Consider the following 63,039-nt stretch of genomic DNA (forward strand, 5'->3'; position numbering starts at 1 on the left):
GCTGGGGTGGGTACAAGCAAATCAGTTCGGGCACAGTCCCTGTCTCACATGGGACTCCCACTCCCAATCCCCAATTTACAGATGAGGAAACTGAGGCCCAGAGATATGAAGCGACTTGCCCAAGTTCACCCAGCAGACAAGTGGCGGAAAGGGGATTAGAACCCAGGTCCTTCTGACTTCCAGGTGTGTGCTCTATCCACCAGACCACACTGCTTCTCAATAATCCGGTCGCGCATGGGTCTCACAGAGTAAAGAAGAGGAACGGTTTTTTGAATCCCCCACTTTGCAGATGAGGGAACTGAGGCACAGGAAATTCATTCGTTCATTCAGTCATATTTATCGAGCCCTTACTGTGTGCAGAGCACTGTACTAAGCACTTGGGAGAGGACGGTATAACATCACACGCATTCCCTGCCTGCAACTGGCTGCCCGTTTAAAAGGGGAGAAAGACATCAATATAAGTAAATAAATGAATAGATAAATAAGTAAATTAAAAACTACAGATAGATACACATATATCTATCTACACATAAGTGCTGTGGGGAAGGAAGGGAGGTTGAAATGAAAGGAAATAATAACGTTGGTATTTCTTAAGCGCTTACTATGTGCCGAGCACTGTTCTAAGCGCTGGGAGAGACACAGGGGAATCTGGTTGTCCCACGTGGGGCCCACAGTCTTAATCCCCATTTTACAGATGAGGTAACAGGCACCGAGAAGCGAAGTGACTTGCCCACAGTCACACAGCTGACAAGTGGCAGAGCTGGCATTCGAACCCGTGACCTCTGACTCCAAAGCCCATGCTCTTTCCACTGAGCTGAAGTGACTTGCTCAAGGTTGCACAGCAGACAAGAGGCAGAGCTAGGATTAGAACCCAGGACCTCCGTCTCACAGGTCGGCGGTCTTTCCACTAAAGAAGCCGCCCGGCTTAGTGGATAGAGCGTGGGCCACGGGAGTCGGGAGGTCATGGGTTCTAATCCTGCCTCTGCCACTTGTCTGTGGGGTGACTTTGGGCTTCACTTCACTTCTCGGGCCCTCAGTTCCCTCATCTGGAAAATGGGGATTGAGATTGTGAGCCCCACGTGGGATGGGGATACTGATTTGCTAGTGTCCACCCCAGTGCTTAGTACAGTGCCTGGCACGTTGGAAACACTTAACAAATACCATAATTATTATTATTATTATTATTTCCTTATTAATAAAAAGTTGCCTCAGTTACTTCATCTGACAAATGGAGAGTAAGGCTGTGAGCCCTATGTGAGACAGGGACAGCGTCCACCCTGATGCGCTTATATTCACTCCAGTCCTTAGAACAGTGTCTGGCCCATAGTAAGCACTTAAATACCACAATTATTATAAAGTTGCCTCAGTTACCTCATCTGTCGAATGGGAATTAAGATAATAATAATAATAATGTTGGTATTTGTTAAGCGCTTACCATGTGCCGAGCACCGTTCTAAGCGCTGGGGGAGACACGGGGGAATCAGGTGGTCCCTCCTGGGGCTCACAGTCTTCATCCCCATTTTACAGATGAGGGAACTGAGGCACCGAGAAGCGACGCGACTCGCCCACCGTCACACAGCTGACAAGTGGCCGAGCCGGGATTCGAACCCACGCCCTCTGACTCCAAAGCCCGGGCTCTTGCCACTGAGCCCCGCCGCTTCTCTAAGATTGTGAGCCCCACTTAGGACCGGGACGGTGTCCACCCTGATGGGCTTGTATTCATTCAGTGGTATTTATTGAGCGCTTACTACGTGCAGAGCACCGTCCCGAGCGCTTGGGATGTACAATCTGGCAACGGATAGAGACCATCCCTGCCCACTGATGGGTCTGCGGTCTAATGGACCGCATCCAACCCAGCTCTTAGTACAGTGCTTGGTACACGGTAAATGCTTAACAACTTCCCCCTTCTAGACTGTCAGCCCACTGTGGGCAGGGATTCTCTCTCTTTCATGCCCTCTTGTACTTTCCACACAGGAAGCGCTCAGTAAATCTGATGGAATGAATGGATGGATGGAGGGACGAATACATCCCAGCCTGCACCTTCGGCTCCCCTGGTGCTCACCTCGTCACTGGGCCTCCATCTCGCCTGTCCGGCCGTCGGCCCCTGGCCCGCGTCCCGCCTCTGGCCTGGAACGCCCTCCCTCCTCAGATCCGCCAGACGATCCCTCGTCCTCCCCTCAAAGCCCTCGCGGAGGCTCACCTCCTCCGGGAGGCCTTCCCAGACTAAACCCCCCTTTTCCCCCCCCCCCCCCCCCCCCACCGCCCAGGCTCGCTCCCTTACCCCGGCCCGGCCACTTGTCGGCTGTGTGACCGTGGGCGAGTCACTTCACTTCTCTGGGCCTCAGTGACCTCATCTGGAAAATGGGGATGAAGACTGGGAGCCCCACGTGGGACCGCCTGATGACCCTGTCTCTCCCCCGGCGCTTAGAACGGTGCTCTGCACACAGTAAGCGCTTAACCAATACCAACATTATTATTATTAGGCAGCGTGGGTCAGTGGAAAGAGCACGGACTCTGGAGTCAGAGGTCATGGGTTCGAATCCCGGCTCGGCCCCTCGTCAGCTGTGTGACTTTGGGCGAGTCACTTCACTCCTCGGTGCTTCCGTGACCTCATCTGAAAAATGGGGATGAAGACTGGGAGCCCCACGAGGGACCACCTGATTCCCCCGTGTCTCCCCCAGCGCTTAGAACAGTGCTGGGCACATAGTAAGCGCTTAACAAATACCGACATCATTACTATTTATTATCGTTATTACCCCTCCCTGCCCCACAGCCCTTGTGTATATTTGTACATGTCTATAACTCTATCTATTTGATTAATGATGTGTCTATATCTATAATTCTATTTATATCGATGCTACTGTTGCCTCTTTACTGTCTTGTCGCCTGTCTCCCAAGCGCTTAGTCCAGAGCAGCGTGACTCAGCGGAAAGAGCCCGGGCTTGGGAGTCAGAGGTCATGGGTTCGAATGCCGCCTCTGCCACTTGTCAGCCGTGGGACTGTGGGCCAGTCACTTCACTTCTCGGGGGCCTCAGTTCCCTCACCTGTCAAATGGGGATGAAGACTGGGAGCCTCACGTGGGACCACCTGATCCCCCTGTCTCTCCCCCGGCGCTTAGAACAGTGCTCGGCACGTGGTAAGCGCTGAACAAATACCAACATTATTATTATTATTATTAATATAATAAGCGCTCAATAAAACGACTGAATGAATTCTAGCCTGCGAGCCCGTTGTGGGCGGGGATTCTGTCTCTGTGTTGCTGAATCGTCCTCTCCCAAGCGCTTAGTCCAGTGCTCTGCACACAGTCAGCGCTCAATAAATACTATTGAATGAATGAATGTTTGAATGAATGAATGAACGAACGAATGAATGAATGCCATACGCCAAAAAATCCACCCTCCCCATGACGTAAGCACTGGTGGGCGGGTCCCGGAGACGCCCCGCCCCCTCCTCTCGTCCTGGGCCCCTCCCCTTCCTCCTCCCGCGCGCCCCCTGTCGTCGCGGGGCGGGGGAGCGCCGGACGTGGCCCAATGAACGGGCGCTCCTAGGCGGAGGGGGCGTGGCCTCGCCTTGGCCACACCCCTCCCACCTCCCTGCCGTCGCGGGGCGGGGGAGCGCCGGACGTGGCCCAATGAGCGGGCGCGCCGCGGAGGTGGGGGCGTGGCCGCGCCTCGGCCCCTCCCTCCCGCGTCGACGGGGCGGGGAGCGCCTGACGCGGCCCAATGAGCGTGCGCCGCGTCGCCAGGAGGGCGTGGTCTCGGCTCGGCCCCTCGCCTCCCCCCGTCTCCGCGGGGCGGGGGGGCGCCGGAGGTGGCCCGACGAGCATGCGCGCGGCGAAGGCGAGGGGGCGGGGCCTACCGTCGGCCCCGCCCCCCTTCCCGCCCCCGCGGGGCGCGGGCCAATGAGCGTGCGCGGCGCGAGCCCGGGGGGCGGGTCCGGGTCCGGGTGTCAGGGCGCAGGCCCGGCGGCCCGGGGCGCCAATGAGCGCGCGCCGCGTCCGGGCCCCCGCTGCCCTTGGCCTGGGGTGCGCGCGAGCGGCGGCGGCGGCGGCGGCGTTGGCGAGCACGAGCGCGGGCGCCCCTCGCCCCTAACGGCCCGGCGGGTGAGCGGGAGGGAGGGAGGGAGGGAGGAAAGGGGGGGACGGGGGGGGAGGGTCTCCGGAGCCCCCCGGGCGGCGCACCTCCTCCGGGAGGCCTTCCTACCGTGCGTCTGCACCATCGTTATTTTCTTCCTGCCCCGTCTCCGCCTCTCCTTCCCCGGATTTTGACGCCTCTTTTGTTTCGCTGCGGGTCGTGGGGCAGGGATGGGCCTCTCTCCGATCCCCCCCCCTTGGCCGTTCCAAAGCGCTTAATAATAATAATAACGTTGGTATGGCTGAGCGCTTACTCTGTGCAGAGCGCTGTTCCAAGCTCTGGGGAGATCCAGGATCATTCATTCAGTAGTTTTTATTGAGCACTTACTCTGTGCTGAGCGCTGTTTTAAGCGTCGGGGAGATCCAGGGTCATTCATTCAGTAGCATTTATTGAGCACTTTGTGCAGAGCGCTGTCCTAAGCGCTGGGGGAGATCCAGGATCATTCATTCAGTAGTATTTATTGAGCACTTACTCTGTGCAGAGCGCTGTTCGAAGCGCTGGGGGAGATCCAGGGTCATTCATTCAATAGTATTTCTTGAGCACTTTGTGCAGAGCGCCGTTCTAAGCGCTGGGGGAGATCCAGGGTCATTCAGTAGTATTTCTTGAGCACTTTGTGCAGAGCGCCGTTCTAAGCGCTGGGGGAGATCCAGGGTCATTCATTCAGTAGTATTTCTTGAGCACTTACTTTGTGCAGAGCGCTGTTCTAAGCGCTGGGGGGAGATCCAGGGTTATTCATTCATTCAGTAGTATTTATTGAGCACTCACCTCTGTGCAGAGCGCTGTTCTAAGCGCTGGGGGGGGGGGGGTCTCCCATCAGGTTGACCCCCGTGAGGCTCCCCGTCTTCCTCCCCATTTTACAGATGAGGTCACCGAGGCTCAGTGCAGGGCTCTGCACACGGGAGGCGCTCAGTACGCACGGTGGAAGGAAGAGGCAGCGCTTAGGAAATGCCGTGAAGAAAGGCGCTGAGCAGTTGCCGCTTCAGAGAAAAAAGGGGACGAGAGAGGACAGGGTTCGTTGCGGGGCAGGGATTGGGCTCTGTCCGTTGCCCGACTGTCCATTCCGAGCGCTTAGTCCGGTGCTCTGCACCGAGTAGGCGCTCAGTACGTAGGATGGAATGAATAGGAAGCGCTTAAATACCGTTAAAAAGGCGCCGAGCAGATACCGGTTAAAAGTAAAAGGGGACGAGAGAGGAGGACACAGTTCGCTGTGGGGCAGGGACGGGCTCTATCGGTTGCCCAACTGTCCATTCCGAGCGCTTAGTCCGGTGCTCTGCACACAGTAGGCGCTCAATACGTAGGATGGAACGAAAGAATAGCGAGCGCTTAAGAAATACCATTAAAAAAGCGCTTAGCAGATGCCCCTCCGAAGGAGAAAGGGGACGAGAGATGAGGACAGAGTCCGTTGCGGGGCAGCGATGGTCCCTGTCCGTTACCCAGTTGTCCGTTCCGAGCGCTTAGTCCAGTAGCTCTGCCCTGAGTAGGCGCTTAATACGTAGGATGGAATGAATGAACGAGGGTCTCCCGTGCCGTCCCGTCCCCTGCAGGCAGGCATCGTGGCTGTGTCGGAGAGGATGGAGAGGACGTCGAAGCGGCCCTTCCGGGCCCTGGCCGCCGGGCCACCGCCGCTCCTGCTGCTGCCGCCGCTGCTGCTGCTGGCCAACCTGTTGGCCCTGACGGGTAAGTGTCTTAGACGCCCCCCGGCCCACCCGCACCTCCCCCCCCACGGGGGACCGAGAACTGACCTCCCCCGAGAGCCCCCCTCCTCCGGGAAGACTCTCCAGGACCCCGCGAGGCACAGCTCACTGCGGGCAGGGAACGTGGCCGGTCGTCGTTGCGTTGTGAGAATGAGGGTAACGTCGGTGTTTCTTCAGCCCTCATGGGCGCCGAGCACTGCTCTAAGCGCCGGGGTAATGCTAATAGGGTATTTGTGAATAATAATAATAATGTTGGTATTTGTTAAGCGCTTACTACGTGCAGAGCACTGTTCTAAGCGCTGGGGTAGACACAGGGGAATCAGGTTGTCCCACGTGGGACTCACAGTCTTCATCCCCATTTTCCAGATGAGGTCACTGAGGCACAGAGAAGTGAAGTGACTCGCCCACAGTCGCACGGCTGACAAGTGGCAGAGCCAGGATTCGAACCCATGACCTCTGACTCCGAAGCCCGGGCTCTTTCCACTGAGCCACGCTGTGTGCCAAGCACTTCTCTAAGCGCCGGGGTAATAATAACAATGGTATTTGTTAAGCGTTTACTACGTGCCGAGCACTGTCCTAAGCGCTGGGGGAGATACAGAGTAGTCTGGTTGTCCCACGTGAGGCTCACGGTCTTCATCCCCCTTTTCCAGATGAGGGAACTGGGGCCCAGAGAAATTAGTGACTTGCCCAAGTCACCGAGCTGACAGGTGGCGGAGCCGGGATTAGAACCCGCGACCTCGGACTCCTAAGCCCGGGTTCTTTCCGCTGAGCCACGCTGCTCCTCTAGCGATGATAGGGTATTTGTGAAGCGCTCACTGTGTGCCGAGCACTGCTCTAAGCGCTGGGGTAATCGTGGCTCCCTGGAAAGAGCCCGGGCTTCGGAGTCAGAGGCCATGGGTTCGAACCCCGGCTCCGCCACTTGTCAGCCGTGTGACTTCGGGCGAGTCGCTTCACTTCTCGGTGCCTCAGTCACCTCATCTGTAAAAAAACGGGGATGAAGACTGTGAGCCCCGCGGGGGATAACCTGATTCCCCTGTGTCTCCCCCAGCGCTTAGCACAGTGCTCGGCTCGTAGTGAGCGCTTAACAAATACCAACGTTATTAATAGCAATAGCGGTGATATTTAAGCGCTCACTGTGTGCCGAGCACTGCCCCAACCACTGGAGTAATAATAGTAGTCATGGTATTTGCTAAGCGCTCACTAAGTGCCAAGCACCGTTCTAAGCCCTGGGGTAGATACGAGGTCATCGGATTGTCCCACGTGACGCTCACAGTCTTCGTCCCCTTTTTACGGATGAGGGAGCTGAGGCCCAGAGAAGTGAAGTGACATGCCCAAGGTCACACAGCTGACAGGTGGCAGAGCAGGGATTAGAACCCGTGACCTCTGACTCCCCAGCCCGCGCTCTTCCCACTGAGCCACGCTGCTTCTATTCCCCCGAGCGCTTAGTCCGGCGTTCTTCACACGGTAAACGCTCAATAGACACGATCGAATGAATAGCGTGACGACGGTATTGGTTCAGCGGTTACTGTGTGCCAAGCATTGATCTAAATGCCGGAGTGTGCGTTCAGTCCCATTTATTGAGCGCTTGCTGTGCGCAGAGCACTGTACTAAACGCCTGGAAACTACACTTCAGCAAGAGAGAGAGTCCCAGGCCGCAGTCCCGGGGGGAGGGGAGGCAGGCATAAAAAAAGTGAACAGGCATCAGAAGCGTCGATAGAAACAAAGAGAATCATAGCTGTGTATACACATCAAAACAAGTAAACAGGCGTAGGGGTAAGTAGAATTCTAGACATGTACAAATAATAATAATAACGTTGGTATCTGTTAAGCGCTTACTCTGTGCAGAGCACTGTTCTGAGCGCTGGGGTAGACACAGGGGAATCAGGTTGTCCCACGTGGGGCTCACAGTCTTCATCCCCATTTGACAGATGAGGGAACTGAGGCACAGAGAAGTGAAGTGACTCGCCCACAGTCAGCTGACAAGTGGCAGAGCCGGGAGTCGAACCCATGACCTCCGCCTCCCAGGCCCGGGCTCTTTCCACTGAGCCACGCCGCTTCCCCTACCAAGCGCTTGGGAGAGTACAGTCGATCAGAGCCGGGAGACACGTTCCTTGCCCCCGGGGAGCTAGAGGGCTTTCAGTGATAGTTCTCGGTGGCCGGTATGCGAGCGTGTGACTGTCCGTGAGCGTCCGTTCTCTCCCCCACCCCTCCCGTCCGGCTCCGGTCGGCTTCCCGAGGCCGCGGTCTTCAACCGGGCCTCCTCCTCCCCCCGCCCCCTCCCCCGGAATCCCGGACGGGGTCCGCGTATCCAGGCCGCCCTCCGCCCTCCCGCCACCCCGTCCTCCCCCCCCCCCCCCCCCACCCTTCCGCGTCGGCACCCGGCCCGTAGGCCGTGCCCGCCGTGCGGGTCTTCGGGACGGACCCGCCGACCCCCCCGCCCCCTTCCAGACACGCTGGCGGTGATGTCGGTGGACCTCGGCAGCGAATCCATGAAGGTGGCGATCGTCAAACCCGGGGTGCCCATGGAGATCGTCCTGAACAAGTGAGGGCCGGCGGGCGGCCGGGGGCGGGGGGCGGGGGGGGTGGGCCCCCGAGCTCCACCGGGGGCCCCGGCGCGGCCTCTCGGGCCCCGGGTCGACCGCCCCTCCCCGTCCGCTTCTCCAGGGAGTCCCGGAGGAAGACCCCCGTCACCGTGGCCCTGAAGGAGAACGAACGGTTCTTCGGAGACGGCGCGGCCAGCGTGGTGAGGCCTCCCTGGCCGGCCCCGGGGGGACGGCCGCGGTGCCCCCCCCCCCCCCGGCCCCGAGACGGGGCGTCGGGGAACGATGACCTCTCCTCTCCCTCCCCGCGCCAGGCCATCAAGAACCCGAAGGTGGCCCTGCGCTACTTCCGGGACCTGCTGGGGAAGAGGGCGGACAACCCGCACGTGGCACTGTACCGCAGGCGTTTCCCCGAGCACGAGCTGGCCGCCGACCCGCGGAGGCAGACGGTGCTCTTCCGCCTCACCCCGTGAGTGGCGGCCTCCCTCTCCGGGGCCTTCCCCGGGCCGGGCCGGCGGCCCCCCGCGTCCGGCCACGGCGCCGCCTCTTGTCCCTCTTAACCGACCGACCCCCCCGACGGCCGTCCTTGTGTCCGTCCCCCCGGGATCCGTCCGTCCCCCGTGGCGCCTTGGGACGTCCCGCTTGTAGGTTACGTCGGTGGGGTGGAGCGGGGCCTCCCCGTCCGGCCGCCGCCCGTTTCCTCTGTCCCCTGTCCCCGTCCCCGCCGGGTCCCCAGAAGGCTCTGCGCTCTGACCCTTTTACCCGTCGGCTCCTTTCCAGGCAGATGCAGTTTTCTCCCGAGGAGGTCCTGGGGATGGTGCTGAACTATTCCCGCTCTCTGGCTGAGGAGTTTGCCGGTGAGGGTCTTGGCTGCCGGTAGGGGGGCGTTCGCCGGGGGAAGGCTTCCCGGAGGAGGCGGCGGTTCTAGGAGGCTCTCGGAGCCCGAGGGGGCTGCGGTCCAGCTGACCTCCCTCCCGAATCCTCGCCTCCCACCTAACTTTCCCACCCAGTCGACCCCGCCGCCAGTTCCCTCCCCGGGCCGGCAGCCTGCGATGTTGGCGTCATCCCTGATTCCGGTCCCGTCGCCGCTTTTCCCACGTCATCCGCGGAACCCGCCCCTCCCTCTTCGTCCAAAAGCCCCCCCCCCCCCCCCCCCCCCCGGGCCGGGCGCTGGCCGTACCCCGGCTTGCCCACCCCCTCCGTCTCTCTCCTCTCCTCTCCGCTCCACCCTTGCCCCTGCTGCCCGGATCCCCTTTCTGAAACCCCGGGCGCAAGTCTACCCCGTTCCTCCGAAGCCTCCGGTGGCGGCTCGGTCCTCTCCGCCTCGAGCGGTGCCGCCTCGCGGAGAAGCCGCCCGACCCCGTGGAGCGAGCCGGGGCCCGGGGGCCGGAGGACACGGGTTCCGATCCCAGCTCTCCCCCTCCTCCGCCGCGTCGCCTTGGACGGGTCCCTCGGCTTCTCTGCGCCTCAGTTCCCTCTCACCTGTAAAAGGGGGATTGAGACCGTGAGCCCCAGGTGGGACAGGGTACCCCAGCGTTTAATATAGTGCCCGGCACACAGTAAGCGCTTAACAGATACCATTTTGGAAGAAAAGGAATCGAACTCGGAGCAGCTGAACGTGGGGACCGGGACGGGCTGGGCCCGGGACACGAGGCGGAGGGAAGACGGGCTGGTTCAGAGGGCGCGGGAGGCGGCCGGGCGGAGGGCGACGGCCCCCCACGGCTGGGGGACCGGGGCGGCGGGGCGGCGGGGTACGGAGCGGGCCCGGGAGGGCAGAGGCCAAGCGTCTGCCCGTCCGCCCGACCCGCAGAGCAACCCATCAAGGACGCGGTGATCACGGTGCCAGCCTTCTTCAACCAGGCGGAGCGGCGGGCCGTACTGCAGGCCGCCCGCATGGCCGACCTCAAGGTCCTGCAGCTCATCAACGCCAACACCGCCACGGCCCTCAGCTACGGCGTCTTCCGCCGCAAAGACATCAACGCCACCGCCCAGGTGCCCGACGGGGAGGGGGCGCGGGGGGCCGGCGGGAGGACGCCCCGGGGGTCCCCGGCCCCGCTGATCCCCCACCCCTCCGCCTCCCCGCAGAACGTGATGTTCTACGACATGGGGGCCGGCAGCACCGTCTGCACCGTCGTCACCTACCAGACGGTGAAGACCAAGGAGGCGGGGACGCAGCCCCAGCTGCAGATCCGCGGGGTGGGGTGAGTACCGGCGGAGGGGCGGGAGGCGGGGGCCGGGCCCCCGCGCCCGCCTCCCCGGCCCCTCGCGCCACTCCCCCCCTCCGCCCCCCGCAGCTTCGACCGCACCCTCGGAGGGCTGGAGATGGAGCTGCGCCTGCGGGAGCACCTGGCCGGGCTGTTCAACGAGCAGCGGCGGGCGCAGGGCGCGCCGGACGTCCGCGGCAACCCTCGGGCCATGGCCAAGCTGCTGCGCGAGGCCAACCGGCTCAAGACCATCCTGAGCGCCAACGCCGACCACACGGCGCAGGTGCCCGGGCCGGGGGCGGGCGGACCCCCGGAGCGGGGACGCGACCGCCGTCTTCCCCCGCGCGTTTTGGGTGGCGGGGTCGGGACCCGACGGGGCTAAACCCCCGTCCCCCAACTTCCCCGGCAGATCGAGGGGCTGATGGACGACGTGGACTTCAAGGCCAAGGTGACGCGGGCCGAGCTGGAGGATCTGTGCGCGGACCTGTTCGAGCGCGTGCCGGGGCCCGTGCGGCAGGCCCTCGGCAGCGCCGAGATGAGCCTGGTGAGCCCGGGGGGGCCCCGCCGGGGGACGGCGAGCGGGGGGCCCGGGGAATTCGGGGCTCCCCGCGTCGGGCCGGGGGCTTCTGTGGCGTCCGGGGGGGGGGGGGGGGGCGCGGCCGTGATCCCGCGCGTGGGGGTGGGTCCCCGGGTGGATTCCGGCCCGGACGGGGCTCCTCGCCGACCCCCCCCGTCCCCGCCCCGCTCTCCCCGCCTCCGCCCAGGACGAGATCGAGCAGGTGATCCTGGTCGGGGGAGCCACCCGGGTGCCCAAGGTGCAGGAGGCTCTGCTCAAGGCCGTGGGCAAGTGAGTCCGGGGGGCGGGGGGGGGGTGGGTCACCGGTGAGGCGGAGGGCGGATGGTGGGGGGGGACCTCTGGGGAGATGGCACTGACCCCTCCTGGTCCTCTCACCTCCCCCCGCCCCCCCCCCCCAGAGAGGAGCTGGGGAAGAACATCAACGCCGACGAGGCCGCGGCCATGGGGGCCGTGTACCAGGCGGCGGCGCTCAGCAAGGCCTTCAAGGTGAAGCCCTTCGGTGTGCGGGACGCCACCCTCTTCCCCATCCAGGTGAGCGCCCCCCCCCCCCCCCCCCCCCCCCCCCCGAGGAATCGCTCGTGCGTACCGAGCGCTCACCGGGCGCCGCGCGCCGACCTGAGCGCGTGGAGGGTAGAACGTGACGACGTAACGGACGTGTTCCCCGCCCCCAGCGAGCTTAGGGTCTAGAGGGGAAGACGGGCGACGTAAAGAAATATAAACGAACGGCCACGGGTTCCGATCCCGGCCCTGCCGCCCGCCCGCTGGGTGACCCTGGGCGAGTCACTCGGCCGGGCCTCGGTTCCCTCATCCGGAGGACGGGGGTCGGGCCTGGGAGCGGCCCCACGGGGGACAGGGACTGCGGCCAACCGATTCGCCTGCAGCCACCCCAGCGCTTAGTACGGTGCCTGGCACGTAGTGACCGCTTAACAGAGGGCGCAGTCGTTAGAAATACCGGATGGGCACGTAAGCGCTCTAGGGCCGAGAGGCCGGGTGAATAAAGGGAGCGGGTCAGGGCGACGCAGGAGGGAGTGAGAGAAGAGGAAAGGCGGACTCGGTCGGGGAAGGCCCCTCGGAGGAGAGGGAGGGTCGCCGTCGGAGACGCGGGAGGGTGGCGGGGGCCGGGGGCCGGGGGCCGGAGGCGGGCGAGAGGCGGTCGGTGAGATGGACGGGGTCCCAGGCCGACTGCCTCTCGCCCCCTCCCGCCCGCCGCCTTCCCCCCCAGGTGGAGTTCAGCCGGGAAGTGGAGGAGGAGAGCGGCGGGCGGAGCCTGAAGCACAACAGACGTCTCCTGTTCTCCCGCATGGGCCCCTACCCCCAGCGCAAGGTCATCACCTTCAACCGCTACAGCCACGACTTCCGCTTCAGCGTCAACTACGGCGACCTGGGCTTCCTGGGGCCGGACGACCTGCGGTCAGTGGGGCGGGGGGGCTCCCGTCACCGGCCGAGTGACCCCCGGGGCGACCTGGGGCGGGGGACCGCCGGCCAGCCCCTCCCCCGCGCCCCTTAACCTCCGCCGGGCCCCTTCCCCCGCAGGGCGTTCGGCTCCCCGAACCTGACCACGGTGAAGCTCAAGGGCGTCGGAGAGGCCTTCCGGAAGCACCCGGGCTACGAGTCCAAGGGCATCAAGGCTCACTTCAACCTGGACGAGAGCGGCGTGCTGAGCCTGGACCGGGTGAGGGGCCGCGTCGACCGGGCCGGGGGCGGGGGGGGGGGAGGGGCGGTCCCGCCGGCCCCGGCCTGACCCCCCGGCCCGTCGGGCCTCGCAGGTGGAGTCGGTGTTCGAGACGACGGTGGAGGAGAAGCCCGAGGAGGAGTCCACGCTGACCAGTAAGGGGAGGGGTCGGCAGGAGGACCGCGGGGGGCGGCGGGGGCGGGCGCCGCCGGGTGCGAGACCTCGATCCCGACGCGCCGCCGTCCCTCTCCCGCAGAGCTGGGCAACACCATCTCCAGCCTGTTCGGCGGAGGCTCCGCCGCGGACGCCGGAGAGAACGCGACCGAGGCCACCCCGGTGAGCGCCGGCGGAGTCGGGGCGACCGGTGGCCGCAGAATGACCTCCGGGCCCGGCCCCGCCCTCCCCTCCTCTCTCCCCTCGGGTTTCGCGCGGGACCCCCCGCCCCCGGTCCGGACCGGAAGGCCAATCGGTCAGTCGTACGTATTGAGCGCTCGCTGCGTGCAGAGCACTGCGCTGAGCGCTTGGGAGAGCACGCGGTAACGGAGACGGTAACGTGTCCCCCGCCCACGACGAGCTTACGGTGGTCTAGAGGGGGAAACGGACATCAGCGCAGACAAATAAATGACGGATGGGGACGTGAATTCTGTGGGGCCGAGGGAGGGGTGAGTTGAGGGAGCGAGTCAGGGTGACGCGGAAGGGGGTGGGTGAAGGGGAAAGGGGGGCTCAGTCAGGGAAGGCCTCTCGGAGGAGATGGCCTCCGACGAGGCCGCGAAGAGGGGGAGAGAGGGAGGCTAACCGACGTGTGCGTCCTCCGCCCCAGGAGGAGGAGGAGGGCCCGGCGGAGGGGAGCAGGGTAGAGCCCCCGAAACAAGCCGAGCGAGGGGCGCAAGGGGAGCAAGCCGAGACCCCCAAGGAGGCGGAGAAGCGGCCCCCGCCCCCGGAGCCGGCCGCCGACAAGGCCCCCGAGGGGGAGAAGGCGGCCGAGGAGGAGGCGGGAGAGGAGAAGGCGGAGGGTCGGGTGAGTCGGGGGGCCGGGGCGGAGCGGGGAGGAGCCGGGGGCCCGCCGGGTCCCCTCGGTGGGTGACGAGGGCGTCCCGGTCTGCCCCCTCCCCAGGAGGCGCGCGAGAAGGGGGAGGGCGCGGCGGAGGGCGGGGCCCAGGCCCCCGAGGAGGAGCCGCCCAAAGCCAAGGCGCTGAAGAGACAGAAGCTGGTGGAGGAGATCACGGCGGAGCTGGTGGTGCTGGACCTGCCGGACCCGTCCGACGACGAGCTGGCGCGCTCCCTGCGGCGGTGAGGGGGCCGGGGGGCGGCCGGCCGGACGGACGGACGGGGCCCGGGCCGGGGAGGGGAGACGCGGGGCGGTCCCGGGGCTGACCCCGTCTCCCCCCCGCCCCCCACCCCGTGGGGCTCAGGCTCCAGGACCTGACCCTCCGCGATCTGGAGAAGCAGGAGCGGGAGAAGGCCGCCAACAGCCTGGAGGCCTTTATCTTCGAGACCCAGGTGAGCCGGGGCCCCCGGCACCGCCCGGAGACGCCCACGGACGCAAGCCGCCCCCTCCCCCCCCACCCCGGCGCCGTGCCCGCGGGTGGCGTGTCCTGTGCCCCGAACCCACGGGTGGCGTGTCCGGTGCCCCGCTCCCTCCTCCCCCCAGGACAAGCTGTACCAGTCCGAGTACCAGGAGGTGTCCACGGAGGAGCAGCGCGAGGAGATCTCTGTCCGGCTGCGGGCCACGTCCGCCTGGCTGGAGGACGAGGGCTTCGGGGCCAGCACCAAGGTGCGGGGAGGGGGTCCGGGGCGGGGAAGGATTCCGGAGTCCGAAGGGGAGCGGGGGTTTCCCCGGCACCCGGGGTCGGGGCGCCGGGCTCCCCCGAGGCCGGGCCTGACCCCCCCGACCCCGCCTCGCGCCAGCAGGACCTGAAGGAGAAGCTGGCGGAGCTCCGCAAGCTGTGCCGGGGGCTGTTCCTGCGAGTGGACGAGCGCCGGAAGTGGCCCGAGCGGCTGGCCGCCCTCGACGGCCTCCTCAACCACTCCAGCATCTTCCTCAAGTGAGTGGCGCCCGGCCCGCCCCCCCCGCCCCGCCTCCCGAGTCCCCCCGAGTCCCCCCGGGCTGGGAGCCGGGGGAGGGGCGGAGACGGGATCCCCCGCCCTCCCGGGGCCGACGGGGCGGACCGAGCTGCGGGCCTGGCAGACCCGAGGGGCTCCTGGATCCTCTCTCGCCCCTCTCCTCCCTGCCCCTCCCCTCCCGCCCCCCGCCCGCCCCAGGGGTGCCCGGATGATCCCCGAGGTGGACCAGATCTTCACGGAGGTGGAACTGAACACGCTGGAGCGGGTCATCGACGAGACGGGGGTGAGGAAGCCCCGCTGGGTCGGGGGAGGGCGGGGAGGGAGAGGGGTGGCCCGTCTCCCCCCTTGGGTGACCCCCCGCGCCCTCCCCCGGGCCAGGCGTGGAAGAACGCGACGCTGGCGGAGCAGGCCCGGCTGGCGCCCGCCGAGAAACCGGTGCTGCTGTCGAAGGACATCGAGGCCCGGATGGCGGCGCTGGACCGCGAGGTGCAGTACCTGCTCAACAAGGCCAAGTTCGCCAAGCCGCGGCCCCGGGCCAAGGACAGGAACGCCACCGAGACCGAGCCGCCCCGCAACGCCAGCGCCCCCGGCCCCGAGGCCGCCCCGCCCACAGGTGAGCCGGCGCCCGCTGCCCGGACCCGGGTTCCCATCCCGGCTGCGCCGCTCCCTTCACCCGTTCCTGTTTACGTGCGGAGCGTGGTGCGGGGCCCTCGGGGAGTACGGTTTGGCAGCGGAGAGAGACCGTATCTGCCCCACGGCGGGCTCGCGGTCGAGAAAGGGGGGGAGACAGACAACAAACGGAACAGGTCGACAGGCATCGAGGGCATCAGGATAAATAGAGTTGTAGATATATACGCACCCGTGATAAAATAGGCAGAACAACGAGTACGTACAGATATACCCGGTGCCGTGGGGCGGGGAAGGGGAACTCGTCTGCTGGGTGACCTTGGGCAGGTCACGTATCTGGGCCTCATTTCCCTCATCTGGAAAACGGGGGTGAGGACTGCGAGCCCCATACGGGACCCGGACCGCCTCCCGCCTGAGTAGCCCCTACCTACCTCAGCGCTCGCTGTCTGGCACGGAGTAAGTGCTCAACAGATACCGTGCTAAGGAAAAGCCAGTGCCCCCGGCCCCAGAGTCACCCCACCCGCAGGCGAGCCGGCGCCCGGATCCCGGAGCGGGGCGGGGGGCCGGGGGTCCCGCGCCCGGTCAGCCCCGGCACCTGCCGCCCCCCCGATGGCCCTTCCCCCCCTCCCGCCCCCAGCAGGGAAGCCGGAAGCCGGGAAACCCGTCCCGGAGCCGCCCGGAGCAGGGGCCGACGCGGAGACCCCCGAGTTAGGTGAGTCGGAAGTGTCCCAGACCCCGCCTCTCTCCCGTCGCCCCCGGCCCTACGGCTAACACCGCCCCGTCGCCTCTCTTCTCCTGTCTTCCCAGGGGAAGCCGAGCCTCCGGAGCCGCCGGGGGCAGGTGAGCGGGGGGGCCGTCGGGGGGGCTCGGGGCCGGCTTTTCCCCGGGGGCGGGGGGGCGGGGTGGGGCCCGACCCCGCTGTCACCTCCTCCATCTCTCCTCGTCCCTCCCCGTCCCAGACGAAGAGCGGAAGGAGCAGCCGGCGCCGCCCGAGGACACACGGAAGAATGACGAGCTATAACCTCCCCGCGGCGCCCCCCCCCTATTTATTGCCCACCCCGGGGGCTCTCACCCCCCCCCCCCCCCCCGCCCCCCGGGGCTCGCCCTCTCCCCCCTCCACCCCCCCGGGGTGGGCGGAGGGGCCGAGCGGGCAGGGAGCGGGAGCCCCGGGCCGCTACCCCGAAGCCGTCGCCGGTCCAGCGCGCCACTCTGCCCGCGCTGGGAGCCCCAGCCTTCCGGCGAAGGGGGAGACGTGTCCGGGGGAAGGGGAGGGGAGGGGTCTGGCCGTTGGGCATTAGGGGGTGGGGGGAGAGTTCGGGGTGGGGTTGGGCTCTCATCCGACCCTCTCCCCTCTCAGGTTTTCTTGGTCTCGTCCCCCTCTCTTTCCCCCCTTCCCCGGTCTCCCTTCCCTCTCCCCCCCGACCTCCTTGCCGACTTGTGTCACCCGCCAGAGGAAGGGCCCCCGGGGGTGGGCTTGGGACCCGACCCAGCTGCTCTCTGCCCCTCCCTCCCCGAGCCCCCGGCCAGCATCTCATCTCAACCGCCCCCCGCCCCCCCCCCCCGCACCCAGTTTCATGGGTGAAGCCCCGGAGGATTGAGCTGGGGCTGCCAGCCGGGGTGAGGGCAGGCGGAAAGGAAGGGGCATCGCCCGTTGGGGCATCCGCTCTCCCCCTGGAGTCTCCCCGTCTCTAGATTTTGGCTGCCCCCCCCCCCCCCCGGCCCCATCCTCCTCTCTCCCGCCGCTGTCTCCTGGGCACGCGCTCTCCCGCCCCGGCTCCCGCCTCCCCAGGGGACCAAACCCGTGCTCTCTACTGTGATTCCCCCGAGGGGAAGGAGAGGAAGCCAGAGGGGAAATGTAAACGCCGACCCGGGGGGGGGGCGGGGGCGGGGGGTCGGGGGCCCGGTTCTCTCCCCTGGCACGCCGGGAGGTGGTACGGAGGAGTGGGTGGCTCTCTCCTCCCGGGATTCGTCGGCGACCCGGCTGGGGCCGAGGGGGCTGGCTATATCTGCGCTCCCCTTCGGATTCTCTCCCCCTCCCCGACGCCCCCCCAACACCACTACCTTCATTTTTTTTCTTTTCTTTTTTTGCCACATTGGCAGAAACTGGGATCCAGGTGTCCTTGCTCCTCCTTCCCCTGCCCGCACCCTTCCCCCGGCCCCGTCCCCTAGTGTTTGGGGTCTCTCTCTAGGCATTGAGGCTGGTTGGATAGTTTGGAGTGGAATTGTGCTTTGCTCCGTTGTTAATTGAGAAATGGTTTCAATAAAACGTTCACTTTTCTACAACCCCGGCATTCCTTTCTTCTTCTTTTTTTTTTTTTTTAACGGCATTTAAACGCTTGCTACGTGCCAGGCACCGTACTGAGCGCTGGGTATAAGCTGATCAGGTCGGGCACCGTCCACGTCCTGTGTGAGGCTCACGGTCTCAATCCCCGTTTTTAGACCAGGGAACTGGGGCACGAGGAAGTTCATTCCATCGTATCTATTGAGCTCTTACTGTGTGCAGAGCACTGTACTGAGTGCTTGGAAAGTACAGTTCGGCCACAGAGGCAATCCCCGCCTACCACGGGCTCACAGACCAGAGGGTGGCGTGTCCGGTGCTTGGCACGGAGTGAGCGCTTGATACCATCAGCATTATTCCGTCTCAAGTCACATAAGCAGGCAAGGGATGGAGGCAGGATTAGAACCCAGGTCCTTCTGACTCCCAGGCCTGGCTCTAGCCACTAGGCCACACTGCTCCGTAGGCTCCTTACACTCCTCTCCCCCGCTCCCTCCCCCGGAATAATAATGATGATGGCATTTGTTAAGCGCTCACTCTGTGCCGAGCACTGTTCTGATGATACGAGGTCATCAGGGTGTCCCACCTAGGGCTCACAGGCCTCATCCCCACTTTACAGATGAGGAGACTGAGGCCCAGAGAAGTTAAGTGACTTGTCCAAAGTCACACACAGCAGACAAGTGGCAGAGGGGGATTAGAACCCGCGACCCCCGGGTTCTTTCCACTGAGCCAGGCTGCTTCTCCATCTCCACCTGCATAGGAGAAGAGAGCTGAGAGAGGGGAGTGGCGGTTGAAACCCCGTCCCAGTCAATCTCCTCCTCCTCCTCCTCCTCCTCCTCAAGGGTATTTGAGCCCTTACTATGTGCAGAGCACTGTGCTAAACGCTTCCAAGAGTACAATACCATAGAGGTGGCTGACACATTCCCTGCCCACAGGGAGCTGACCATCTAGAGGAATTTCCTAGTCGTGTGTTTTCCATGAATTAACTGGGGTTGATTCAATCGTATCTGTGGAGCGCTTACTGTGGGCAGAGCACTGTACTAAGCGCTTGAAGAATAATACCTGGGCTTCTTAGCGGTGCTTTTGATTTCCAAAGCGCCCTACGTGATTTAGCTATCTACTCCTCGCAACACCTTTGCGAGGTAGGGTTCGGGAATAGTTACCCCTGATTTACAGCGGGGGAAACTGAGGCAGGGGAGGGCGAAGTGACTTGCCCAAAGCCACACGGCAAACGGGCGTCAGAGCCGGAACTCGGGGTCTCCGGCTTTCAGGCCCGCGGCTCTTCTCTGCTCCCCCTGCGCCTCCCCTCAGCTAAGCCCCCTTGTCCCCCGCTTTTCCCTCTGCTCCTCCCCCTCTCCCTTCCCCTCCCCTCAGCACTGTGCTCATTTGTATATATTATTTATCACCCTGTCGATTTTGTTAATGAGGTGTCCGTCCCCTCGATTCTATTTATCGTGGTGAAGTTGCCTTGTTTTTGTCCGTCTGTCTCCCCGGATCAGACCGTCAGCCCGTCGATGGGCAGGGATGGTCTCTGTCTGCTGCCGAATTGTCCGTTCCAAACGCTCAGTACGGTGCTCTGCACCTAGTAAGCGCTCAATAAATACTATTGAATGAACGAACGATCCCCCGTCCCACTCTGAGCTCGCAGTGGAAGCGAGTGAAGTAATCTCGTCGCGGGCAGGGAACGTGCCTCCTCATCTTCCCGCCCGAACCCTGTCCTCTCCCGGAGTCTCCCGTCCCCGTAGGCGGCACGACCGTCCTTGGCGTCTCCCGGGCCCGCAACCCGGGTGTCGTCCCCGACTCCGCTCTCTCATTCAGCCCCCACGTCCAGTCCGTCACCGGATCCCGTCGGTCTCAGCTTCACGGCATCGTTAAAAGCCGCCCTTTCCCCTCCATCCAAACCGCTACCTTTTTAATACGATCTCTCATCCCCCCCCCCCCCCAGATTACCGCATCAGCCTCCTTCCTGACAACCCCACCTCCCGCCTCTCCCCGACTCCGGTCCATACTTCGCTGCCCGGATTAGCTTTCTACAAAAACGTTCAGGACACGTCACCCCCCCCGCTTCAAATATCTCCGGTGGTGGCCCCTCCATCTCCGTACCGAACAAAAACTCCTCACATCGGCTTTAAAGTCGTGCGTCCCTCTCCCCCTCCTAACTCGCCTCCCTTCTCTCCCGCGACCCGGCCGGGACGCTCCGCGCCTCTGGCGCCGCTCACCTTCTCGCTGGGCCTCCGTCTCACCTGTCTCACCTGCGGACTTGTCTGCCGGGTGACCTTGGGCGAGACCCTTCACTTCTCCGGGCCCCGGTGACCTCATCTGGAAAACAATAATAATAACGTCGGTATCCGTTAAGCGCTTACTCTGTGCCGAGCACTGTCCTAAGGGGATGGAGGCTGTGAGCCCCGCGTGGGGACAGGGATTAATAATAATAATAAAGGTGGTGTTTGTTAAGCGCTTACTATGCGCAAAGCACCAATGAGTGAATCCAGCTTGGCTCAGTGGAAATAATAATAATGATGGCATCTGTTAAGCGCTTACTATGCGCACAGCACTGTTCTAAGCGCTGGGGGGATATAAGGTGATCGGGCTGTCCCACGTGGGGCTCACAGTTTTAATCCATGCTTTCCAGATGAGGTCACTGAGGCCCGGAGAAGCGAGGTGACTCGCCCACTGTCACACAGCTGGCAAGTGGAGGAGCCGAGATTAGAACCCACGACCTCTGCCTCCCCAGCCCGGGCTTGTAGAGAAGCAGCGCGGCCCAGCGGAAAGAGCCCGGGCTGGGGAGTCGGAGGTCGTGGATTCGAATCCCCACTCAGTCACCTGTCAGCTGGGTGACTTTGGGCAAATCTCTTAACTTCTCTGCGCCTCAGTTACCCCATCTGCAAAATGGGGAAAAAGACTGTGAGCCCCCCCCCCCCCAGGTGGGACAACCCGATCACCTTGTATCCTCCCCAGCGCTTAGAACGGTGCTTCGCACATAGCAAGGGCTTAACGAACGCCATCGTTATCGTTACTTCCACCGAGCCACGCTGGATTCATTCATTCAATCGTATTTATCGGGCGCTAACCGTCCATTCGATCGTATATTCTCGAGCGCTTACTCTGTGCAGAGCACTGTACTAAGCGCTTGGAATGGACAAATCGGTAACAGATAGAGTCCCTGCCCTGTGACGGGCTCACGGTCCGTGCCGAGCCCCGGACTCGGCGCTTGGAATGGACAACTGCGTCCGACCCATTTGCCGGTAACCGTCCCAGCGCTTAGGGCAGTGCCCGGCCCGTGGTAGACGCTGGCCCGGATACCCGAATTCTGGTTATAGGTTAGAGAAGCAGCGTGGCTCAGTGGAAAGGGCGTGGGCTTTGGAGTCAGAGGTCATGAGTTCGAATCCCGGCTCTGCCCCTCGTCAGCTGTGTGACTGTGGGCCAGTCACTTCACTTCTCTGGGCCTCAGTGACCTCATCTGGAAAACGGGGATGAAGACTGGGAGCCCCACGTGGGACGACCTGATTCCCCCGTGTCTCCCCCAGCGCTTAGAACAGGGCTCGGCACAGAGTAAGCGCTTGACAAAGACCAACATTATTAGGCTTGATTGATGGATGGGCGCGGGCACGTGGGGGGGGGGGGAAGGCCCGCGGCGGGGCGGGGCCGCCAGGGGGCGTGGTCGCCGAAGACGGGGCCTCGTGCGCACGCGCAGTTCGCGCCGCCGCCCCGCCCCCTCCGGCTCGGGGCTCGAGGTGAGGTTGGCGCAGGCGCAGGAGCGCGGGGGGTTGGGGGAGGGGCGGGGTGGGGGAGGGGTCCGGGGTCGCGGCCTCCCGGCTCCCGCACGAAGCCCGGGGGGGGCGGTCCGGGCCCCCCTCGCTCCCGCGTTCCGCTCTGATTACTCCCCCCGGCCCCCGGCCCCCGGCCCCCGGGCCGCGGCCGGACCGTGGGAACGGGCTGCCCCGGCCCCGTCGCCCCCTCCCCTGCCCCGCACATTGGGCCCGGGCCCGGGGGGCGGAGGGGCGAGGCGCGCACGGGGCTCCCCCGGCCGAGGCTCCCCCCACCTCCCCCCGGCCACGGCGGCGGCGGCGGCGGCAGCTATAATTGGGTTTTGCGTTTAATCACAGGAAGGGTCCCGGGGGGGGGGGGGGGGGGTTCCCTGGCCCGACGCCCGGCTCGACGCCTGGCCCAGCGGGGACCCCTCCTCTCCTGGCTCGGTCCCACCCCCCGCCCCCGGCCGCTCGTTGCCGTTTTCCCCTCCCAGGACGCCGGGTCCCTCCGGGCCGCCCCCGCCGGCGGCTTAATGATTGTCCGGGAGGCCGCTATAAAGAGCGAGGGGGAGGCCGGTCCGGCCCAGCAGCCCGCGAGGACCTCGCCCCCACCCCGGCCATGGGCCCGCCGGCCTACGGCCCCTACCGGGCCCGGATTTTCTCGGCCATGTTCGTGGGCTACACCCTCTACTACTTCAACCGCAAGACCTTCTCCTTCGTCATGCCCGCCCTCATGGGCGACATCGCGCTGGACAAGGATGACCTGGGTGAGGGGCGGCCGGGAACGCCGGCCGGGGGGAGAGCGCGGCCGGCCGGTCCTTCCGCTCCTCTCGGCCTCGGTTCCCTCCCCTGGAAGATCGGGGGATCGATAGGAAGACCCGGAAGGACGGTACCTCTCGGTTCCCCTCCCGCGGGCCGGGCGCCGTTCGGAGAGCCGGGGCGCGGACGGGCCGATCGGGCCGGACGCGGCCCCCCGCGTCACCCTCTCGATCCCCCCTCTTTGACAGACGAGGGAACCGGGGCCCGGAGAAGTCGGACCGTCCGCCCGAGGCCGGGCGGCGGACGAGGCGGCGGAGCCGGGGTCGGTCGGGACCCGTGACCTCCCGACCCCCGGGCCCGCGCTCCGCGCGCCGCTTCTCTTGGAGACCGTGAACCCCGGGTGGGACGGGGGCCGCGTCCGCCGTAGTCGCCCTGTGTCCGCCCCGGTGCTCGGCGCGGTGCCTCGCCCGCGGCGCGCGCTCGACGACAACCACGGTCGTTAGGTTGAGGACCGAAGGAGGGCGGGCGGGCGGGAGGGCGTGCGGGACGACGGCGGGGTGTCGAGGCGTTGGGTGGCAGAGGGAGCCGGGGAGGGGAACGAGCTGTTTCTTTCCACTGCCCCGCTGGCTCCCCGTCCCCGTCCCCGCCGGAGAGATGTAGCCGACGCCTTTCGAGAGGCTGAGAAGTTCAAAGGTCACCCAGGGCCTCGCTTTCCCCTTCCTCCAGCCGTCCGAGGTGGGGGAGGTGGAGGGGGCGAGGGCACCCCGGTACCCGGCTTAGACCCGGACTCCCCGGAGGGATGCCGCCCGGACGGTTGGCACGGTAGACACCGAGAAGCAGCGTGGCCCCGCGGCCGGAGCGCGGGCTTGGGCGTCGGAGGTCGCGGGTTCCGGTCCCGGCTCCGCCGCCCGTCGGCTGCGTGACTTGGGGCACGTCGCTTCGCTGGGCCTCGGTTACCTCATCTGGAAAATGGGGATGAAGACTGGGAGCCCCACCCGGGACAGCCCGATTTACCTCGTATCTACCCCAGCGCTCAGAACGCCGCTTGGCACGTAGTAAGCGCTTAACGGACACCGGCGTTATTATTACTTAGAAACACCGGGTCTGCTTTTGGAGGGGTCATCAGGGTCAGCCTCCAACCCTACGCCCCCCCCCCCCCCCCCGACCCGCAGGGCTCATCACCAGCAGCCAGTCGGCGGCCTACGCCGTCAGCAAGTTCGTGAGCGGTGTCCTGTCGGACCGGATAAGCGCCCGCTGGCTCTTCTCGTCCGGCCTGCTGTTGGTGGGGCTGGTCAACGTGGCGTTCTCCCGGAGCTCCACCGTGCCCGTCTTCGCCACCCTCTGGTTCCTCAACGGCCTGGCGCAGGGGTTCGGCTGGCCGCCCTGCGGGAAGGTGCTGCGCAAGGTAGGGAGGGCCGGCGGAGGGGCCCCCGGGAGCGCCCCCGCCCGCGTTCCCCGGGCGCCCCGGCCCCGACTCGGGTTGCCGCCCGGGGTATTTCCGGCGTCCGGGCCGGCGGGATCGAGTGTCTCCCTGCAGGTGCCCCCCGTTCCCTCCTGCCAGCCTCCCCCCCGCCCCTCGCCCCTCCGCGCCGCGCTGCCCGTAAGCCGGTCGGCTGGCCCCTGGGTGTCCCCACCTGCCCCGAGGCTCCTGGCACGGGGTTGCGGGCAGCCCGCCCGAGCCCCCCCGCGGAGGCGGGGGAACCCAAGACCCGCCGCCCTCCTTGCGTCGCTGGGCCGGGCCCCCCGTCCCGCCGCGTCTGCCGCCCGGCTCCCTCCGCGGAGCCCCCCGACCCCGACGCCCACGGGCACCCACGCGCGGCCCTTCCCCCCGGCCTGCTCCACAGTGGTTCGAGCCGTCGCAGTTCGGCACGTGGTGGGCCGTCCTGTCGACCAGCATGAACCTGGCGGGGGGCCTGGGCCCCATCCTGGTGACGCTCCTGGCGCAGACGTACAGCTGGCGCAGCACCCTGGCGCTGTCGGGCGCCCTGTGCGCGGCCGTCTCCTTCCTGTGCCTCGGCCTGATCCGCAACGAGCCGGCCGACGTGGGTTTGCGTAACCTCGACCTCGCCCCGTCCGAGGGCGAGAAGGGTGAGCCCCCGTCCTCCCCGCCCCCCCTTCCCGAGCCGGGCGGCCGGGCTCCCGGGTCCCCTCCCTGCCCCCGGGGCCCCGGTTTCTCCCTCGCGACGTGGGGAGGGCGGGGGTCACGGAGGCGGGACGACACACCCGTCCCGCCGACCCCCCACGCCCTCCGGCTGGACTCTGCCCCCGTGGACTGGTTAATGAGTGGCAGGGGCGGGAGGAGAGGGGCCGGGGGCGGGAGGGCCGGAGGCCGAAGCCCACGGCTCCCCCCCCGCCCGCTTCCGCCCCCAGGCCCCTCGAGCCCGGACAGCACCCTGAGGGAGCTGCTGCTGTCCCCCTACCTGTGGGTGCTCTCCACCGGCTACCTGGTGGTCTTCGGGGTCAAGACCTGCTGCACCGACTGGGGCCAGCTCTTCCTCATCCAGGAGAAGGGGCAGACCGCCCTCGTGGGTAAGGCCGGGACCCCCCCCCTCCCAAGACGGCGGGCGAGGGGCACAGCCCCGGGAGGAACGCGTGCCCTTCCCCCGGGCACCCGGGCGCGCTCCCTCCGCAGCGTCTCGGGGCTCCGCCGCCCCTTGGCCCTCCGGCGGGGTCGGGCCGCCCACTCTCCTCCTCTCACCCACCGCCCCGTCCCTCCTCCTCTCTCAGGCAGCTCCTACATGAGCGCGTTGGAAATCGGAGGCCTGGTGGGAAGCGTGGCGGCCGGATACCTCTCGGACCGGGCCGTGGCCAGGGTAATCGGGTCCGGGAGCGGGCAGGGCAGGGGCGCCGGCGGGCGCGTCGAGGCGGACGGCCACCGCGGCCCCCCGCCCCCGGTCTCGGGGGCGGCCGGGCTCCGGCCGAGCCGCTGCCGGCAGGGCGGGCCTGGGCGGGGACGGCCTCTCGCTCGGCCCCCCGGCACGGGACGTCCCGGAGCGGCGGCTCCCGGCCACGTGCCCCGGGCGGGCCTCGTTGGCATCCGGGGGAAGCCGCGCTGGAGTTCAGACCCGGCGGGCCGGGGTTAACGGGGCCTCTCGGGCCGCCGGCGGGATCGCTCAAGCCCCAGGGCGGGGAGGGCGGGTGGGTCCCGGCGGCCCGGGCCTCGGTCCCAACCCGCCGGGCGCCGCGCCCGCAGGTGGGACTCTCTCTGTACGGGAACCCCCGGCACGGGCTGCTGCTCGGCATGATGGCGGGAATGGCCGCCTCCATGTACCTGTTCCGCGTCACCGTCACCGCCCACTCCTCCAAGGTAAGGGGGCCGGTTCGGGGACGGGGGCGGACGGGGGCGACCCTCCCTCTCTGGCCCGAGCCTCGCGTCTCTCTCCTTCCTTCCGCCTCTCCAGGGCTCTCCCTTCTGGACTCTGGCTCTGGGCCCTCTGGCCGACGTCACGGGCTTCACAGAGCAGGAGGTGTCTGCTTTTCTATCCCTCTCATCTGCCCGCCTGTCCCCCGCCGCGCCCCCTGCTCCCCTCTCCTTCGAGCCCCGTCCCGGGCCTACCGAGTCCGCGCTTCAGCGCTGCCCGACCCGCCGGGGGTCAGGCCCCTGCTCGACCTTCTTCTCCTCCCTTTCTGGGCCCGTGGTGCCCACTGCGCCCTCTGCCTGCCCCGGGCCCCCCGCCCGCCGCCGCGGGCTCCCGGGGCTGACGCCTCTCCGTCCCCTCCCAGCTCTGGATCCTGGTCCTGGGCGCCATCTTCGGCTTCTCCTCCTGCGGCCCCATCGCCCTGTTCGGGGTCATCGCCAACGAGAGCGCGCCCCCCAACCTGTGCGGCACCTCCCACGCCGTCGTGGCGCTCATGGCTAACGGTGAGTTTGCCCGGAGGCCCCGCGGCCGTCGAGCGCTCCCCCGTCGGTCCCCCCGCCCCGGGCCGGGCCCCCCGGGGTTGAGCCGGCCCTCCTCCTCTCGGCAGTGGGAGGCTTCCTGGCCGGGCTGCCCTTCAGCACCATCGCCAAGCACTACAGCTGGGACACGGCCTTCCGGGTGGCCGAGGTGACCTGCGGGGTCAGCACCCTCGCTTTCTTCCTCCTCCGTAACGTCCGCACCAAGATGGGCCGGGTGGCCAAAAAGGCCGAGTGAGGGTGGTGGGGAGTGGCCCCCGGGGGGGGGGGGCGTCCCGCCCCGAGCACCCGGGGACGACGACGACGGGTCCCTATTCAGCCTTGGGCCTCTGCCTTTCAACCTCCGCCCGCGGCGGGGCTGGCGCGGGGCTTGCTGTTTGTCAGACCGTCCGTTTCCGGCTCCTCCTCCCTCTTCCCCTTCTGCTTTATTTAAATAACCACCTTCGCCCTCGGCCGACGTCAGCATCCCCCCGCGGTCTGCCCCAAACAAACAGTTTCTCCGACGGCCGACCCGGGGCTGCCCCGCTCCCCGTGCCCCGGCCCCCCGGAACCGCTCGACTGGGTCCCTCTGTGTCCCTCCGCCGGAGGGGGAGCCTCCGGGCGGGCCTCAGCCGGAGCCCGAGCCGGCCCCCGAGGGCCGGCGACCAACGGCAGCAGCCGTGGACACCGTGGGACTTTCAACACGAGCCGCGGGAGAGCGGAGGGTGGCGGCTGCCCTTCCCCAGCCTGGCCCGGCCACGGGCCGCGTGCGCTCTGTAGAAGAGAATAGCTTTGATACAAAGTCTGGTCGGCGTCTGTTCTTTCTCCAGCCAGGAAAACCCAGAAGGGACCGGGAGGGACCCAGCCGGGGGCGATGCCCCCGGGGAGGTGACGGGGTGGGGGGGGGGCTCACTGGGGCCTGACTCTCTTCTGATCCCGACGCTGCAGAGGCCCCGACCCAGGGAGGGGGACGGTGCCCGGGGAAGCCCCGAGGGCCCCCTGCCCCCACCCCCGCTCCATCCCCACCTCGACAGGTCACGGAGCCACGGGCAAGGGAATGTTTATTGCAGTGCTTCCCGGGAGGAGCCCCCCTCTCCATAAATAAATCTGTACAGGGGTGGAGGGGAGGGGCAGAAAGCACAGGCGGAATCGGGGCCCACCGGTCTCTCCAGTTCGGCTCCCGCCCTAGCAGACGGTCGGGGCAGACGGGGCGTGACGTGTCCCGGCGGGGGGGGCCTCGGGCTTCTCCCCTCCTCGCTGGGTGGGGCTGGCTACGACCCCGGCCCAAAGGTCCCAGCCTTCTCTGCCACTTCCAGTGCTTGCTTCAGGTTTTGGTCAAACAGCTCACACCTGGGCCAGAACCGGGAGAAGGAGTGAGGGGACGGGGAGGAGGCGGCGGCGGGGTTCGGCTCCGCCCCGAGGGGAGGGACCCTGGGGTCGTGCCCGAAGACACCGGGGAAAAGAGATGGGCTTGCAGCGGAGTAGCTGGGACGGGAGCTCCCCGGTCCCCCTACCTGATGGGCATCTCCAGGGAATAGAAGGGATTCTTGAGGGCAAAGTCGGAGTAGATCTCGTAGATCTTGCGCAGGAGGGAGTCGATCCCCGCCTGACGGGGGTCCGCCAGCACCACAAACTTGATCCCTGCGGAGAGACGGGCGCGGAGTCGCTCACACCCCTGGCGGAGACGGGGAAGCGGGGCGGCAGCCTGACGTCAGACGGGGCTCCGGGCGGGGAGGAGAGGTGGGAGGCCACCACGGGATCCCGGCGCTTCCCGGCCCCCTCGCGTTCCCCCCCCCCCCAGCTCCCCGGGAGCCCCCGACCCGCACCTGTCAGCGTCTGGAAACAATGGAGCTTGAACGTGTCCGTCTCCAGCATCTCGATACCGGAGCTGCCCTGCTCCGGGGACAGCTGGGAGCCGATGGCGAACAGCCTGCGTGCGGACCCAGAGCGGGGCGTGTCGGCCGTGCCCTCCGCTCGGGGGGAAGGGGACGGGGACACCGGGGCCCGACGGCCCCGACCCTGGGGCTGCCGGGGGGAGGGAGCAGGGGTTTCCCGGCGGAGAGGTTCGAGGCAGAGGGATGGGGGGGCGGGCGCGGCCGGCGCGCGGGGCGGACTCACGAGTGGAACATGGAGGCCAGCATGAGCTTCTCGTTGGAGGTGAGGCGGGGCCGGCCGAAGCGGATGGCCACGGGGTAGTTGGCAGGGTTGGCCAGGTAGTCCAGCACCTCCTTCCCGTCCCCCGTGTACTTGCCGTTCACATCCACGCCGTTGATGGACAGTATTGCGTGACCCACTGCGGACCGCAGGGATCGGGGGTCAGCCCCGAGGCCGCCAAATAATTATAATTGTAACAACATAGGTTAAACGCTTATTGTGTGTCAAGCGTCGTTCTAAGCGCTGGAGCGGATACAAGGTTGGACACCGTTCCTGTCCCTCACTGAGCTCTTAATCCCCACTTTACAGACGAGGTAACTGAGGCACAGAGAAGCAGCGGCATGGAATAATGGACAGAGCCCGGGTCTGGGAGTCAGAAGGTCATGGGTTCTGATCTTGGCTCCTCCACTTGTCCGCTGGATGACTTTGGGCAAGTCAGTTCACTCCTCTGTGCCTCAGTTACCTCATCTGTAAAAGAGGGACAAAGCGTCAGCCTCAGCGTGGAAAGAGCCTGGGTTTAGGAGTCAGAGGTCGTGGGTTCTAATCCCGGCTCCGCCACTTGTCAGCTGTGTGACTTTGGGCCAGTCACTTCATTTCTCTGGGCCTCAGTTACCTCATCTGTCAAATAGGGATTAAGACTTGAGCCCCACGTGGGACAACCCGATTGCCTTGGATCTCCCCCAGAGCTTAGAAAACAGTGCTTGGCACTTAGTAAGCGCTTCACAAACACCATCATCATTATTACTATGTAGGACAGGGACTGTCCAACCCAATTTGCCCGTACCCACCCCACCGCTTCGTAGGGTTTTTGTTTTGTTGTCTGTCTCCCCCCCTTTTAGACTGTGAGCCCACTGTTGGGCAGGGATTGTTGCCAAATTGTCCATTCCAAGCGTTTAGTCCAGTGCTCTGCGTAGTAAGTGCTCAATAAATACGATCGAATGAATATCCATGATTCTATTTATCTTGATGGTAATAATAATAATGTCGGTATTTGTTAAGCGCTTACTCTGTGCCAAGCACTGTTCTAAGCACTGGAGTACATAAAAGGTAATCAGGTTGTCCCATGTGAGGCTCACAGTCTTTATCCCCATTTTACAAATGAGGCAACTGAGGCACCGAGAAGTGACTTGCCCGAAGTCACAGAGCTGACATCGATGCCTACTTGTTTTGTTGTCTGTCTCCCCCCTTTCAGACTGCGAGCCCGTCATTAGGCAGGGATCGTTGCCGAGTTGAACACTGGCATTTGTTGAGCGCTTACCATGTGCAGAGCCCTGTTCTAAGCGCTGGGTAGATACGGGGGAATCAGGTTGTCCCACGTGAGGCTCACAGTTAATCCCCATTTTCCAGATGAGGTAACTGAGGCACAGAGAAGTGACTTGCCCACGGTCACACAGCTGCCTAGCGGCGGAGCCGGGATTCAAACCCACGACCTCTGATTCCCAAGCCCGGGCTCTTTTCCACTGAGCCACGCTGCTCATTCCAAGCGCTTAGTCCGGTGCCCTGCACATAGTAAGCGCTCAATAAATATGACTGAATGAATATCATCTTTGATTCTATTTATCTGGATGGAATCGACGCCTACTTGTTTTGTTGTCTGTCTCCCCCCTTTCAGACTCTGAGCCCGTCAGGGATGGTCTCTATTCCTCAACTGTCCCATTCCAAGTGCTTCGTCCAGTGCTCTACACACAGGAAGCCCTCAATAAATACGACTGAATAATAATAATAATGCTGGTATTTAAGTGCTTACTACGTGCCAAGCACTGTTCTAAGCGCTGGGGTAATAATAATGCTGGTATTTGTTAAGCGCTTACTATGTGCAGAGCACTGTTCTAAGCGCCGGGGGAGACCCCGGGCAATCAGGTTGTCCCACGTGGGGCTCCCAGTCTTCATCCCCCTTTTCCAGATGAGGTGACTGAGGCCCCGAGAAGTGAAGCGACTTGCCCACAGTCCCACCGCTGGCAAGTGGCCGAGCCGGGATTTGAACTCACGACCTCTGACTCCCAAGCCCGGGCTCTTTCCGCTGAGCCACACACTGGGTACTATTATTATATTGTCCATCATTATTCTAATAATAATGTTGGTATCTGTTAAGCGCTTACTATGTGCCGAGCACTGTTCTAAGCGCTGGGGGCGACACAGGGGAATGAGGTTGTCCCACGTGGGGCTCCCAGTCTTCATCCCCATTTGACAGAGGAGGGAACTGAGGCCCAGAGAAGTGAAGTGACTCGCCCCCAGTCACCCAGCTGACAAGTGGCAGAGCTGGGATTCGAACTCGTGACCTCTGACTCCAAAGCCCAGGGTCTTTCCACTGAGCCACACTATAGCTATCACGTTATTATAGCAAATACCGACATTATCACGATGGGCAGCGCACTCTACTAAGCGCTTAGAGGCCACGACCCCCGTCCTCCCCTCCCCTCCCCTCCCCTCCCCTCCCCTCCCCTCCCCGCCCACCCCTGATGCCATCGCGCTGTCCGAAGGCGACGAGGATCCGCTCGTCGTGCAGCTTGAGCAGCAGGTCGAGGGGGTAGCTGAAGGTCTTCTCGGCCTCGGCGCGCGGGGCGTAGCTGTCCAGCTGGTAGATGAGGCCCCCGGCCTTGTTCACCACGTAGACGCTGAAGATGGCCATGGCGGCCCGACCCCTTCTCCCCGGCCCCCGCCCGCGCATGCGCCCGCCCGGCCCCGGCCCGCCGCCATGACGACGCCTCCCTCCGCCGCACTGCATTTCGGGAGCCGTAGGCCCAGCCCGCCGCGGGGCCTGCCGGGAAATGTAGTTTCGGGGAGCCCTCGCCCTTCGCCCCGGAAGTGCTTGGGGGGCATCGGGCTTGGTGTGGCCTCCGTGTTGGAGCCGCTTCCTTTCTGGCCGACATCTTAGCGAGGAGGCCGCGGCGGTGGCAGCAGCAGCAGCAGCGGCTCCTCCCCAGCCTTTAGCATGGTGAGAGGGCGGAGGGGCGGCCGCCTGCCATGGGGGGGGGGGGGGCGGTGGTCGGGGACCCCCGGCCTCGTTTAGGTGCGGGATGAGGGCGCCCGACCCGGGGGGCGCCGACGACTTTGGCTCATGCCAGGCCCACGTGCGCGGAGGCTGCCGGGAGCTGGGTAATCAGCATCAATAACGACGGCATTTAGTAATCGCTTGCTTTGTGCCGAGCACTGTTCTAAGCGCCGGGGGAGATACAAGGTCATCAGGAGAAGCAGCGTGGCTCAGTGGGAAGAGCGCGGGCTTGGGAGTCAGAGGTCATGAGTTCCAATCCCAGCTCCGCCACTTGTCAGCTGGGTGACTGGGGGCGAGCCGCTTCACTTCCCTGGGCCTCAGTGACCTCATCCGTAGAGAAGCAGCGCGGCACAGTGGCAAGAGCCCGGGCTTGGGAGTCAGAGGTCATGGGTTCGAATCCCGGCTCCGCCGCTTGCCAGCGGTGTGACTGTGGGCAAGTCGCTTCACTTCTCTGGGCCTCAGTGACCTCATCTGGAAAATGGGGATGAAAACTGTGAGCCCCACGTGGGACAACCTGATCACCTTGTATCCCCCAGCGCGTAGAACAGTGCTCTGCACATAGTAAGCGCTTAACGAATACCAACGTTAGTATTAGGTCGTCCCACGTGGGGCTCACAGGCTTCACCCCCGTTTTGCAGATGAGGGAACTGAGGCCCAGAGAAGTGAAGTGGCTTGCCCAAGGTCCCACGGCAGACAAGTTGCAGAGCCGGGATTAGAACCCACGTCCTCCGACTCCCCAGCTCGGGCTCTTTCCACCGAGTCACGCTGCGTCTCCCATAATCCTAATAAGAGTAGTGTTGGCATTTGGTAAGCGCCCACTATGTGCAATGCACTGTTTTATGCGCTGGGGCTTGCCCCACGTGGGGCTCCCAGGCTTCATCCCCGATTTACAGATGAGGGAGCTGAAGCCCAGTGAAGTGACTTGCCCAAAGCCACACAGCTGACAAGGGGCGGAGCCGGGATTCGAACCCGTGACCTCTGACTCCCAAGCCCGGGCTCTTGCCACCGAGCCACGCGGCTTCTCATAATAATAATAATTGGGGTATCGTAATCATAATAATAGGGGTATCTCTTAAGCGCTTATTACATGCCAGGCACTGTATTAAGCACGGGGATGGATCAGAGTTCCCCACCCCACCTGGGGCTCGCAGTCCCAATCCCCATTTTCCAGCCGAGGCCCAGAGAAGTGAAGTGACCTTCATTCATTCGGTCGTATTTATAGAACGCTTGCTGGGTGTAGAGCACTGTACTAAGCGCTTGGAAAGTACAGTTCGACTTGCCCAAAGCCACGCCACAGGCAGGTGGCAGAGTCGGGATCAGAACCCAGGTCCTTTGGACGCCCGGGCCCGATCCGCTACGCCACGCCAGGTTAGGAGAGGGGGAGAGGGGAGACGCAGACCAGCACATCTCATCTCATCTCATCTCCCTCCTGCAGCCGCCTAAGGACGACAAGAAAAAGAAAGATGCCGGCAAGTCAGCCAAAAAGGACAAGGACCCCGTGAACAAGTCCGGGGGCAAAGCCAAGAAGAAGGTAAGGCAGTCCTTCCCCCTCCCGCATTGAGCTTTCCGGTGTGGGGCGCGGGGGTGAGCCAGCTTGGTTGCCCTCTCCCCACCGGACCCCGCGGGCCGGGACGAGGGGAGGAGGAGGAGGGCCGGGAAGGAGGCTGGCGCCGGAGGCGGGTGGCGAGCGACCCGCCCGTTCTGTGTCCGAGCAGAAGTGGTCCAAGGGGAAGGTCCGTGACAAGCTGAACAACCTCGTGTTGTTCGACAAAGCCACGTACGAGAAGCTGTGCAAGGAGGTGCCCAACTACAAGCTCATCACACCCGCCGTGGTCTCGGAGAGACTGAAGATCCGTGGCTCCCTGGCCCGGGCCGCGCTGCAGGAGCTGCTCAGCAAAGGTGAGGGAGGGGGCCTGATGTGATGATGGCGCAGGAGGAGTGGTCGGGTCGTGGCTGGCTTCCGCCCCTGGGGCTGGGCAGGGGGCAAAGAAAGGGGGTACCCCGATGTCCTGAGCCTTTTCTCACCCTTGCCTTTCCTTCTCAGGCCTCATCAAGCTGGTCTCCAAACACAGAGCCCAGGTCATCTACACCAGGAACACCAAAGGTGGCGATGCCCCAGCTGGGGGTGAAGATGCATGAAAAGGTGAGAGAAGGGGCCGGGGGGACGGGGAAGGCCCAGCCTGCGTGCCGTTCGACCTCCCCTTCTCTGACCCCTCTTTATTTCTCTTTACAGGTCCGTCTGATTTGTTTTGTAAATCTATACATTAAATATTGAAAAGCAGCTTCCGGCTCTGTGGTTTGTAATGGGGTGCCTTTGCTGAGAAGGAAGAGAATTGAGAACGGAGGTGATGCTTTTATTTACAGCTATAACAGAGAGAGGGAGCAATCTTGGCTGACTGGCTTCGGGCTTCAGTTCTTGACTCTGTGGGCTCGGGCGCCTCGGGCCCCGCTTTCCGCTCTGAACTGATGGCTGGAAAGAGGCAAGGGGGATTCGGGTCAGACGGGTGGCCGGAGAGGGCGGTGGATGAACCCGCTCCCTTCCGCGCCCCATCCCCCTTACCGCGATTGCCACCGCCGCCCATTGTTCCACACCCGGCCGAAGGAGGGCAGCCAGCCCGCGTCCGTGCTGGAGCTGTGGTCAAAGTTGGCCCCCACCCGCCCCGGGGGAAGCTGCCTCACTTTCCGCTTCTCTTCTGCAACGAGACAGTCGTCTGGGGTTCGAGTGCCGACCGGGCGCGCGGCGCTGCGTACTTGGGCGAGAGCGCGACACGACGAGGGGCGGATCGGAGAGCCTCCCCCTCCCTCCCTCAGCACGGCTTGATCGAGTCACTCACTCTCCCTGAGAAACTCCTCGTAGGACGGTCCAATTTCCCGTGAAGGTGCCGGGGCAGAGTCCTCGGCCTGCAGCCAGGGCGGCGTGGCCCCTGGGGGAAGAAGGGGTTGGGACCTCCATCATCCGAAGGGTAGAGTCTCAGGCTGGGGTGGGGGGGGGGGGAGCGCGGCGGCGGGACCGGGCCTTACCTGTGTGAACGTTGCCCCTCCCTGGAACATCCTGGTGGGGTGGAAAGAGTCCCGTCGGTCCAGCGGGCAGGAGGCCTCGACCAGGCCCACCCCCACTCCTGCCCCGCTCTTAGTGTGGGCGGAGCGTATGCCCTGACACGCCTTCCCTGCCCCCAAGGAGCTTAGAGTCTACACCTCTTCAGGCCGTGGCCCTCTCGCCTCTCCGTGCCGGGACGGCCTGCTCCCTTTACCTGGTGGCCGATAAAGGTCAGGGGCTGCGCCGCTTCCATCCAGTCGAGCTCCGGGGGGCTCAGCAGGGCCGGGGGTTGCTGTGCATTAGACGTCTGAGCCCCTTCCCTATAAGAGGAGAACCCAGGCCAGCCCGGGAGCTGCAGCCACCACCGAGCCACCGGGCCCCTCCGTCCCCTCCCCCCCTCTTACCTGTCCGGCCCAGGCCAGTCGCAGAGGGCGGAGCAGCCCTCTCCCGGGTCCAGGGCCCCCTGAGGCTGAGTTCGATTCAGGAAAGATCGGTATTCGAACGTAGGGTTTGCCGCCCGGCCCGGTCAGGGACCCGTCCCGGACCCCTCCCCGTCACCCCCAGCACCCCAGCCTGCCTCTTCCATTCCTCTCCCACACCCACGCACTGAAAGTCGAGCCAGGATGGTCAAGGGCGGTGGTCCCCCCAGTCTCCGTCTACCCGTGCCCCCCGGCCAAGGAACGTCAAGGAAAGGCCCTCCCGGCGCCGACGAGGACCAGACACTGTGGATACGGCTCCGGAGCTCCCGGGCAAAACAAACCTCTAACACGGACCGGACCACCTCCTGACGGCTCTGCTCCACTTGCCGGATCTGGGCTGCCATCTGGGTTTGGGGGAAGATATAGAAGTTGGGGGGGAGGGAGGGGTGGTCGGGCTCCAATTCAGGAGAACTGGAGACCCAGCCCCCTCACCGTACCCACCTCCTTGATCACTTCATCCTCCTTCTCCTCATAGGAGTCCAGGGCCTTGATCATGGACTTCTTGAACCTGGAAGACGAGAGGGGACGGGGAGGGTGGAGGCCGGGACACCATCCGTCCCAGAAACCGTCCCTGAACACCTCAGACCGACAGTTTTACTCTGGCCTATTCCGTAAGGCTTCCTGGCTCGGTCAGATTTTCACCAGGTACTTCTACCGTCAGTAAAACACGGGGGTTCTGCGAGCCACCTCAAAGCACTCTAACAACCTGCCGCAGCAGTAGCCGTCTACAACTATAATGCCTGTGGGTGGCCATTCAACTGTATTTACTGAGCACTTACTGGGTGCAGAGCACTGTACTAAGCGCTTGGGAAAGTACAATACAAAAATAAACATAAGGGACCGAAAGGCCTCACAAACAGCCGCGTGGCCTAATGGAAAGAGCGTGGGCCGCAGTTTCCTCAACTGTCAAACAGGGATTACGTCCTACTCCCTCCTACTTTGTCCCTGTTCCACATGGGGTTCACAGTCCGTGTCCAATCTGATAAATTTTGTAGCCATAATAATGATGATATTTGTTAAGCGCTTACTATGAGAGGCTGGGGTAGATACAAGGTGATGAGGTTGTCCCACGTGGGGCTCACAGACTAAATCCCCATTTTACAGCTGAGGGAACTGAGGCCCTGAGAAGGGAAGTGACTTGCCCGAAGTCACACAGCTGGTAAGTGGCGGAACGGGCATTAGAACCCGCGACCTCTGACTTCCAAGCCCGGGTTCTTGGCACTGAGCCACGCTGCTTCTCAACCCCTGTGCTTAGAACAGTGCTTGGCACATTGGAAGAGCTCCGGATACAAAACAGAGAGACAAAACAAAACAAAAGAGACAGTTACAGGTTGGAGGAGGAAGAGGATGAGGCCTTCCTTCAATGGAGTTGCCTCCTAGAAGATCCTGGAGGCCGGGGATAGCGTCTGCTTAGGCTACTGTACCTTCCCAACAGCTCAGGACAGAGCTCCGCACAAATTAAGTGGTCGATAAATACTGACACGTATTTATCTACAAATTCCGTTACACTGGACTCTCCCCTGCGCTCCGCCCACGCTAAGCGCCCGATGGATACGACGGCGTCCACCGCGTCCTGTAACCGCCGGCACGCCCCTTCCCCCAACTGACCGCGCGTAGTCCTGCGGGGAGACGATGAATTTCTCCTTCAGCTGGGCTTCCGCCTTGTTCTCCCACCAGAACTTGTTGGTGGCTTTCTTGTGCTCGGGGCTGAGGGAGAAGAGGACACGATCAGGGAGATCTGCGCGACGATGCCCGGGCCCGGGGCGACGGGAAACGACCCCCCTGCCCACGTGAGGGGGTTGTCACGCCACCCCGGGGGGACCTGCCCCCTCTAGACTGCTAGGGAAGCAGCGTGGCTCAGTGGAAAGAGCCCGGGCTCGGGAGCCAGAGGTCATGGGTTCGACTCCCGGCTCTGCCACTTGTCAGCTGCGGGACCGTGGGCAGGTCCCTTCACTTCTCTGGGCCTCAGTGACCTCATCTGTGAAATGGGAATTGCGACTGTGCGCCCCACGTGGGACGACCTGATTCCCCTGTGTCCACCCCAGCGCTTAGAGCAGTGTTCTGCACATAGTAAGCGCTTAACAAATACCAACATTATCATTATTAATATCGATTCTATTTGGTTGCCATCGGTTTTTACGAGATGTTCTTCCCCTCGATTCTATTTACTGCCATTGTTCCGTCTCCCCCCGATCAGACCGTGAGCCCGTCAAACGGCAGGGACCGTCTCTATCTGTTGCCGACTTGTTCATTCCAAGCGCTTAAGTGCAGTGCTCTGCACATAGTAAGGGCTCGATAAATACTATTGAATGAATGAATGAATATTATTAATAGTAGTAAGCGCTTCGAACGGACAACGGGGCAACAGAGAGAGCCAATCCCCGCCCGACGACGGGCTCACATCGAGAAGCGACAGACAACGGAACAGAAGGAGGCGGCGGGCATCCATGCCGTTAAGATCGATAGAATAATAGATATCTGTATAGCCCTCGGTGATAAAATAGAGTAATCTATCCGGATATGGCTCAGTGGAAAGAGCCCGGGTTTGGGAGTCGGAGGTCATGGGTTCGATTCCCGGCTCCGCCCCTTGTCCGCTGGGTGACCGTGGGCGAGTCCCTTCACTTCTCTGGGCCTCAGTGACCTCATCTGGAAAATGGGCCTCACGGGGGACGACCCGATGAGCCCGGATCTCCCCCGGCGCTCAGCGCAGTGCTCTGCACAGAGTGAGCGCTTAACCGATACCAAGATGATGGAGGAGAAGTGCCGCGGGGAGGGGAAGGGAGGGCCGAGGCGGAGGGGGGGAGGTGTGGGCAGGGCTCGGCAGAGGGGAAGGGAGCGAGTTGGAGGAGGCGAGGGGCCCGGGCTGGGGGGTGGCGGGTCGTGGGTTCGAATCCCGCGCCGCTTGTCCGCTGGGAGCGTCGGCGACCTCCTCCGGACAAGGGGGGGGTGGCGGGGGGGGGCGGGCCGCGCGGTCACCTGGCCAGGTGCTGGAGGAGTCCGGCGTGCGGCACGGCCAGGGCCCCGTGGGCGACGTGGCGAGGCACCTCGCAGGCGCAGCACGGGCACCAGCAGCGCCGCTCCCGCTCCTCGCCCGACGGGCGCTCCACGCGGGCCGCACGGATGGCCTTGCGCGCCGCTTCCACCTGGGCAGGGGCAGGGGCAGGGGCAGGGGCAGGGGCAGGGGCTCAGGACCGGCCGGGACCGGACCCCCGCCCCGCCCCGCCCCGGCCCCCGTCCCGCCCCCGCCCCGCACCTGGGGCAGCAGCCGCGCCAGGGCCAGCTGCAGCTGCCGCCGGTGCTTGCGGCTGTAGACGTGTCCGCGGCCGGTGAAGAAGCTCTGGCGGCACAGCGCGCAGCGCCGGCCCGGCGCCATCGTTCCCCCCCCCCTCCCGCAGCGCCCCCTGCCGTCCCGCGTCCCCACGCCCCGCGTCGCCAAGGCCTACGTCACCACGCCTTGCGTCCTCTGGGCCCAGGGGCGGGGCTGACGGGATCCACTGCGCCTGCGCCACTGGCCGGCCCGCTGGGGGCGGGGGGAGGACGGGGGTCGTCTGTGTGCATGCGCGGGCTCCTCTCTCCCCCTCTCTCCCCCTCTCTCCCCCTCTCTCTCCCTCTCTCTCCCTCTCTCTCCCTCTCTCTCCCTCTCTCTCCCTCTCTCTCCCTCTCTCTCCCTCTCTCTCCCTCCCTCTCCCTCCCTCTCCCTCCCTCTCCCTCCCTCTCCCCCCCTCCCTCTCCCCTCCCTCCCCCTCTTTCTCCCTTCCTCCCTCCCTCCCTCTCTTTAATCCATTCATTCGTGTAGTATTGAGTGCCCACTGTGTACAGAGCACTGGACCACGCGCTTGGATTGGCCAGTTCCCTGCCCAATCCCTGCCCAACGACGGGCTCAGGGCCTGAAAGGGGGAGACAGACAACAACACAAGTAGTCAGGTGTCAATACCATCAAAACCCCCCTCCCTCTCTCCCCCCTCCCTTCCCACCCCTTTCTCCTCCTCCCTCTCTCCCCCCACCTCCCCTTCTCTTTTTTGATGATGGTATTCATTAAGCCCTTACTAAGTGCCAAGCCCTGTTCTAAGCACTAGGGTGGATACAAGGTCGTCAGGTTGTCCCACGCGGGGCTCACAGTCTTAATCCCCATTTTACAGATGAGGTGACTGAGGTTCACAGAAGTTAAGTGACTTGCCCAAAGTCACACAGCTTTAAATATACGGTATTTTGTTAAGCGTTTACTATGTGCCAGCCACTGTACTGGGCATGAGAAGCAGCGTGGCTCAGGGCAAGAGCCCGGGCTTGGGAATCAGAGGTCATGGGTTCTAATACCGGCTCTGCCACTTGTCAGCTGTGTGACTTTGGGCAAGTCACTTAGCTTCTCTAGTGCCTCAGTTCCCTCATCTGTAAAATGGAGATGAATGCATGAACCCCACTGACCTCAGTTTACCTGGCTGGGGTATTTATTGAGTGCTTACTGTGTGCAGAGCACTGTCCTAAGCGCTTGGGAGAGCACAACGTAAGTACAGGAGGGAGAGATGTAACCTAACAAGGAACAAGTTGGGCTGATGTTGGGGGCCGCTTGGGACCAGAGAATCTGTGCACTGTGACCGTCTAGCAGTGGTATCTATTGAGCGCTTACTTTGTGCAGAGCACAGTCCCAAGTACAAAAAAGCAAAGTCGGTAGACGTGTTCCTTCTCAAAGACGAATTTACCAGGGAGACAGACATTAGAAGCTATTCTAAAAATTGAGGGAAGCGCCCACTTCTCCAAAGGCAGTGACTTAACATCTTGAGATGCTTTTGTATGTATCTTAAAATTACATGTGATAAATGATTTACCTAGATTAATTTATATTATAATCATCCCCTTTAGACTGTAAGCTTGTTGGGGAATGTCTGCCAATTCTTTTATATTATATAGTGCTGTATATCTAGTGAGCCCTCAAATACCAGTGATGTTTGGAACATGACACTCAAATCCTTTCTTATGAGATGGGAAGAACATTTGGGGAGACTGGAAGGGGTGACTTTCCTTTCTGGAGGGGGGCGGCCCTGAGGGTATCCATACTAAACCCCTCTTTTCCCCTTCTCCCACTCTCTTCTGCCTTGCCTGACTTGCTTTCTCCCCCCCTCCCAGCCCCACAGCACTTATGCACATAGCTGTAACTTACTTGTATTGATGTCTGGCCCAACCCCCCCCCCCCCAAAAGCTCATTGTGGGCAGGGAATGTGTCATTCATTCAATAGTATTTATTGAGCGCTTACTATGTGCAGAGCACTGTACTAAGCGCTTGGGATGAACAAGTCGGCAACAGATAGAGACAGTCCCTGCCGTTTGACCGGCTTACAGTCTAATCGGGGGAGACGGACAGACAAGAACAATGGCACTAAACAGCGTCAAGGGGAAGAACATCTCGTAAAAACAATGGCAACTAAATAGAATCAAGGCGATGTACAATTCATTAACAAAAAAATATGGAACGCTTCACGAATTTTTACTCTCCCAAGTGCTTAGTCCAGTGCTCTGTGAACAGTAAGCGCTCAATAAATAAGATTGAAAGAATGAATCAGGCTTAACTTGCAGTTTACTGAATACTAAAGTGTCTCTCTGAGTCCTTTTCTCATGTGGGTGAGCGGTCTGTGGTGAACCCAGAAAATCAGTGGAGAGAGGTGTGAATATGGAAATGACTTCCAGTGAAGAGATGTCAATCTTTGATACTTATTGAGCACTTCCTGGGTACCAAGTGCCTGGGAGAGTACACAGAGTTAGTCATAATCCCTTCCCTCAAAGAGATTACTGCCTAATGGGGGCAAAGGGAATGAGAAGCACTGTGGTCTAGTGGCTAGAGCACGGGCTTGGACGTCAGAAAGTTTTAAGCCGGGCTCTACCGCTTGTCTGCTGTGTGACCTTGGGCAAGTAAGTGGCTTAGTGGAAAGAGCACGGGTTTGGAAGTCAGAGGTCGTGAGTTCTAATCCTGGCTCCATCACTTGTCTGCTGTGTCTGCTTGCTTGGGCAAGTCACTTAACTTCTCCGTGCCTCAGTTACTTTGTCTGTAAAATGGGGATTAAGACTATGAGCCCCACGTGGAACAACTCGATTACCTTGTATCTAACCCAGCGCTTAGAAGAGTGCTCGGCACATAGTAAGAGCTTAACAAATACTGTCATTATTACTTAACTTCCCTTTGCCTCCAACCCGATTTGCTTGTATCCAACCCAGCACTTAGTACAGTGCCCGGCACATAGTAAGTGCTTAACAAATATGATGATGATGATGAGCCTCTGTGCCTGTTATCTGTAAAATGGGGACTAAGACTGTGTGAGCCCCATGTCATATGCCTCCGGGGTCACATGCTCAGCCACTCTGGAGGCTGAGTCCTCTAGATTAGGAAAATGTGGAGAAGAGTAGCCTGGAGGCCTGGCCCCAACTGGGTCCTTCCTCCCTCCTCCCAACCCAGGTGGATCAATTAATCGTTTATTGAGCCCTTGCTGGGTGCAGAGCACTGTACTAAACACTTGGGGGACTACAACATAAGAGTTGGCAGAAATGTTCCCTACCAGCGAGGAATTTACAGTCTAGAGTGGGATACTTTGGGGCAAGATGGTGGGGCGGAATTGCAGGATAAAGCATGCAAACCTGGCCTCCAGGAGAGGCAGAACGCCAGAACCATTGCTCTAGACTGTAAGCTCGTCGGGGACAGGGAATGTGTCTGTTTTGTTCTTATATCGTACTCTCCCAAGCACTTAATAATAATAATAATGTTGGTGTTTGTTAAGCGCTTACTATGTGCAGAGCACTGTTCTAAGCACTGGGGGAGATACAGGGTAAATCAGGTTGTCCCACGTGAGGCTCACAGTTAATCCCCATTTTACAGATGAGGTAACCGAGGCACAGAGAAGTTAAGTGACTTGTCCACAGTCACACAGCTGACAAGTGGCAGATCTGGGATTCAAACCCGTGACCTCTGACTCCCAAGCCCAGGCTCTTCCCACTGAGCCACGCTGTTTCCCTAGTACAGTACTTTCACTTAGTTCAGCGCTCTGCACAAAGTAAGCGCTCAGTAAATACGCTTGAATGAATCTACCACTGACCCTCCTCTCTCTTCCTCAGAGTCTGGCGCTCCCTTCCCGCTGCCCCGGAAGGAGGTGACCGGTGGAACTGGGAAGACGAGGCCCACCCCCAAGCCTCTGTGCTCTGGCCCGAGTTATCTGATGATGCATCCCAGCTCCAGACTGGCCTCCACCACGGGGACACTATCCCCATAGGGTGGCACCAGCCCCTTGGACCCACACCTATGGGAGGCCCAGAAGCCCACCCCTCCAGCCACCTCCCGGGCCAGCCCTTTGTCCGGCCCTGGTCGCCCCCCGCATATCCCGCCGCTCTCCGCCTACGAGGCTGAAGCTGCGGTGGGTTCTCCAAAGCCTCGGTCACCACGGTCCGGCAGCCAGTTGCCCCCAAGCCCCATCCTGCTGCTGCCCCTCCATTTGCGTATGGCATCCAGGTGATGCCTGATGCCGGTGGAGCCAGAAGCTGGATCTCCTTACGTCCCGAGAACATCGAGAACAGCTGCTTCCGCCTCCCCTCCTGCCTGCAGAACCTGGATCCCGATTCCTTCACCGTGCGGCCTCTTCCCCCAAAGGGAGCAGTACCCCCCTAGTTGAGCCTTGGCAGGCAGACACTAGCCAGCAGTAACCAACTTCCTTACGACTACCTGCTACCAGCGCTTAGAACAGTGCTCTGCACTTAGTAAGCGCTTAACAAATACCAAAATTATTATTACAGGGTAACTTGCCCCTTTCCCTCTGGGTCCTACCAGGACAAATGAGCGGTGGGGTGACTCAGTTTCCCTCAGCCTCCTGCTGGATGGGAGGTTCCACCAGGACTGGGGAGCGACCAGAAGTCCTGAGCCTTCAGCCTACAGGGAGCCATCCACTGGACCCCACTCCCAGCGACCCCTGATTCCCCCTGCCCCCACCTCCAGCCCGCCCGGCCCCCCGTCCACACCAGACTTCACCGAGCCTTGGTCTCCGGAGGGAAGCTAAACTGCCCTGGACCCCGCCCCGGGTGCGGAGGGGAGGATTCATTCGTTCAATCCTATTTATTGAGCGCTTACTGTGTGCAGAGCACTGTACTAATCACTTGGGAGGTACGATTCAGCAACAAATAGGGACAATCCCTGCCCACAAGGGGAGGAAAACCACTCTGCTGGAGGTGGGGGATGGATGCTGTTCTAGGCTTTAAATGGTCCCAGCTGTGCCGGCAGGCCCAATAAAGTTCTGCTGCTCCGAGTCCAACTCCGTTCTCTGTGGCTTAGTGGAAAGAGCCCGGGCTTGGGAGTCGGAGGATGTGGGTTCTAATCCCCACTCCGCCACTTGTCTGCTGCGTGGCCCTGGGCAAGCTGATTAACTTCTCTGTGCCTCAGTTGTCTCATCTGTAAAATGGGGACTAAGACTATGAGCCCCACTTGGGACAAGCTGATTACCTTGTATCTACCCCAATGCTTAGAACAGTGCTTGGTCATAGTAAGCACTTAACAAGTACCCTAATTACTATCGTTATTATTCTCCCATGTGGGCGGGCAGGGCCTATCCTGCTCTGTGCCCAGACACTGGGGTGTTGGAGCCAGAACCTTGCCCACTCTGCTGTGATGGCACCTCCCCCAGGGCGGACCCCTGACTGAACCCCTTCCCTCAAACCCTGCTTCTCTTGCTTCGGTAGGAGCTCCCCCTAACCGCACCTGCTTCCCATATCCGTCCCGCCTCCCCAAAGCCCCTCCACCCTCCAGGTGTCGTCCCCCTCACCCGCCCCCTCTCCCCTTCTCCTTTCTGGGATCCCTAGCACGGGCTTAGCTTTGGTGGATCTATCCTAGGTGGATAGAGTATGGGCCTGGGAGTAAAAATCTTGGGTTCTAATCCTGCCTTTAGCACTTGTCTGCGGTGTGACCTTGGACAAGTCACTTTGCTGTGCCTCAGTTACCTCATCTGTAAGACGAGGACTGAGACTGCGAGGCCCATGGGGGACAGGGACTGTGTCCAACTTGATTTGCTTTATCCACCCCACTGTTTAGTACAGTTCCTGGCCTCCAGTAAGCACTTAATACCTCAATTATTTTTAATATTCCTCTAGGTCTTCTTGCCCTTCCCCTATCACAACTCTCCCTCCTCCTCGACAGGAACTCTGCTCTCTCCATCCCGGCCCCACGGCCCATTCTATCAGGGGTATTTACTGAGCACAGACTGTGTGCCGCACACTAGAGCCAGAACCGTCATGTCTGCAGTCTTCGGCTTTACGCCTGGGTCAGAGAGTAGGGGTTGGGCCAGGAGTCGGGTCCCCAAATACAGAACAGACTCTCACTCCACCAAGCCAGCGACAAACTTTAATGGGGGTGGGCAAGGGGAGAAGGTTGGCGATGGTCAGGACGGGGCAGGAGGGAGGAGAAACAGGCTCCTCCGGCAACATCCCTTGCTGAATCAGAGCTCAAAGAGTGAGGGCATCATCGCTGCCAAAGAAAGAAGAGGCAGGAGAATGGTTGATTGTCTGACAATTACTCTTCTCTTTCCCCCTGCCCCAAAACTTTACTGTAAGCTCATTTCCTCCAAGAGGCCTTCCCTACTTATGTCCTCCTTTACTCTTCTCCCTCTCCCATCTAGGTCACCCGGACCTGCTCCCTTTATTCACCCCCCTTTCCAGCCCCTCAACACCTCTGTACTATCTGTGATTTATATAAATAGATTTATATCATGTCCGTCTCCCCCTCTAAACTGTAAGCCCATTGGGGGCAGGCAATGTGATGATGGCTATAGTGTCCTCTTCCCAGCGCTTAGTAAAGTGCTCTGCAGACAGTAAGCGCTCAGTAAATACACGTAACTGGCTGACTAGCTGTTGTCCCACCCTGCTTTCTCCAGCAGCCATCCTGCCCTTGCCCACTCTTCTTGGGGAAGCAATGTGGTCTAGAAGAGAGCGCTCAGGTCCGAGAGGCAGCTCTACCACTTGATGGCTGTGGGCCCTTGGTCAAATCACTTCTCTAGGCCTCAGCTTCCTCTTCTGTCAAATGGGGATTCAGTACCCGTTCTCCCCCTCCCTTAGATGAAGACCAACATCGTGTCAGACCTGAACATCTATCTCCCACCCATGCTTAGTTCAGTGACGGGCACTTAAGCATTTAACAAATAACACGATTCTGGGTTGTGTAGCTGTGGCCTGCTGGATAGAACATGGATCTGGGAGTCAGAAGGACGTGGGTTCTAATCCCCACTCCGCCACTTGTCTGCTGGGTGACCGCGGGGAAGTCACTTCACTGTGCCTCAGTTACCTCATCTGTAAAATGGGGGTTACAACCATGAGCCCCAGGTGGGACACAGTCTGTGTCCAACTTATCTACCCCAGCTCTTAGAACAGTGCCTGGAACGTGGTAAGCTTTTAACAAATACCATAAAAAGAGCACAGATATTCAAATACTACACCGAGTCCCCTGCTGACCCGACTGTCTCCTCGTGCCCCGAGGTGGGCCCGGCCCGTGCCCTCCCCGCCCTCCGTACCCGGCTGGCTCATGCTCCGCTGGATGGAGTTGAGCCGGGTGGCGGTCAGGGCGCGGGCGGCCTCCTCGAACCTGCGGTGGCCCTCGGCTGTCAGCCTCCAGAGGCAGGAGCGGGGGCGAGGGCGGCTGGGGCTGCTGGGGCTGCTGGCACCCCCGGCCCCGCACGGGCTCTTCTCAAAGCTGCTGCGGAAGCACAGGTTGTGGCGGATGGTGTTCTTCCAGCCTTCGGGGGCCGTCTGGAAGAAAGGGAAGTGCTGCCTGCCGTGGAGAGGAGGAGGGAGAGCGGGACGGTGCTGGCCTCCGTCACCTGCGTCTCCCTCCCCGCAACGAGAGGGCGGGAGGGGGACCAGAGGTAGCTCCCCATCCCCCCCAAGTATCTCACAGCTATGGGTTGTTGGAGGTCTCATTGGAGAACCACCCCGGCCTAGTGGCTAGAGCCCGGGCCTGGGAGTCAAAAGGTCATGGGTTCTAATCCCAGCTCCGCCACTTGTCTGCTGTGCGACCTTGGGTAAGTCACTTTACTGGGCCTCAGTTATCTCGTCTGTATAATGGGGATTGAGCCCGCGAGCCCCACGAGGGACAGGGACCGCGTCCAGCCCGAATTGCTCGTAACCACCCCAGCGCTCAGTACTTACTCAGTGCCTGGCACAGAGTAAGCGTTAAATACCATTATTATGGTTCTGGGGATCGGGCCCAGGGGGATCCAAGGGGGAGGCTGAACCCAGACATCCCGGCTCCCCTCCTCTGCTTCCCCGCTGGCCGAGCACGTACCCGGTGAAGTCGTAGATCTGTCGGACGTTAAGGCCGCAGGGAGGGCTGTTTCGAAGTGCCAGGGTGATCAGGTGGCAGTAATTAAGGGGAGGCCGGGGCCAGACGCCCCCCACCCGGGTGCGGGCCGGCTGCAGGAGCCGAGCCTGGGACCGGTGGGGAGGTGGGGACGGTGAGGAGGAGGTGTCCTCTTCTTCCTCGTTCTCCTCGTCCGCGCTCGACAGCTGCGGGGAGGAGGATGGGGGCAGCTCAGGGTCCCCGCAGGCCCATCCGTGGCCAGTCCCACCTCTCTGTGGGGGGCCGAGGCAGGGGGTATATCTGTCCCTCACTTGTGCTTCCTCGTCGCAGAGAGGGGGGTTTACCCTAAACTCCCCTCTCCACTCATTCATTTGTCCAACCTGATTTCCCTGTATCTACCATAGTGCTTAGAACAGGGCTTGGCCCATAAGCGCTTAATAATAATAACCTTAATAACGTTGGTATTTGTTAAGTGCTTAGGGTAGATACAGGGTAATCAGGTTGTCCCCCGTGAGGCTCACAGGTCATCCCCATTTTACAGATGAGGTAACTGAGGCACAGAGAAGTGAAGTGACTTGCCCACAGTCACACAGCTGACAAGTGGCAGAGCCGGGATTCGAACTCATGACCTCTGACTCCCAAGCCCGGGATCTTTCCACTGAGCCACGCTGCTTCTCTGCAAATACCATTATTAATATTTTTCATTCAATTGTACTTATTGAACACTTACTGTGTGCAAGGCACTGTACTAAGCGTTTGGGAGAGTACAACAACAGATGGACACACTCCCTGTCCGCACTAGTTTACAGTCTAGAGGGGGAAGCCAGTCGTTCCTATAAATCGAGCAGTCAATCCATCACCTACCTCCCACTCGCTGGGAGAGGTCAGCAGCAGCTCATCCTCCTCCTCCTCCTCTTCCTCTGAGCAGTCCAGGGAGCCAGAGGGCGGTGGGCCTGAGGGAGGCCGGAGGCTACGGGCCCGTGGTCTCCCCGACCCCTGGCTTCCAGTGATGGGGCAGACGATGTTGGGGTTCACCCACATCCACAGGCTGGGGTCGGCATCTAGGTGAAGGTGGGGAGGGGGAAGGTCAGGGGCCTCCGTGCCCAGTCGCTGCTCCCCGGGCGTCCCACCCCCTTCAAGCCCCTCGCCCCCCAGCTCGCCATCTTGGCTCAGGCCAGCTCTCAGCCCCGCTGGCTCCCAAAGAGGCCAATGGCACTTGGCCCAAAGGCTGGAACCTGACAGGTGAAGGTGAGGGGTGGGGAGGCCTAACTTGGGGTCCCTCCAGGGCATAGGGTGGGGGGGGCCGGGGCCCCGCCAAGGGTGAGGGTCTCGTAGCCCAGCTCCCCGGCGGGTAGGGGCAACTCGAGGCCGTGAGTTCCATGAGGGCAGGGAATGTGTCCGTAAAGCCCTAATAATAATAATAATGTTGGTATTTGTTAAGCGCTTACGATGTGCAGAGCACTGTTCTAAGCGCTGGGGTAGATACAGGGTAATCAGGTTGTCCCACCTGAGGCTCACAGTTAATCCCCATTTTACAGGAGGTAACTGAGGCACAGAGAATTTAAGTGACTTGCCCACAGTCACACAGCTGACAAGTGGCAGATCCAGGATTCAAACCCATGACCTCTGACTCCCAAGCCCGGGCTCTTTCCACTGAGCCACACTGCTTCCCCTCCTCCAGGAGGCCTTCTCAGACTAAGCCCCCGCCCCCGCTCCTCCTCTCCTCCCTAATCTGCCTGACTCGCTCCCTCTGCCCCCCTTCCCGCCCCACAGCACGAGTATATATATGTACATATTTATTATTCTATTTTATTGACTTATCATAATTCTATTTATTTATATTAATGCCTTTCTACTTGTTTTGTTGTCCATCTCCCCCCTTCTAGACCGTGAAACCGTGGTTGGGCAGGGATTGTTTCTATCCATTGCTGAACTATAACCTCTCCAACACTTAGTACAGTGTTCTGCACCCAGTAAGCACTCAAGAAATACGATCAAGTGAATCGTGTACTCTCCCCAGCGCTTAGTATAGTGAGCTGCACCCAGTAAGCGCTCAAGAAATACGATGGACCGAATGACTCACCGGTGGGCAGCTGGTCCGTGGTGACCAGCAGCTGAAGCTCTTCGTCCATGGGCCAGTTCAACAGGCCCGGGACCTGCCCGTGTAATCGCAGCCAGAAGTCGGGCTTGTGGATGTCCATGGTGGGTGGGATGGTGGGTGAGTGGGGGGCGGTCTCGGTCTGCCCCTTGAATGCGGCCCAGTGGGCTCAGTGAGCAGAGAGGGTGCTAAAGGCCTGCTGGGCTTCTATCAGCTCCAGGTGGGATCCATCTGATCCAATCGCGGTCTCGGGCCCAGCCCCAACACCTGGCTCCTCTCCCCGCTCCGGGTTGGCACACAAGAGAGCCGAGGCCCGGGTTTGAGGGCGGGGTCGTCGGTCCTCAATTCCGAACCACCGCTGGATCATCCGGGGCGGCGACCCCCGGGGAGCCATGGGGGATGGGGGGGGGTCCGAGCCGCTTTCCGCACTTTTTCACGGCTCGTTAATCCCACGGATTGGCCGGTGGGGAAACTGAGGCACACCTCACCACCACCATCGCAGATAATTGGAGGCGAGGTGGTTCCTCTTTCTCCGTCGGGCCTGCCCCAGCTCTCCCAGGTGCGAAGGTCAGACCTGCGCCCCTCTCCCCTCGGGACCCTCAGCCCCTCCTCAGTTCTCCCATATGGCTATGAATCAGTCTCTCTTCCCCCTCCCTCTGCTCTCTCTCTTTCTGTGAGTCTCCATCTGTCTCTGTCTCTTTCTATGGGTCTGTCTCTGTGTCACTCTTGCTTTCTGTGGGTCGGTCTCTGTTTCCCTCTGTCTCTTTCTGTGCCTCTCTACCTCTCTGTGTGTCTCTACCGCTCTGTGTGTGTCTCACAAACACCTGTTGCCGAACTGTACTTTCCAAGTGCTTAGTACAGTGCTCTGCACACAGTAAGCACTCAATAAATACGATTGAATGAATGAATGTCTCTGTCTCTATCTCTGTGCATCGCTACCTCTGTGCATCTCTGCCTCTGTCTCTTTCTGTTTCTCTACCTCTCTGGGTGTCTCTGTCTTTCTGTACATCTCTATCTTTCTATGTGTCTCTGTCTGTCTGTCTCTGTGTTTTTCTACCTCTCTGTCTCTGTCTTTCTGTCTGTCTCTACTTCTCTGTGTGTCTCTGTGTTTCTCAACCTCTCTGTGTGTCTCTGTCTTTCTGTGCATCTCTACCTCTCTATGTGTTTCTGCCTGTCTCTGTCTCTTTCTGTGTTTTTCTACCTCTCTGTATGTCTCTACCTATGTGTCTCTGTTTCTTAACCTCTCTGTGTGTGTCTGTCCCTGTGTTTTTCTACCTCTCTGGGTGTCTCTGTCTCTTTTCTGTGTGTCTCTATCTCTCTGTGTGTCCCTATCTGTTTCTATCTCTCTCTTCATGTCTATCTCTCTGGGGGTCTCTGTCTCTGTCTCCTTCTGTGGGACTTTCTCTGTTTCTTTTTCTCTTTATTTCCCTCTTTCTTCCTCCCCGGCCCCTCCAGTTGGGGTAAGGAAGGAGACCGTGGACACCCCAACAAGGTTCCGTTTCCTTCCCGGGATCCGGCCTGCCAAGAAAAGACAGGCCACAGCTGGGGGAAGGTCACCGGGCTTTATTTCTGGGATGGAGGCTCAGCGCGGGGTGGGAGTGGGGGGCAGGTAGAGGTGGGAGTGATTGGCAGAAGGTGGGGCCGGGGACACCGGTTAAAGAGAATGGCTGTTCGGAGAGTTGGTGCCCACAGGCGGGCACTGCCCCGGTCTCAGTCGTGGGAACCCAGCACGAGGGCAACGATGAAACCCAGGAGCAGTAGGAACATGGCCACAGACAGCAGCACCGTGATGACCACCATGCCCCCCGTGCGGGCCATGCCCACCACCAGCAGCTCCGCCTTCTGCCCTGCAGGGAAAACGGGGCCCGGAGGATCGGGAAACACCCCGGCCCTTCCCGGGCGCAGCGGACCCTCCGGGAAACTCATCTTGGGCCCAGCCGCCCACCCCAGGGAGACGGGTGAAGTGTGGGGGCGGTGCAGCTGAGGGGGCAGAGTTGGCACTCACGTGAGAGAGTGGTCATCCGGACCTTATTGCTGGCCTCTTGGACCGACCCTTTCTGCACCACGTAGGAGAGGCTGTGGCAGGGAGGGCAACGGTGAGGGCCTGAAGGGGGTGGAGGGGAAGGGGCGAGGCTTCAAGGCTGGGCCACCGTGCTGGACCTTTCCCCTCCTCCTGGCCCTGGCCCTGGCCCTGGCCCCAGTCAAGCAACAGGCATGTTTACTGAGCACCTACTGAACCCGCACACTTTGCTCCTTTACTGCCAACCTTCTCACTCTACCTCAACCTCTTCAAACTCACCGTCGATCTCGGGCCCACAACCTTTCTCTGGCCTGGAACTCCCGCCCTCTTCGTATTCGACAGACACGACGTGACATGTCGACAGACAGTGACTCTTCTCCCCTTCAAAGCCTTATTGAAGGCCCATCTCCTCCAAGAGGCCTTCCCTGACTAAGCCCCACCTTCCTCTTCTCCCTCTCCCTTCTCTGTCGCCCTGACCGGCTCCCTTTATTCATCACTCCCACAGCACTTATGTCCATATCTGTAATCCTATTTATTTATATTAATGTCTGTCTCCCCACTCTAGACTATAACCTCACTGGGGGCAGGGAATGTATCTGTTATATTGTACTCTCCCCGGGGCTTAGCACAGTGCTCCGTGCACAGTAAGTGCTCAATAAATACAACTGACTGGCCAAGGCTGGCCTTTGGCGTGGCTTAGTGGATAGAGCACGGACCGGGGAGTCAGAAGGTCATGGGTTCTAATCCCAGCTCCGTCACTTGTCTGCTGTGTGACCTTGGGCAAGCCACATTGCTTCTCTGGGCCTTAGTTACCTCATCTGGAAAATGGGGATTACAATGATGATGGCATATATTCAGCATTTATTATGTGGCAAGCACTGTTCTAAGCACTGGAGTAGATACAAGGTGATCAGGTTGTCCCATGTGGGGCTCACAGTCTTAATCTCCATTTTACAAATGAGGTAACTGAGGCACAGAGAAGTGAAGTGACTTGCCCAGAGTCACACAGCTGACAAAAGCTACGGAGCTGGGATTGGAACCCTTGACCTCTGACTCCCAAGCCCGGGCTCCTTCCACTGAGCCACGCTGCTTCTCACAACTGTGAGCCCCGAGTGGGACAGGAACTGTATCCAACCCGATTGGCTTGTATCTACCCCAGTGCTTAGTACAGTGCCTGGCACACAGTAAGCGCTCAACAAATACCATAATGATTAATTACTATTACCATTTGGGGTACTGAGACCCAATCAGGGAAGCCTTCCAGGAGGAGGTGGGGATTTAAGGAGGGCTGAGGTCTGGCAGATTTTATGGGGGTGGCGCTTGGGTAAAACGGGGAGAGGTGGAGGGGAGCTTGGCCCTTCTGACCGCCCCCCAGTACGGCACGTACACGTAGGTGGTGGCCGGCCTCAGCCCGGTGATCTGGTACGCGTTCAGACGGGTGGTGGCGAAGCCGGCACTGCTGTCCACCACGCTGACCAGCTCCCGGCGCCCACGGCACGGTGGCACCACAAACCTCTGCTGAAGCACTGGTGGAGGAGGGGACCCCGGGGTCAGGGTTAGGGTTAGACTGGGGGCGGGGGCGCGGGCAGGGGCAATTCCTGGGTGGGAGGGGCGGGAAGGAAGGATGAGGGAAGAAGAGTGGGGGCAGGAGGTGATGAGGCGGGGAAGGGGTTGCGTGGCGGGGAGGAGGGCTGCACACCTGAGCTGCCGTTGACTCCCTGGACCTTCAGGGTGGCATTTCCCCCCGTGAGGTGGCAAGGGGGCAGGGCAACCAGCAGGCTCTCCGCCAGGGTCGGGGTCAGCAGGCCGGACAAACTGGAGATGTTAAATTCTGCCCAGAGAGGAGAGAAGGGATGGCGGAGGAGGAGGAAGGTGGTGAAGACCTCACCCCCGCCCCAAATCTTAGCCTTCCCCGGTCATTCATTCAGTAGGATGTATGGAGCGCTCACTGTGTACTAAGCGCTGGGGAAGTACAATTCAGCGGCAAATAGAGATAAGCCCTGCCCACAGCGGGCTCGCCACTTTCACCCCCACACCGCCTTTGGTCCCAGTTCTCCCCGACGAAGGTCCCAGCGGGGCTCGTCCTACCACTCACCCTCTGTCCCTCCCATCCTCCTCCCTGACTGAAAATCACAGGACCCAGGAGTCCGGGGCTCCAGTCCCCAGAGAAGTCTTTCCCACCGAGGCGGGAAAGAGCCAGGCCTGTCAGTCCGACCAGCAGATGGCAGGGGTGAACCACTGTGCTGAGGCCCCCATGCAGGAGGGCGTTTATTATAATAATAATAAAAATATTCATAGCATTTTTTAAGCGCTTACTATGTGCCGAGCACTGTTCTAAGCGCTGGGGAAGATACAAGGTAATCAGGTGGTCCCACGGGGGGCTCACAGTCTTCATCCCCATTTTACAGTTGAGGTAACGGAGGCACAAAAGTCAAGTGACTTGCTCAAAGTCACACAGCCGATCAGTGGTGGGGCCGGGAATAGAACCCATGACCTCTGACTCCCAAGTCCGTGCTCTTTCCACGATGCCACGATTTCTCTGGGCCACCCTTGGCATCGGCGCTGGTCGACCCTCTAGGAGGGTGAGCTACCTCCCTGAGATCCTGAGCTCTGATCCCTTCCTCCTCCTCCTCCTCCTCCTCCCCATGCCACTCCTGGAACCAACACGGACGCCAAGCCCCAGCCAAGCCGCCCCCGCCAGAACTTCCTCCCCAAACCCCCTTTCTTGTGCCCGAGGGATGTGGAGAGACCTGCAGGCCCCTTGGCGAGGAGCAAGACCAAGGGCAGGGCCGGTAGCCGCAGAATCAAGGGCAGCGTCATGGTGGCAGAGGGTGGGGGTCCTGTCCTCCCTCTGGCCAGCGGGCGAGTGCCGCCCAGCCCTGGAGGGGCTGGTTTTGTCCCGGGGGTGGGAGGGGTCCTGGGGAATCCTGCCAGACCAGCCTCCTACCCGCCCCCCCCCCCGAGACCCCCCACTCCCATTCCCACCCCCTCGGCCCGCAGGCCTTCATCCTGCCCCGCAGGGCTGGTTTTTCAGGTCCGGGGCGGGCGGAGGTAAGCGGAGGAGAGGGCAGGGACACCACCCTCGGACCCTAGAAGAGGGACCGGCCTCAGACAGGCCTGTTGGCATCAGACTGTGTCCACTGTCCCGTGAGCGGGCACCTGGGTCTGAGCCCCGGGGGAGGCCCCCTGCAGCAGCCCTCATGTATGTGAGCACACATGAAGAGTCTTCCTGGGAAGCAGACGTGTGCCTGCATGTCCCCGTACACGTGTATCCTCAGGGCCCAGCCTATTTGTGGCTGTGCACGGCATGCCCCGGGCGGTGCCTGCCTCCTGCCTCCGTGGGTGGGCCGGTGAGGGCCCAGGGGGCCGAGTAGGGGGGTGGCGCGGGCGTGTGGGGGCATGTTCCGGGTGTCTCCGTGCCAGTGGGACTCGGGAGATGGCGGGAGCGGAAGCCTTGAGAGAGACCGATCCCTGGGGGACCCCGACGGAGAGGTGGGGACCGGGGCTGGGGGGTGAGGGGACGCTGAGTGGAGGGAGGCAGCGGCGAGGCCTAGAAGACTCGGTGAAAAAGACTCGGTGACCGTAGCCCAGGTCCGGAGGGTTGGCATGGGGGTAGAGTAAGGGTTGTGTTGACGGGGGCTTTTTGGGAGGCCCCCCCGGGGAGGCTGTGTCGGGGAGACTGGCTGGGAACCTGGAGGCCGGGCCGGTTGGGTGAGTCTGGCAAGGTTGGGAGGGAAATGGGAGGGGAAGAGTCTCAGTGAGTCAGAACCCGAGAGACTGAGAAATCACCAGAATCATCATCCTCGACCGGCATTCATTGAGCCTCCTGTGCACAGCAGTGGAAGCTCACTGGGAGCAGGGATTGTGTCTGTTTATTGTGGTATTGCACTCTCCCAAGCGCTTAGTACAGTGCTCTGCATACAATAAGCGCTCAATAAGTGAGATGGAAGGAATACGATTGAATGAAAAAAGGGCCTACTAGGTACAGAGAGCTAGACTAAGCACACACTATGGACGGAGTTCTGTTCTGATGCCTATTTATAAAAAGTGCTTTAATGCGTGTTGGAGACCATCGATATGTTAAAAAAAATGCAGTCCAGGTCTTAGAGGAGTCCACATTCTAATTGGAGAGACGGGGGCAGAAGAAAAGGCCCCCAAGAGAGCACGAGTGGAGAGATTCTACCTCCCTCCCCTTAAGTCAATTCATCAGTCAGTGGTACTTACTGAACGCCTACTGAGTGCAGAGCGCGGTACTAATCCTTTGAGAGAGGGCAACAGAAGTAAAACACATGCTCATCTTTTTTTGGTATTTATTAAGCGCTTACTATGTGCCAGAGCAGGACAAGCACTGGGATAGATACAAGCTAATCAATCAATCAATCATATTTATTGAGCGGTTACTGCGGGCAGAGCACTGTACTGAAGTGCTTGTGAGAGTACAATATAACAGTGTAACAGACACATTCCCTGCTTGGTTGAAAAAGGGTTGGGCACAGTCCATGTCCCACATGGGGCTCAAGTCTTAATCCCCATTTTACAGATGAGGTAGCTGAGACACAGAGAAGTGAAGTGACTTACCCAAAGTCACCCAGAAGACAAATGGTGGAGCAGGGATTTGAACCCAGGTCCTTTCATTCATACACTCATTCAATCGTCTTAATTGAGCACTAACTGTGTGCAGAGCACTGTATTAAGCACTTGGGAAGGTACAATTCAAAAATAAACAGTGACATTCCCTGCAGAAGCAGCATGGCTCAGCAGAAAGAGCCCGGGCTTGGGAGTCAGAGGTCATGGGTTCGAATCCCAGCTCTGCCACTTGTCAGCTGTGTGACTGTGAGCAAGTCGCTTCACTTCTCTGGGCCTCAGTTACCTCATCTGCAAAATGGGGATGAAGACTGTGAGCCCCACGTGGGACAACCTGATGACCTGGTATCTACCCCAGCGCTTAGAACAGTGCTCTGCACATAGTAAGCGCTTAACAAATACCAACATTATTATTATTATTATTCCCTGCCCACAACGAGCTTACAGTCTAGGTCCTTCTGACTCCCAGGCCCGTGCTCTATCCGCAAGGCCATGCTGCTTCTCTTTAACTGTTTTTTTTTTACGGTATTTGGGCACTGTGCTAAGCGATGGGATAGATACAAGCTGATCAGGTCACCCTGCTTCTCTCAGTCAGTCAGTAGGATGTATTGAGCACCTGTTCTAAGTGGAGGAGAGAGTACGGCAGGGCTAGTAAAACCTGATCCCTGCCCTCAAGGTGTTGATAACCCAGCGGGGGAGGCAGACACTAAAATAATTTATGGACAGAAGGAAGAGAAGACATAGGTGCTTAGGTCATAGTGTAGGTCAGGTATGTCCTTCAGGAGAGGTGGTGAATTCTTAGGCGCTGCAGAAATCCTGACAAGGCCATTGGGTTCAACTTTATAAACCGGGGAGATGAAAGATTAATCAGGGCTCCCTGCCCTCAAGGATTTTACAATCTAACGGGGGAGTCCGGCAGAAACAAATTATTCTGTGAGAAGCAGCATAGATCACGGGCCTGTGAGCCAGAAGGACTTGAGTTCTAAACCTGGCTCTGCCACTTGTCTCCGGCATGACCTTGGGCCGAGCACTTCACTTCTCTGGGCCTCAGTTACCTCATCTGTAAAATGGGGGTGACGACTGTGAGCCCCGGGTGGGACAGGGACCGCGCTCAACCCGATAACCTTGTGTCGACCTCAGTGCCGAGAATGGTGCTTGGCACACAGTAAGCGCTTAACAGATTCCGTCATTATTTACAATGAGCGGGAGCAAGAGGAAGAACGAGTTTAAAATACGTAACAGTGCAAATACTATGGTGAAATTTGGAATATATCTGTACATAAGTACGTCGAGAAGCTGCGTGGCCTGCCCGGGCCTGGGAGTCAGAAGGACCTGGCTTCTCATCGGGCCCTCGTTGCTTGCCTGTTGTGTGACATTGGGCAAGTCACTTCACTTCTCGGAATTAAGATGGCGAGCCCAGTGGGGGCCGGGGACTGTTGTCCAACCTGATCATCTTGTGTCTCTCCCGGCTCTTAGTTGGGGCCTGGCACACGGTGAGGGCTCAGAAAGTACCATAAAGAACGCATCCATATGAGGAGAGATCGAAATCCAGAAATCCTCAGCCTCTCTCCCACTGTCGCTTAGTGATCTGCAGATGAGGGGCAAGAGAGAAGCCCCCTCCTCGCCCCCCGCCCGGCTTTCCGAGGAGGCGAGTTGGCAGCGGAGTGATCCGGAGGGGCGCTCTGGCCCTTTAAGGGGAAAAGGGGGGGGGGTCCTGCGCCTTTAAGCCGCCCCCTCCCCTCTCCCGCCCCCCGCCCCCTCCCCTCACCCGCAGGCCGGACCTCTCCGGAGGAACGGATCAGCCGGAGAGCCGAGACGTCTTCTCCCTGCCCTACCGCACTGCTCACTACCTGCTCCGGAGGCTGGGCTTTCCGGTCTCCATGGAAACCATTAGTTGCTAAGCAACTGCAGCATCATCTGTGCCGAGCTCTCGCATCTAATTATCCCATCACAGCGTCTGAGAGGGGTTTGGGGAGCGGGGAGGGGGAGGCCGGAGGAGCCGAGGGAGTGAGCGAGGAGGATAACTCTCTTACTGGAGCGGATTCATTGACAACCCTCAAGTCGTGTTTAAAGACACAGCAACGGCGGCCTGCCTCTTCCTCCATTTCCCGCCACCCCCCGGCAAGTCAGTCAGGCAGACGTATCTGCTGGATGCTGACCCCGTGCGGAGCACTGTGCTAAGCGCTTGGGAGTGTACGATACCACAATCGGACACGTTCCCTGCCCACAACGAGTTTAGAGTCTAGAGGGAAGGGAAAGAGGATCCGGACGTCTAGGCCTGGGGTGGGGGTGCCTGGGCCGGGGATGGAGGTGAAGCCTTGGCAGGGGGGGGGCAGAAGGGAGGGGGCAGACTCCTGGGTCCCTCTGCCCCTCTTCCTGCACCTCAGTTTCCTCCTCTTGCCGAGGATAAGGGCCCCTCCACCCCTTCTTAACTTTGGCACACTTCACGCCTGCTGTCCTCTACTTCCCTACAGCCTCATTTTTGCCCCCTGCACGCCCCTCTCCCCTAGATCCAACTCTTCCCAATCGGGGACCAAAATCCTGAGGCGGGAGCAGTCAGCCGATGGTATTTATTGAGCGCTCGCTGTGGGCAGAGCACCGTACTAAGCGATTGGGAGAGTATGATCTAACAGTATAACAGGCACATTCCCTGCCCACAACGAGCTTAGAGTGGGAGGGTAGAGGAAGGTCGAGGGGGGGGGAACCCTTCACTCCCTTGGTCTTTATCATAGCAAACCCCCATCCTAGACTGTTGGCATTTTCATTCATTCGGTTGTATTCACTGAGCGCTTACTGTGTGCAGAGCATTGTACTGAGCCCCTGGACGGTCTAGGCCGATCTTGGGCTCCCCAGATCTCACCCCATCACCACCCATCCTATCGCCTCCTGAATAAAGAAGATATCGAGCTCGGGCTGATAGCAGAGGGTTTGGGAAAATCTGAAGCCAAGAAGAGGGGGAAGCCGACACCGTGACTGGCTGTAAGCCGGTTGTGGGCAGGGAACGCGTCTACCAACTCTGCTGTATTGTAATAATGATGATGATGGTATTTGTGAAGCACTTACTATGTGCCAGGCACTGTTCTAAGCGCTGACTGTCCCAAGCCCCTAGTACAGGGCTCTGCACACGGTAAGTGCTCAATAAATACTGTGGTTTGAATGATTGACAGGCTAAAAGCAGTATGTTTAGTGGCTAGAGCTTGGGCCTGGAAGACAGAAGGATGGGATTCTATTCCCAGCTCAGCCACCTGTCTGCTGTGTGATCTTGGTTAAGTCACTTAACTACTCTGGGCCTCAGTTACCTCATCTGTAAAATGGACATTGAGATTGTAAGTCCCATGTGGGACAGGGACTGTGTCCAACCAGATTAACTTGTATCTACCCCAGCCTAGTAAAGTACTTAAGTATTATTATTATTATTTTACTATTAATCAGAAAAGGAATTGAGCCAAGTGGGGGACGGCTGAAGGGGTCCTGGACTGGAGGGGATCCAGGAGGCAAGGGGAATGGGTCAGACCTGGATGCTGCTGGGGTTGTGGGAGGCGGGGGCTTCCAGAGGAATTCATTCATTCGAATTTATTGAGCGCTTACCGCGTGCACTGTGCTAAGCGCGTGGGAGAGTACGATACAACAATAAACAGACGCACTCCAGGCCCACAACAGGCTTCCAGTCTAGAGGAATGCCATACCCCATATTCCAATTCATCTCGTCTGGGGGTGTGTGTGGTGAATCCCTGAATTGCTTGCTAATGAACAGAATAGGGAGGTAAGAAAGGAGGCTTGGGGTGCGAAGGGGAAGGAGAAGATGGGAGAGGGGCCAGATGCCGACCATCCCCATCCCCCTGGATAATCCACAAGCTGCTTAGCCTCCACCGGGTGGTTGGGGGGATGGGGGAGTGTCACCATCCCATCTGTGAAATGCAGCTGCTTCTGAGGTGGAGCAAGGCACTGAGGATCTGGCCTTCAGGCCTGATCTGGGGAGGAGGATGTGCGTGTGGGTGTGTGTGTTGCACAGGGTTAGGGATCTGGGGGAGCTCCTTAGCTGGAAAAGCCGAGAGGGGGGTCCCGGGCCCTCCCACCCTGCTGCCTTTGGCCCTGCTCTCCTGATCCCCGCACTCCCTCCCCAGCCCCCTTCCCTGTTTGATATGCAGAGCAGACGCCGGTGCCCTTTGCAAATCTGCTATTTGTACAGAGGTGGGAAAGAAAGACCTTTTGCCCCTCCCCTCTCTCACCTCCATTTTCCTCCCCTCCCCACCTCTCCCCTCGCCAGTCTGCCCTTCCTCTTCCCTGCTGGGAACAGCAGTCAAACCCAAGCTCTGTTGAAAAAAATGCACACACCCAGACAAGTCACCCCCCACGCACACACACACCCCCCAGTGCACGCATTCACAGCCACATTAGCACGGGCGCACACGGAAATACACACAGACACATTAGCACACAGATCCATACAGACTCAAATATACATAAAGACCCACTCAAATGCCCAGACATTCACACACGTCGACGCTGACACATTCCTACAAAAATACACCGATTTCCACCCAAAGACATGTAAATCCCCAGAGTCATTCACACATATCCATGCAAATACAAAGACATACACACACACATTCACACCCAGGCGCATTCACACACACGCAAATATACACAGGCCCATACACAAGCACATTCATACACAAACACATTCCCTCAAACATTCACACGCCCACCCACTGATGCGCACACCAGATTCTGTTGCTGGGGCTCCCCCCTGCCTCCATCCACCTCTCCCCGTATGCTGCTCTGGCCTCCTCCAGACTGGTGATGCCCAGGATACCACCCTGGTCGAGCGGGTGATGTTACCGTGGGTCACCGAACCCCCGTTCCTCCCCAGAGGAAGCAGCATCTGACCACCAGCAGATGGGGCCCAGATGCTGCGGAGGAAAAGGGAATTGGAGAAAATCTCCCACCCCAGTCCCCCCTTCCAAACAAGCCGCAGCATGGCCTAGCCCAAAGAGCGCGAGCCTGGGAGTCCGAGGGCCTGGGTTCTAATCCCGCCTCTGCCAAATGCTTGCTGGATGACCTGGGACAAGCAGCGTGGCTCAGTGGAAAGATCCCGGGCTTGGGAGTCAGAGGTCATGGGTTCTAATGCCCTCTCTGCCGCTTATCAGCTGTGTGACTTTGGGCAAGTCACTTTACTTCTCTGTGCCTCAATTACCTCATCTGGAAAACGGGGGTTAAGACTGTGAGCCCCACATGGGACAACCTGCTCATCTGGTATCCCTCCCAGCGCTTAGAACGGTGCTTTGCACATAGTAAGCGCTTAACAAATGGCATTCATTATTATTATTTCTTAATTTCTTGTGCTTCAGTTCTGCTGTTCTCCCTCCTACTTAGACTGTGATCCCTAAGTGGAACAGGGACTGTGTCCAATTTAATTAATTTGTGTCTACCCCAGTACTTAGAACGGTATTTGACACATAGTAAGCGCTTAACACATTCCATTAAAAAAAAAATTACACCTATCACCAAGGTCACTATCACCCGTCTCCCTCTGCTTGTTATTTTCCATTCTAGATGAAGGGTGGCAAGAAGAGGGATTAGGACCCCTATCAATCAATCAATGATATTTATTGAGCCCTTATTATGTGCAGAGCACTGTACTAAGCGCTTAGGAGAGTACAGTAGAACGGAATGAGTAGCCATCTTTCCTGCCACATTGAGCTTGCCCTGAAACACCCCAACCAGGCCCTGAACAAGGGATGAAGGGTTATTAATAATAATAATAATATTATTATTACTGTATTTGTTAAGTGCTTACTATGTGCCAAGTGCTGTTCTAAGCGCTGGGGTAGATACCAGGTAATCCGGTTGTCCCACGTGGGGCCCACAGTCTTAATCCCCCTTTTCCAGATGAGGTCACTGAGGCACAGAGAAGTTAAGTGACTTGCCCAGGGTCACACAGAAGACTAGCGGCGGAGCCGGGATTAGAACCCACGTCCTCTGACTCCTAAGCCCGGGCACCTGCCCCTAAACCACATTGCTTCAAGCTGCTTACTGGGGTTTACCCCTCTGAAGGCTAGAGAAGAGGGGGGAGCAGGAGGCTGGGGCGTAGGGGCTTTGGAACCGCAGGGAGAATAGTTAGGGAGGGAGGTGGGGAGGGGGTTCCTTCAGAGAGGTGCCGTTGGCAATGGCCCCCTCATCCGTCCCCCTGATAATCGGATTTATACTCCCACTGCCTTCTCTGGACCCGACTGTTACCATGACAACAGTTTTCTCAGTTACACATCATCCGTTTCCCCGAGAAATCATCCTGTCCCTGCCTTCCCCCCTCATTCTCCCGCTCCCCAGTTCCCATCTCTCTGCCCGGTATCTGCCTCTCCCCGGTCCCCATCTCCCCATCCCTCCAGATTGAGCCCCATTATAGAGTGATGGGGAGGGGCGGGGGCTGTGGTCCCCCAGATGGCCGTGGGCCCCCCCTCCCAGAGATCCTGAGCTTCCTGCTCAAGGGGGGGTGAGCCTGGGGTCTGGATTCTGGAGAGATGGGGAGGGGGCAGGGAAGAGGCTGGAGGCCGTGGGAGACTCTCCGACCCATGCCGGGGGTGGGGGGAAAGGGGGGATGCTGGGCTAGGGCAAGGGGTGGGGTGAGAAGACCAAGCTGGGGCCTTGGATGATGGCCTGGGAGCTAGCGTGGCAAGTGGATGTAGCATGGATAGAGCACGGGCCTAGGAATCGTGAGGTCATGCGTTCTAATCCCAGCTCTGCCACCTGTCTGCTGTATGACCTTGGCCAAGTCACTTCACTTCTCTGGCCCTCAATTACCTCATCCATAAAATGGAGATTAAGACTGTGAGTCCTATGCGGGACAGGGGCTCTGAGAAACCTGATTTGCTGGTATCCACCCCAGTGCTCAGTTCAGTGTCTGGCACACGGTAAATGCTTATCCAAACATCACATTATTATTATTATTATAAGTGCCGTGGAGCTGGGAGTGGGGAAAAGCAAAGAGACAAGTCAGGGCGACGCAGAAGGGAGTGGGAAATGAGGAAAAGTGGGGCTTAGTCTGGGAAGGCCTCTTGGAGGAGACGGTGTCCAGTGAGGCTTTGAAGGCGGGGAGAGTCATTGTCAGATTTGAGGGGGGAGGGCCTTCCAGGCCAGAAGCAGGGCCAGGGATCAATGGGTGATGAGACAGGTGAGATAAGGTCGGGTGGGCAGGAAAAGTCACCGTTTATTGTTGTATTATACTTCCCCAAGTGCTTAGTACAGGGTTCTGCACACAGTAAGTGCTCAATAAATACAATTGAATGAATGAGACAGAAGGTCATGGGTTCTAATCCTGTCCCCGCCACTTGTCTGCAGTGTGACCTTGAGCAAGTCACTCCTCTGGGCCTGAGGTACCTCATCTGTAAAATGGGGATTGAGACCGGGAGCCCCAAGTGGGCCAGGGTCTGTGTCCAACCTAATTTGCTTGTACCCACCACAGAGCTCAGTACAGTGCCTGGCACATGTAGGTGCTTAACGAATATCCCCCTTCTAGACTGTGAGCCCGTCATTGGGTAGGGATTGTCTCTATCTGGTGCCGAATTATACTTTCCAAGCGCTTAGTACAGTGCTCTGCACACAGTAAGCGCTCAATAAATACAATTGAATGAATATTATTATTAGCTAGCAAAGTGACGCTCTGGCCTCCCTACCTAGGGAATCTGAGGGAATCAACTGGCGGAAGAAGGGGGAGCCCACCCTAAGCCTGCTGACCCCAACACGATCCTTGTCCACCGGGACCTACTGTCACGGACCGTGTGGGTCCCAAGCAATCATTGCTATTTATTGAGCACTTACTATGTGCAGAGCACTGTTCTAAGCGCTGGGGAGAGTCTAGTACAGTAGAATTAGCAGAAAGAGAGAACAGCCAAGGTGGAGAGGGGTCAGCTGGGACCAACCCAAAGTTCCTGAGTCCCTCAGGGAGCTCCCAGCCTGACGAGAGACAGGAAAGACTCACAGACAATTCATATCCACAAGGACAGAGGGACAGAATTGTGCATGTGTGTGTGGAGGGGGGTGACGCACAGAGGAGATCTGGAGGTGGGTGATGAGTGTGAATCAGGAAAGGCTTCCAGGAGGTGGTGGCCTCGAGTTGTGTTGAGGGCAGGAGGGGATAATAATAATAATGTTGGTATTTGTTAAGCGCTTACTACGTGCGCCGAGCACTGTTCTAAGGGCT

General features: G+C 60.7%; 7 protein-coding genes across 11 annotated transcripts; 3 read left to right on the forward strand and 4 right to left on the reverse strand.

Annotated features, from left to right (window-relative positions):
* Positions 1-3,940: 3,940 nt before the first annotated feature.
* On the forward strand, positions 3,941-16,591 carry HYOU1 (hypoxia up-regulated 1). 3 transcript variants are annotated; one of them, XM_029075457.2, is made up of 26 exons: positions 5,005-5,142; positions 5,677-5,809; positions 8,275-8,368; positions 8,491-8,569; positions 8,681-8,835; positions 9,147-9,223; positions 10,177-10,358; positions 10,452-10,567; positions 10,661-10,853; positions 10,980-11,114; positions 11,335-11,417; positions 11,546-11,678; positions 12,370-12,557; positions 12,681-12,819; positions 12,914-12,974; positions 13,076-13,155; positions 13,640-13,837; positions 13,934-14,109; positions 14,232-14,319; positions 14,471-14,593; positions 14,731-14,864; positions 15,082-15,166; positions 15,262-15,496; positions 16,148-16,222; positions 16,318-16,350; positions 16,470-16,589. In XM_029075457.2, exons 2-26 carry the CDS (start codon positions 5,704-5,706, stop codon positions 16,529-16,531), a joined length of 3,030 nt encoding a protein of 1,009 aa, XP_028931290.1. In that variant the 5' UTR covers positions 5,005-5,142; positions 5,677-5,703; the 3' UTR covers positions 16,532-16,589. The 3 variants fall into 3 exon arrangements, with proteins under 3 accessions (XP_028931291.1, XP_028931288.1, XP_028931290.1); XM_029075458.2 differs by lacking the exon at positions 5,005-5,142 and adding an exon at positions 3,941-4,101 and having other exon boundaries at positions 10,177-10,567; positions 16,470-16,591; XM_029075455.2 differs by having other exon boundaries at positions 5,004-5,142; positions 10,177-10,567; positions 16,470-16,590.
* Positions 16,592-21,927: 5,336 nt separating this feature from the next.
* SLC37A4 (solute carrier family 37 member 4) lies at positions 21,928-26,969 on the forward strand. 2 transcript variants are annotated; one of them, XM_029075952.2, is made up of 9 exons: positions 21,928-22,301; positions 23,466-23,698; positions 24,138-24,381; positions 24,664-24,822; positions 25,021-25,106; positions 25,487-25,600; positions 25,695-25,760; positions 26,017-26,155; positions 26,260-26,969. In XM_029075952.2, the coding sequence occupies exons 1-9, from the start codon at positions 22,154-22,156 to the stop codon at positions 26,424-26,426; spliced, it is 1,356 nt and encodes a 451-aa protein (XP_028931785.1). In that variant the 5' UTR covers positions 21,928-22,153; the 3' UTR covers positions 26,427-26,969. The 2 variants fall into 2 exon arrangements, with proteins under 2 accessions (XP_028931785.1, XP_028931786.1); XM_029075953.1 differs by lacking the exon at positions 25,695-25,760 and having other exon boundaries at positions 21,931-22,301; positions 26,260-26,426.
* A 242-nt stretch (positions 26,970-27,211) lies between these two features.
* TRAPPC4 (trafficking protein particle complex subunit 4) lies at positions 27,212-30,995 on the reverse strand. Its single transcript, XM_029074533.2, has 5 exons — positions 30,776-30,995; positions 28,286-28,460; positions 27,994-28,097; positions 27,682-27,808; positions 27,212-27,517 (listed from the first exon to the last, which is right to left on the reverse strand). Exons 1-5 carry the CDS (start codon positions 30,987-30,989, stop codon positions 27,439-27,441), a joined length of 699 nt encoding a protein of 232 aa, XP_028930366.1. The 5' UTR covers positions 30,990-30,995; the 3' UTR covers positions 27,212-27,438.
* A 122-nt stretch (positions 30,996-31,117) lies between these two features.
* On the forward strand, positions 31,118-33,595 carry RPS25 (ribosomal protein S25). The gene is made up of 5 exons (XM_001510983.6): positions 31,118-31,256; positions 32,749-32,844; positions 33,029-33,212; positions 33,358-33,456; positions 33,547-33,595. Exons 1-4 carry the CDS (start codon positions 31,254-31,256, stop codon positions 33,450-33,452), a joined length of 378 nt encoding a protein of 125 aa, XP_001511033.1. The 5' UTR covers positions 31,118-31,253; the 3' UTR covers positions 33,453-33,456; positions 33,547-33,595.
* A 56-nt stretch (positions 33,596-33,651) lies between these two features.
* Positions 33,652-38,216, reverse strand: CENATAC (centrosomal AT-AC splicing factor). Its single transcript, XM_029076166.1, has 11 exons — positions 38,083-38,216; positions 37,806-37,972; positions 36,438-36,536; positions 35,271-35,337; positions 35,111-35,173; positions 34,755-34,819; positions 34,565-34,670; positions 34,335-34,365; positions 34,148-34,237; positions 33,874-34,006; positions 33,652-33,783 (listed from the first exon to the last, which is right to left on the reverse strand). Exons 1-11 carry the CDS (start codon positions 38,200-38,202, stop codon positions 33,723-33,725), a joined length of 1,002 nt encoding a protein of 333 aa, XP_028931999.1. The 5' UTR covers positions 38,203-38,216; the 3' UTR covers positions 33,652-33,722.
* Positions 38,217-44,042: 5,826 nt separating this feature from the next.
* On the reverse strand, positions 44,043-48,427 carry FOXR1 (forkhead box R1). Of its 2 annotated transcripts, XM_029075923.2 has the most exons (5): positions 48,221-48,426; positions 47,002-47,198; positions 46,123-46,343; positions 45,353-45,609; positions 44,043-44,313 (listed from the first exon to the last, which is right to left on the reverse strand). In XM_029075923.2, the coding sequence occupies exons 1-5, from the start codon at positions 48,336-48,338 to the stop codon at positions 44,285-44,287; spliced, it is 822 nt and encodes a 273-aa protein (XP_028931756.1). In that variant the 5' UTR covers positions 48,339-48,426; the 3' UTR covers positions 44,043-44,284. The 2 variants fall into 2 exon arrangements, with proteins under 2 accessions (XP_028931756.1, XP_028931757.1); XM_029075924.2 differs by lacking the exon at positions 44,043-44,313 and having other exon boundaries at positions 45,359-45,587; positions 48,221-48,427.
* Positions 48,428-49,783: 1,356 nt separating this feature from the next.
* Positions 49,784-53,078, reverse strand: UPK2 (uroplakin 2). The gene is made up of 5 exons (XM_029075796.1): positions 53,006-53,078; positions 51,955-52,086; positions 51,643-51,781; positions 50,241-50,311; positions 49,784-50,082 (listed from the first exon to the last, which is right to left on the reverse strand). The coding sequence occupies exons 1-5, from the start codon at positions 53,073-53,075 to the stop codon at positions 49,946-49,948; spliced, it is 549 nt and encodes a 182-aa protein (XP_028931629.1). The 5' UTR covers positions 53,076-53,078; the 3' UTR covers positions 49,784-49,945.
* Between the last annotated feature and the right edge of the window lie 9,961 nt (positions 53,079-63,039).

Source organism: Ornithorhynchus anatinus, chromosome 11 (genome assembly GCF_004115215.2).
Source record: "Ornithorhynchus anatinus isolate Pmale09 chromosome 11, mOrnAna1.pri.v4, whole genome shotgun sequence".
NCBI classification, from domain to species: domain Eukaryota; kingdom Metazoa; phylum Chordata; class Mammalia; order Monotremata; family Ornithorhynchidae; genus Ornithorhynchus; species Ornithorhynchus anatinus.

What these genes read in the sequence shown, in the direction of transcription:
- HYOU1 (XM_029075458.2), top strand. Translation starts at nt 5,704, where the DNA reads ATGGAGAGGACGTCGAAGCGGCCCTTCCGGGCCCTGGCCGCCGGGCCA. An exon ending in CTGCAGATCCGCGGGGTGGG is followed by an intron (nt 10,568 to 10,660) that starts GTGAGTACCGGC and finishes CGCCCCCCGCAG; the next exon opens with CTTCGACCGCACCCTCGGAG. An exon ending in CTGGGGCCGGACGACCTGCG is followed by an intron (nt 12,558 to 12,680) that starts GTCAGTGGGGCG and finishes CTTCCCCCGCAG; the next exon opens with GGCGTTCGGCTCCCCGAACC.
- SLC37A4 (XM_029075952.2), top strand. Translation starts at nt 22,154, where the DNA reads ATGGGCCCGCCGGCCTACGGCCCCTACCGGGCCCGGATTTTCTCGGCC. An exon ending in GCTGGACAAGGATGACCTGG is followed by an intron (nt 22,302 to 23,465) that starts GTGAGGGGCGGC and finishes CCCGACCCGCAG; the next exon opens with GGCTCATCACCAGCAGCCAG. An exon ending in CCCGTCCGAGGGCGAGAAGG is followed by an intron (nt 24,382 to 24,663) that starts GTGAGCCCCCGT and finishes TTCCGCCCCCAG; the next exon opens with GCCCCTCGAGCCCGGACAGC.
- TRAPPC4 (XM_029074533.2), bottom strand. Translation starts at nt 30,989, where the DNA reads ATGCGCGGGCGGGGGCCGGGGAGAAGGGGTCGGGCCGCCATGGCCATC. An exon ending in CTGGCCTCCATGTTCCACTC is followed by an intron (nt 28,098 to 28,285) that starts GTGAGTCCGCCC and finishes GTCCGCACGCAG; the next exon opens with GCTGTTCGCCATCGGCTCCC. An exon ending in TTGTTTCCAGACGCTGACAG is followed by an intron (nt 27,809 to 27,993) that starts GTGCGGGTCGGG and finishes GTCTCTCCGCAG; the next exon opens with GGATCAAGTTTGTGGTGCTG.
- RPS25 (XM_001510983.6), top strand. An exon ending in GGGGCAAAGCCAAGAAGAAG is followed by an intron (nt 32,845 to 33,028) that starts GTAAGGCAGTCC and finishes GTGTCCGAGCAG; the next exon opens with AAGTGGTCCAAGGGGAAGGT. An exon ending in GCAGGAGCTGCTCAGCAAAG is followed by an intron (nt 33,213 to 33,357) that starts GTGAGGGAGGGG and finishes TTTCCTTCTCAG; the next exon opens with GCCTCATCAAGCTGGTCTCC.
- CENATAC (XM_029076166.1), bottom strand. Translation starts at nt 38,202, where the DNA reads ATGGCGCCGGGCCGGCGCTGCGCGCTGTGCCGCCAGAGCTTCTTCACC. An exon ending in AGGATGAAGTGATCAAGGAG is followed by an intron (nt 35,174 to 35,270) that starts GTGGGTACGGTG and finishes CCCCAAACCCAG; the next exon opens with ATGGCAGCCCAGATCCGGCA. An exon ending in GAGGGGCAACGTTCACACAG is followed by an intron (nt 34,238 to 34,334) that starts GTAAGGCCCGGT and finishes TTCTTCCCCCAG; the next exon opens with GGGCCACGCCGCCCTGGCTG.
- FOXR1 (XM_029075923.2), bottom strand. Translation starts at nt 48,338, where the DNA reads ATGGACATCCACAAGCCCGACTTCTGGCTGCGATTACACGGGCAGGTC. An exon ending in CACGGACCAGCTGCCCACCG is followed by an intron (nt 47,199 to 48,220) that starts GTGAGTCATTCG and finishes ACCTTCACCTAG; the next exon opens with ATGCCGACCCCAGCCTGTGG. An exon ending in CAGATCTACGACTTCACCGG is followed by an intron (nt 45,610 to 46,122) that starts GTACGTGCTCGG and finishes TCTCCACGGCAG; the next exon opens with GCAGCACTTCCCTTTCTTCC.
- UPK2 (XM_029075796.1), bottom strand. Translation starts at nt 53,075, where the DNA reads ATGACGCTGCCCTTGATTCTGCGGCTACCGGCCCTGCCCTTGGTCTTG. An exon ending in CCTCGCCAAGGGGCCTGCAG is followed by an intron (nt 52,087 to 53,005) that starts GTCTCTCCACAT and finishes CTCTCTGGGCAG; the next exon opens with AATTTAACATCTCCAGTTTG. An exon ending in AGGCCGGCCACCACCTACGT is followed by an intron (nt 50,312 to 51,642) that starts GTACGTGCCGTA and finishes TCCCTGCCACAG; the next exon opens with CCTCTCCTACGTGGTGCAGA.